Source organism: Dermacentor variabilis, chromosome 3 (genome assembly GCF_050947875.1).
Source record: "Dermacentor variabilis isolate Ectoservices chromosome 3, ASM5094787v1, whole genome shotgun sequence".
NCBI lineage: Eukaryota > Metazoa > Arthropoda > Arachnida > Ixodida > Ixodidae > Dermacentor > Dermacentor variabilis.
This window is the reverse complement of record NC_134570.1, coordinates 100,014,949-100,087,037: the sequence shown is the minus strand read 5'-3', so window position 1 is coordinate 100,087,037 and position 72,089 is coordinate 100,014,949. Positions and strand designations below refer to the sequence as shown.

Here is a 72,089-nt window from a genome sequence, read left to right as displayed (position 1 = left end):
TACGTTTCAGGCATATGGGATCCAGCTCAATCAACACTAATTGACACCTTAGAATCGGTCCAGAACCGTTCAGCTCGATTTATACTGAATAATTTTGCTCGTACTGCCAGTGTCACCTTGATGAAACCACTCTTAACCTTCCAGACCTGGTGATAAGAACGATTTCACGCCTCTTGCAGTTTCATAAATTTTCTTTCACAGTCAAGTACTTCCACAGCAACTCATCTCAGAACCTGCTTACTTTTCATCACGTGTTGACCGCCCAAATAAAGTAGCCGTTCCTTGGTGCCACACTAATCTCTTTCTACACTCTTTTCTCCCGAAGACAAGTAGAAAGTGGAATCACCTTCCCCCCTCCATCACTGCCATTGAGGACAAAGCGTTGTTCAGGTCTGCAGTTACTGATCACTTACTGATGTAGCTGCAAACTGTTGTTTTTTCCTGTACATTCCTTTTATTGTTTTGTTTTGTATTTTCATTGTACCCACCCTGTCTTTGACGCCCTCTGGGTCTTTAGGGTATAATAATAATAATAATAATAATAATAATAATAATAATAATAATAATAATAATAATAATAATAATAATAATAATAATAATAATAATAATAATAATAATAATAATAATCTTTATTACAAATAATCAAAGTGTACATATCATCTAATTATAATAATAATAATACGATTATTATTATTCGCCTCCCTGCTCGTCGTAGTGGTCGCCTTGGGCTGCCCTCTGCGAGGCAACACAAGCTGCCAGTTCCAGTGACAGTTACGGCGCGCCACTAACGATTGCTGCGCTTCGCCTGGTAGCTGTGTAGGTTTCGACAAGAATTCCTTCAATGAACAGTTTTCCCCTTCTAACGCCTGTTTTGTTCATTAGTTTCCAGGCTGTGGTATATTAGCATGTTTATAATATATAACTAGTTTTGTGAACAATGGGAAAAGACGACAGCTGCATTTCCTGTCATAAGGCTCTGCCTACTGATGGAAAAATAATGGTGTGTGCTCAATGCAAATATTCGTATCATCTAGGACAGTCATGTTCTGGAATAGCAGCTAACACTTCCACTACTATGGGGAATGCTAAGAGAGATGCGTGGGTCTGTAAAACGTGCAGAAGTAACAAGAAACTAAACAGCGGCACAGAGGCTGAACTGGAGGATAACAGTGGTTCTGAGTCATCACTGTTGGATGAGATAAGGGAAATCAGAAAAAGTTTGCAATCATTGCCGATTCTGCATAAGAAGGTTGATTCTCTCCTACTGCTGCAGGAAGAGTTCACGGCTGTATCGAAAACAATTAAGGAACTCGAAGGATCGGTGTCGTTTTTTTCCGAGAAGTATGATTCTGTTTGGAAACAACAACAGGACATTCAGGAACGTCAAATGTCTGATTGTGCTAAACTGGAAGCTCTGAAAACAACGGTGGTAACTCAGGCAGCAGTAATACAAAAGCTAGAAGAAAAGCAAAATGAAAGTGAGCAGTACAGCAGACTAAAGAATCTTGAGGTCCACGGTTTGCCAGTGAAAAGTAATGAAAGCCTAACACAATCAATCACGCAAATGGCAGTAAATCTGGACCTCTCGGGGTTTTCATCTGACGATATTGCAGCCGTACACCGCTTAAAAGTCAAAATCAGTGGTACACCTGTGGTCTTGGTGCGCTTTAAATCTGTAATTTGGAAGGAAAAATGGCTTGAAGCGCGGGGAAAGTTGAAGAAACTACGTGAAACTGCATCTTTTCCAAAGATCTACTTCAATGATAACTTGACCAAAGTTAACCGTGATCTCTTCTGGAAAGCGAGAACGAAGGCAAAAGAGGAGGGTTATCAGTTTTGTTGGACGAAAGGAGGCAAGATCTTCGTGAAAAAGAATGAAACAGCGTCTCTTGTTCGAATTGGTAGACAAGCAGACCTGGAAAACATTGCTTAGCCAACATGCCTTTTTCTTTCAGTGAACTACCAGACTTCAGTTCATTTAAAACAGAATTTCTGTGCAGATCTGATGAAGATTTTACCATTATGAGCGTTAATATTCGCAGTCTGCATAAATACTGGGACGAATTTAAATTTCAGGCTGAATCGGCAGCTAACTTTGTAGACGCATTTGTGATTACAGAAATCAATGTTTCCCAGGCTTGTCTTGATACGTTTACATTACAGGGCTTTTCCGCACATTTTGTCACACGAAGCGGGCGTCGTGGCGGGGGCATTGCTCTCTATGTGAACGACAACAGTGAAGTTTCTTCTATTGATGCATCTTTTGTACATGCCGAATCTATGATGGTCAAAGTTTGTAAAAGGTCATTTTCTGTCCATATCTTATCGATTTATCCACCACCCTCATGCAGCCTTTCACGCTTTCTTGTTGAGCTTGAAGAAGCTCTGCGGCAGTGGAGCTCAGTGGACCAATTTTGCTTGATCGGAGACTTGAATATCAATATTTTATGCCCTGAAAAAGTGACTGTTTGTGATTATTTATCTACGTTGTCCGCTTATGGTCTGGAATTTACAATTGCAGCTTCTACTAGAGCGGAATTAGTTAATAATAGCCTAGTGCAATCTTGTTTAGATCACATAGCGGTCAGAGCTCCCGGCTGTTCATTTAGGTCATGTACTATTCTACAACGCATGGCGGACCACTATTTCGTAGCATGTCGTCTAGTTCTACGAGACGCGTCTGGAACGTTATCGGTGGAAACTGTATCTGGGCAGCGTAAATGCCTTGTCCCTACTGTTAATCAATCCAAGCTTGATAACGTATCGTTTCGTTTGACTGGTCATCCTTAGCCAAAGAAGATTCTTCGGCCAAAGTATATGAAAGGTTCTGCATGCAAATGAAAAACTTTGAATTGCGTTGCACACGGCTGATAGCTAAGCCGATAAGGAAGGGTCACTGCTGGATGAACACGGAAATTCTTGCTTCCATTTCGTATCGAGACAACTTGTGGAAACGCTGCAAAAGAAATCCCAGAAACCAAAGACTACGATTAGAGTACAAGTCGGCAAGAAATAGAGTTGTTGCTCTTTTGCGTGGCGCCAAACGCCGTAACTTCTTTTATAAATTCCAACAATCTTCAAATAATGTAAGCGAAACTTGGTCTTTGGTAAATCATCTCAGAGGAGTGAGTTCCAATAGCCGTTCTATTTTCGGTGTTTTTCAACAACCTCCCACAGAAGTGGCTGATGCTTTCAACAGGCACTTTGTTAAAGCGTCCCAAAGGGCCGTCTCTCCATATACAAGCACTTCACCGTTAGGGCATTCCGTATCTGCGTCGGCTTTTCTTCCGAAAATCTTGAAGGGTGATCTGTAGGCAATTATTTTCAGTTTCCGTCCTAATAAGCCCACTGGATATGATGGAATTTCTTTACACACCATCAGAAGGAATTTCAATGCGCTGTCAGATATTATCATGCATATACTGAATGGTTTTTTGGAAGGCGACGAAATTCCAGAATGCTTAAAAACTGCAGTTATTGTACCACTACATAAGTCAGGGAAGAAAGATAGTATTGAAAACTATCGGCCAATTTCAATATTGCCGATTATTGCTCAGGTCTTAGAAAAATTTCTTTTCCACACTATGTCTTCTTTTCTTAACAAATTTTCTATCCTGACCAATCGACAGTTTGGCTTTGTTTTAGGGCGTGGTACTGTGGCACTGCTTGAGGAATTTTCAGATGAACTGTTCTCGGCATTTGATCAGAATCTTTTCACATGTGCGCTATTTTTAGATGTAGCGAAAGCGTTTGACACCCTGAATCATCAAATCTTGTTAAGTAAACTGCATTTTTGGGGATTTCGCGGGCCTTTTTACAAAGTTCTCGAAAATTATTTGAGCAACAGATTTCAGGTGGTCTCTACCGATGATAAGGGCATATTTAGTTCTAAGCTGTCGGTAAAAGCTGGAGTTCCTCAGGGGTCCATTTTGTCGCCATTGTTGTTTAATATCTTTGTTAGCGACTTCCCTTTGGCAATTTCGAAATGTTCAGTATTCCAGTATGCTGACGACACTGTATTATTAGCGAAACAGCTTTCTTATAAAACATCCACTGAAATGTTGCAAAATGACGTGCACAAGGCAATGCTTTGGTTCTCTAATAATGGAATTGTTGTAAATGCCCAAAAAACAAAACTTGTTTGTTTTCGCTCCCCACTTAAGACTACTGTTATTAACTTGCCTCTCTACTTGCATGAGTCAGACTGTGTTCACTGTAAATGCGCACCTATTCTATACGTGGATTGTGTGAAATATCTCGGAATCTATTTCGATAGTAATTTATCGTGGCAACATCACTTATCACTTATTTGTTCCAAACTGAGGTCAGTAGCCTGGCTGTTATTTAATATCAAAAGTATTGCACCCTTGTTTCTAAAAAAGATTATAGCACGGGCATTAGGTTACAGTGTGTTAAGGTATGGCATTACAGTCTTTGGCTTTTGTTCGGATCGTTGGAGATGCAGGGTTGACCGGATTATAAAAAACATTCTTAAAAACGTTGCGTACAATTCCCCGATAGTAACATCTGCAAACATCTTCCGTGAACTTAGGCTACCAAACTTCCATTCATTACTTATAAAAACAGTTGTAGTTAAACATTTCTGGAATTCCGCTATCAAACAAAAACGTGCCGCCGCAAGGGAGCTTAGAAAACATGTCCGTTACGTAGTTCCGCATTCAGCCACAAGGTATGGCGCGGCCAGACGCTGTGCTTATGTGCCTGAGATATTTAACAAATTACCAGAAGAGATATTTAACGCGACATCAAAAAGAACGCTCAAACACATCTTAAAGCAGCTAGAGTAAAATTACCCTCTTGTACATTGTTTTTTTTTTGCATCGCAGTATTTACCTCTTCAATTTTGTTATATGTAGATAACTAAATGTTATCTTGTTCTTCTTAATTTTTTGCCTTTCATTTTTCTTTTTCATTCATCTCATCAATTCTTGTACATCTTTTTGCCTTGTCTATCATATTCATTGGCACGGTCCTACAAGCCAACTAAGGCTCAGACCGGCCTGCTTGTGTTGTTTTGCATATTGTCTGGCAATAAACATTATTATTATTATTATTATTATTATTATTATTATTATTATTATTATTATTATTATTATTATTATTATTATTATTATTATTATTATTATTATTATTATTATTATTATTATTACCACCGTCTCCTTTTTTCGTTGTTTATTAACGCCATTCTGGCAGTCATTTAAAACTCGTCAATTTTGTTATGTGCTGATGACACGAAACATTTTAGAACGGTAAAAGGTGCTAATGATTGCGCCGCCATTCAGAAGGACATTGCGAATTTCGCGTCATGGTTCACACAAACGAGCTGATCCTAAATGCATCAAAAACGAAAGTTGTAAGATGCACGCGGAAGACTAACATTTCCCTATATCGTTAAAGACGTTCTCCTGCCAAGACCAAAGGGAACAAAGGACCATGGAGTGTATTTCGATAGCTCTCTGAGTTTTGCGCCCCACGCTCAACTGACGAGGCAGCATGCACTTTCAATGATCGGCACAGTACGTCGGCTTACGCGAGACTTCAAACAACCTGAGTTATTTATAGCTTCATACCAGAGCCTATGCTTCACGTGTGCACATGCGGGAGACAGCCTACGTGAACATCCAAGCGGAACGGATCATAAGCAGTTATTTCCTCCGCTGCAGGCATTATCCCACACCTACTCACTTTTGCGTGGGAGCAGGGTTGGTAGTTCAACGGAGCTAGGCAATGGTGGGCGAGCCGAGGCTTTTCTTTTATAGGACACTTCGCATGCAAGCACCATATATTTTTCCATGATGACGCAGAGCTATCGTAATTGGCAGTGTATGAAAAGCGCCTTACATGAATGGCGCAGAGGCGTTATCAAAAATCCGCTTTGATTTCTGAAATAAGAGAGAGAGAAAAAAGGAAGGTAAAGATGGAGAGGGGTTGCATTGCTTGCTCGGTAAACTAAACCCGGTAGCCGTCAATCGCGATCAAAGGGAGGAATTAGCTAGGGAATTAACCCTGAGCTCCCTATATTAATTAATGCATAGTACATAATAATATACATTACATAATTTTTCGCCTGTTTAGAAGCCTCAGTAAGTTGCAGGTTGACAAAAACATTTCGTCTCGGTACTCAGTCGAGACGAACTGCAACAAACGTTTGTGTCACATACATGCTTCCTTTCTGTAAGAGTAGATATACAGCAGTATTTATACAATATTTCGCGTTTTATATTGAAATAATGCTGTAGAACGGGCCCTAAAGCACTTCTTATTAAAGTCGAGGAGCCCCTTTGACGTTTAAGTTGACTATTTTAGAAATACTTTGTCGCAAAAAGTACTTAAATGCGTTCAGCAGAAGCGGAGTTATTGGCAATCAAAGGTCGCCTATGATTGCTTTCGCGGTGCTCTTATTCCTCTTCAAATTCCTTCCAGTGAGAGCGGGGGCGTGCTCACAACGCTCCACCTACAGACCGTCACCGGGGGGCGCAGTTGAGATTTGATTTTGGATGTTCACTAGCCGCGTTACATGAATTCTACAGAAGCTTACGGCATCCCGCGTGAACGAGGTAAACCGCTAGCGCGGCGTATCCCACCAAATGCGTAAAACAAGCATAGCTTGAGAAGGAAAGTGCTCATTTCAGCGCCCCACGCAAACAGAAGAGCATTGTATCAGGAATCATGGGAGCACATTCTCTCCGGGATGACAACCAGCCCAACAACCAGCGACAGATAGGTTCCGCACGGCGGGGCATGAAAACAAAAATGGCGGCTTACGAAACAGGCCACGCGCTATTTATTTTCACTCGTGCGTACATTACGCACCTTTAAACAGCGTCTTCTTTGTCAATAATATACGATGTGAACATTGGTGAGTTACTTGATTCGCGGTCTTAACGTAGTCAAGCCCACTTGAAGAGACAGACTCCGAGACGGCCACGCTCGTCTGCCACTGGACGTTGCAGCACGTAGGAAATTTTAATATCCTGACACAATAGGCTACTTTCCTGCAAACTGAAGACCGCGTAAATTTTTTCAAGGCCGATACATAAAGGACAACCTGCGGAAGTGTAAGTGGCACCCTATCGCTAGTTAGGTGCATTTCACAACGCGACAACAAATAAAGCACGCTTATCGGACCTTGGAACCCTAACAGTTAGATATGACACCGGATGGCGGTACCCGGCTGGACGGTTAAATGCGTATTCATGTGGACGGTGGCGTATGGGTTTATGTGATGCTCTGAACTAATAGGATACGCTTCTACCTGATCAATAAAAACGTGGCTACTATTTCCGTTTTTGGCGCCTGTGACGAACCAAACGCTGTTGTCCTCAGCGAGCCGCAGTACGCTCAGCGAGCAGACTCACCGCGGCACCCCGCAGGAGCCGCGGCATCTACGCTACGTTGCAGATCGCAGCTACACGCAACTGTAGTGCGCATGCGCAGCGTTCGCTTTGTACACGACAGGGCTTCAGCGCACTCTCGCGCCTATATGCTCCAGTGTGACCGCGCTGCGTGGTTTTGTCCCGCACCAGCTTGACCAACGGACAGTAGCCACATCCAACTTGCGCATCTTGAAGTGGCGGCAATACCTCACGAATACCTCAATACCTCAATACCACACGAAGTGACGTCGGCCAAGACATCTAGCCAGGAGCGACCAGGAGTGAGCGCGCGCTGGCAAGCATGACTTTGGTCTGACCTTAAGTTTTGGGAAGTTTGATGCTAGTTGAGCGTTCAAAACTGGTGAAATTTGCAAAACCCGACGGTTACGATGCCGATAAGCAGCGTGACTGAAGTTTTATTCCTACAAGGGTGGCCGCTGTCGAGTCAGAGTAGACGATAGTCGGCTTCTTTCCTATTCATTCCTATTTCTATATAAGTTCGAAAGAAGTTTTTTCCTTAATTTAGCCTGTTTATTGAACTGCGTCAATTAATATACACAGTAGTAGTGGGAAGAAGGGCTGTGATCCATACACTCTTCTTAATTGATGTCAGTTATTGGCCAATAGCAGCCCCGTATGGGAATCTGCTCTGTAACGAACTATAGTAGCCCGAAAAGATTGAGATAAGGCTTATGTTGAAAATACAGTATTTGAGAAAGAGTTGACTTCATCCTCCGCTTACAAGCTCGACGCTTCGCGCACGACTGCAAAATTTGGCTGATTTTCACGCCAGCGTATGCCATCGACGGACTGTGTTTTTTCGCCAAGCCCAAAGGGTGACAGGACCCTTATTGTATTGTATCATACGCGCATGCGCTTTATGCATGTGCCTTGGCCAGCATGCTACCTGTAACACGTGGCGGTTATCATGCAGCCGCCAGTACACTATATATGTTGGGAAGCAATCCCGAATAAACGTTCTTCTTCTGGTTGCTTTCACGCTGCGTGTTCATTGTTGGACGCCGGAACATGGTGTCAGAAGTGGGATCGCCCTCACGTATGCAGTAACACGCTGGTAGAAGAGGCGTTGCTGTGCAAGGGCACAATGGATTTAATGAAGCCACCGCAGCCGCTGGTGCTGTCCGGTAGCACCGTGAAGAACTGGAGCCTCTTCAAGCAGCGGTTCGAGCTGTTCCTACAGGCCGCGGAGCCGCCGAAAGAACCACGGACGCAGCGAGCTAAGACCGCACTGCTACTCACCGTGGCCGGAGAGGACGCCCTAGAGGTATTTAACAATTTTTTGTTCTCGGAGAACGAAAACAAGGAAGATTATGAAACAGTTACTAAGAAGTTTGAGGAGTACTGCCAGCAGCAGCACAACGAAGTGTACGAACGGTATGTCTTCCGCTCAAGAACGCAAGGTGAGGGCGAACCTTTCGAACATTTTTCACCGGACTCAAAGAGACTTGCACGAAGTTGCAATTTTGGAAGCCTAAGTGTCTCCATGGTCAGGGACCAGATTGTCTTTGGAACAAAGAATCCGAAGTTACGCGAAAAGATGCTGAAAGTTAAGGACCTTCCTTTACTGAAGACGGAGGAAATTTGCAAAGCTGAAGAGGTATGCGCCGAGCAAAACATTGTATGGGCTCAAGTGGAGAAGCTAGTAGCACAAATTAAAACGCGCCAGCAAGGCAAATGTTCAGCTTGTGAACAACCCGTAGAAGGTTCGGAGCATGACGAGGCTCAACGAGAACAGGAAGTGGCTCAGATCAAAGCACGCAGGCAGTTCAAGTGTTCTAAGTGTAACCGCGTCCATGATCGTGGCAGATGCCCAGCATTCGGCAAAACATGCTTTCGGTGCCGTGGCGTTGGCCACTTCTGGGCCTGTTGCAGAAGAGGTTGTCAAGTAAGCGAAGTACGTGACGAGCAGGAAGGATTCGAAATCCTCGACGTCAGCACAGGCAACACAGCCGATTGTGTCGTCCACGCGAGAGTGGCTTCCTAACTAGTGTCTCTGAAAGTAGACACAGGCTCGCAAGCGAATTTGTTGCCTTACTCCGTTTTTGAAAGACTCAAAGCGAAGTCTGCTTTAAGAGCAAGCCCCTCCGTCCTCCGCTCGTACACCGGCGACGTTATAAAGCACATCGGGGTCGCTACGCTAGAAGTGGCTGTGAACAACCGAAGTGGGCATTTCGACTTCTTCATTTTAAAGAAGAGCAACCAAGCCATACTTGGGCTGTCTGCAAGCGAAGCGTTAGGACTAGTGTCTCGTTCTGTCAACGCTGTGCACACGAACAGCACTGACCAACTGGTCAAGGAATTTCCCGAGCTGTTTCAGGGCATCGGCTGTCTAGCACGCCAGTACCACATGGTTCTGCGGGAGGATGCAACACCGGTAGTCCAGCCGGTGCGACGGGTGCCCTTGGCGTTGCTCGAGCCCCTGCGAGAAGAGCTGGATCGGATGGAACGTGCTGGCATCGTGGCCAAAGTCAGCGAACCGACGGACTGGGTGAGCCCGTTTGTTGCAGCACGCAAAAAGGATGGGAAACTACGCATACGCATTGACCCGAGGCGAATTAACGAGCGCCTAAAGCGAGAGCGTTATCAAATGCCGCGACGAGAAGACATTGAGGCTGAGCTTGCTGGTGCCGCTTTTTTTCTCTCACATCGACGCGTACTCGGGCTTTTATCAAATCCCCTTAGATGAGGCTACGTCAAAGGTGTGCACAATTGGAACGCGTTTTGGACGCTACCGTTTCTTGAGACTTCCCTTCGGCATTGCTTCGGCGCCTGAAGTTTTCCAGAGAACTATGAAGGAAATATTCGACCAAGCTTCAGGGGTGCGAATCTATATCGATGATATACTGAATGGGGGAGCACAAGAAAAGAGCACGATACTCGCCTCCGCACAGTCTTGCAACTAGTTAAAAAGGCCGGCCTAACGCTCAACGCTGGGAAATGCAAATTCGGTCTGACCGAAATTGACTTCTTGGGTGATGTCATAAACAAAGACAGAATAAGACCTAACCCCGCAATGACCGCACCATTAAGTGAAATGCCTCAGCCAAAGGACAAAGCCGGCGTTCACAGAATGCTCGGGGTCGTGAACTATTTCGGAAAATACATACCGCATCTGGCGGAAAGGACGACGCTCCTACGAAGCGTCATTAAAAAAGACACCGTTTTTGAATGGTCCGAAAACCACTCCAAAGAATGGCAAGCTGTCTGCGACACATTGAGCAGTCCACCTTTGCTAGCCATTTTCGATCCTGCTAGGGAGACGAAGGTCGTTGCAGATGCTTCCAAAAATGGGATTGGTGCTGCCCTTCAGTATTATGGTGGTAGTTGACGGCCGGTCGCCTATGCATCATGCACAATGACTGAGGCTGAGCAAAGATACGCGCAAATAGAGAAAGAAACGATAGCCATTACTTTCGTTTGTGAGAAATTTTTTCATTTCGTTTACGGCCGCAAGTTTGCAATTGAGACCGACCACAGACCACTGTTAGCAATTGCTTTGAAAGCCATTGGCGAAATGCCACCAAGACTGCAACGGTTCTTTCTGCTCTTGTTAAGGTACGATTACGTTCTTCACTTTGTCCCAGGCAAGCAACTGTTCCTGGCCGATATGCTATCAAGATCATCGTCGGCCGTTCCAAACGACAAAGATGACTTCACTGATGACGTTGACGTCCGTGACGTCGGAGCTGGTAAGCAAGAAAATGTTTGGTCGACTGGCAGAAGCGACGGCCGCTGACCCAGACTTACAGACAGCGTTGCGGCAATTAAGGAATGGAAAAGAAATTGAAGGGTGGATGAAACCATTCGGTCCTGAGTTATCAGAAGTCAAGGGTATTGTTATGAAGGGGACCAAAGTCGTCATCCCAAAGGCTATGAGATGAAATACTCGGTCGCATTCTTGAAGGTCACTTAGGCATAAATAAGTGCAAAGCGAGAGCCCGTCACTTTGTTTTTTGGCCGCGACTGAATACGGACATTCAAAACATGGTCAAGACCTGTTCTGTTTGTCAAAAATACGCGCAAAAATAACAAACCGAACCAGTGGTGCTTAGGCCGATCCCAGACCATGCCTGATACAGGGTAGGTGTTGACATTTTTATGTACGGTGGAAACTCCTACCTGTGCGTGTTTGACGCGTTTTCAAACTTTCCTGAGGTCGACAAGCTAATCGACACAACGACGTGCACTGTCATTGCTACACTTAGCTCAATTTTTGCAAGGTATGGAATTCTGTTGGAAGTCTGCACCGACAACGGTCCTCAGTTTTCATCTCATCAATTTGCTTTGTTCGCATCCAGATACGAATTCAAGTATGTGACGTCGAGTGCGAGATTCCCACGATCCAATAGCCTCGCCGAGAAAGGAGTCCAAATTGTGAAAAGAATAATGAAGAAGACTGGCGAGCTCAACGAGGACTTCTCGTTGAGTCTACTCGACTATAGCTCGACTCCACTAGCCGAAGGCCGGTCCCATGGAGAACTCCTCCAAGTCAGGAAGTTACGCACTCGGTTACCAGACTTCGTGTCATGCTCCAGTCAACTGACGTCTCGGCGCCAGCCACGCAGCCAAAGGCCATCCAAAGGGGAAAACCTGCCAGCACTCAAGAAAGATGCAGTTGTACGAGTACGAGGGGATGCATGGGACTGCAAAGCTCGAGTCATGGGCCTGGTGGCACCAAGGTCTTAGTGCGTCCTTACAGAGGACAACAAGGTGCTTCGACGCTACCGACATCTTCTAGCCACACGTGAGCCATTCCGGCGTGACTTAAGGGATGATGACTCTGAGAGTGAAGACATTTCCCAGGAAAAAGCAGGAGCACCACTGTCTATAACACAGCCCGCGCAAGCCCAGGAAAACGCTGGAGTATCGCAGCCTACAACCCAGCCCACGCAAGCCCAGGAAAACGCGGGAGTGTCACAGCCTACAACCCAGCCCACCCAATATGTGCCAAGGCGGTCCACCCGACAAAAGCGACAGCTCGGTCGTCTTCACTACGACAAGGATTTCCACCAAGTGTCCCATATTGTGCTCGCAGACTTTTAAATATTGCACTGAGGGAGATGTATTGTATCAGACGCGCATGCGCTCTATGTATGTGCCTTGGCCAGCATGCTATCTGCAACACGTGGCTGTTATCATGCAGCCGCCGGTACACTATATATGTTGGAAAGCAATCCCGAATAAACGTTCTTCTTCTGGTTGCTTTCACGCTGCGTGTTCATTGTTGGACGCCGGAACACTTATAAAGTAAGGAGAACATAGCAATGACTGGATTATTTGGGAGCTAAACTGGAATATTTCTTCTTCATTATGGTTTTTCATTGTGCGCGCTAGCTGCTTTTTTTCTCTTCTATGACCCCTCCCCTCCGCTTTCGACATCTGATGGGAATATTTTCCACATTGGACCGGTCAAAAGCTTTTTGTCAGGTAGTCGATCTTGGCAACTACGAACTGTGTTGTCTTGCCCGTGATATACTTTGTTGACAATCGCCGTTTTTCAAAGTCGCCTTGAATTCTATTTGCTTTCGACTAGAACTATGTGTTGAACTTTCAATTGTATAGTCCTGGTGTGTGTTACGTTGTGAAATGAGGCAAGTGCTAGAGCATCTTCTTTCCCTCATTTTTTCCAGGAAGCGTTCGCTAAAGCCTGTCGGATGTACCACTTCATGTCGAATAATGAGGACGAGCAAATAGGTGTCCGGATGTCACTTGTGAGCTGCGCAGTAAGTCTTCTGCCGACTTACAAGTGAAATGGCGTAAACACAGACGGTTCACTGATGCTCGTGCTGTCGGCGGAGGTGAGGGGTCTGAAGTTGAAAACGGTTTCGATTTCACCGAGCACCGTGTACAGTTGCTGTGAAGTGACAGAGGCGTTTCCTAAAGCAGTCCTCAGCGTTCGTTTTACAGATCCCTTGAACTGCTCCGGAGAATCACACAACTGCGGCGCTGCTTTGCACTGGAATTTCAGATGGCGTCATGCTGCGCAGAGAGTTTTCGTTGTTCGGGCGAAGAACATAGGCGTTGCAGTAGCTGAATTTTCTTGTTGGCGCTTGATTTACCGCAAAAATCTTGTCTGAGTATACGACGCTGGGCACTGCTCTTCACACTATAAACCTCTTCAATTAAGGTGAGCACGGGAGAGTTGGCTCCGTCTGTAATTCTCAGGCGCGGCTTCCGCGTGTCCATGTGTAATATGTTGCCCTATAGCTTTGGGATATCATTGCAGCGAGTCTGGTTTCTTCAAAAGACGTCGCATTAGAGAATTCAGTGAGATCAATTCTTCACCGCGGTTGCCTGTCAAGGATTCCAGACGACCTCATTTTCACGGAAGGGCCAGTTCGTAACGACGTTTGTAACAGACAATTGAAGATCCTCAAGCACTTGACTTTTCTGAGTTGTTGCTTTGTGGTTACAAATGCCCATGATCTTCATTTCTCAAAATCGAAATGCAATGATTGCTTGATCTTTGTCCTCCTCTGTCTTCAAGGAGCTTCTCAGCACACTCGTCATGCAAAGCGAAGCAGCGAGTTAAAGCCGCTTTCCAGTACCTCCTTGGAAAGTCCGACCAAATTTCGTGTGCATAGTAATTTCTCTTGCAGAAACAAGGCACACCTCTGCGCATCAGTTAAGAGTCCTATATTGTCGTCTCTTGTGCTACATTCAGATTTGGTTATGTTATCGATGCTCTTACCCGTTTACTCAAACTACTTTGTAGTAGACTTTTTAGCACTTTCTCATTGTAAACGGAATGTCCTTGACACAAACCTGAATTATGTGACAAATCTGCGGAATTTCCACATCCATGTAGCATTGAGTGTTGTAAAATTGCGTTTTGCAATATTATGGTCCTACATGATACTTCTTGCTTGGGCTCTCTCTCACGTTGCCAAACATGTTGACAGAAAAGTAAACGGCACCTACTAAAAGACGTTTCAATTTCCTCGATATATATATCGTTGAGAAAACATCTTAGGCTGCCTCCATCTGTCATGGCCGGTATAAAGTACTTTTGAGTATCGGAAACAGTCCAGCCTCGAAAAATTCGATGGAGGACTGGCTTTTTCATCTTGTCCCTCTTAAGGTTCAATGCAGCAGCATATTGTGCTTTCTCAACTTGAGAAGTAGGCCACGGCCCTTTTGTAGTTGCCTGAGTACAAAGAGAAGATGTATGTCTTCTTTTGCAAGTGGAACAAGTCAAGCGTCCATGACATTCATTCGAACGCTGACCCTTCGTGCTGCAGCGAAAAGAGCAGGCCTCAAACGAAAGGATCTCGCTTTTTTCTTCTCTCGATATCAAAGATTATCATTCCTGTTCACTGCGGGATATGTTCTTACAAACACAACCCACTTCCTTCAAAGGCTGATGTTCGACGTCTTGAGAGATCGAGACCACTGGTGTTAGGGCTCTACGACATTCAAATCGACTTGAAGAGACAGTCGTGACAACAGGCTTCCTGTTTTCTGCAAATTAAGAGCCGGCTCTCCAATTCTATGCAGATAAAGTCCATTAAGACTCGGGGTTTGGCGTCAGCTGCGAAAGCATAATTAGTAGAGAATGTCGTTGTTCTTCGTTTTCATTGCTGGCAATAATAGTGCACGACAATGTCAGAGGGGGAACTGCCTAGCAATGCATCTGTCAACATTAGGCGTATAACGTCGTGACCTCTCACCGGCCTTCTCTAGGAGTCAAGCGCTTGTGGGCCTCCAACGTGACTCTGCAAAGCTTCATAGAAATGGTGTAATTGTAATCTGAAGAGGTATCTTGAGAACTGAATAGCAAGTACAGAGTGTAGAGGGAAAGGATGATCCTGCTCGCTGGGGAAGCAATCTACAAATAAGCTGTGCGGAATTTTGATCGCGGCTTTGTATCGTTCTTTAGTCGTCTGCAGATTGACAATAGGTGATGTTGGCTTTCATTGTAAATACGGCCTCAGATAATGAAACCTGTCACTGGCACTCAGATTTGGATCATTGTCTATTGTAGCATCGAACTATTCCCGATATGGGAGCCACTTACTTAGATCTCCGAAGAAAGGAATGATCTCTAAGTGCAGAAGCTTCGGGTTCAATAACTCACGTTGCTGGGATAGCTGGTGCATGATGAATTTTCAGAATTGTCGGCAACGAGAGACGAGCGACGAAAGAAGCAACCTGGACAGGCACATACTTCCAAGTGATTTATTTACAGGAGAACACAAATTATGTATTCATGAGCAACGATCACCATCAAACCGATATCCAAAAAAGTTATATTCGTTACCTTGAATTACAACAGAAGGTTCACTTACCCATGAATCTCCTTTCTTTTGCACGAAGTAAGCCTCAGCCAACTCGGGCACAACCGTTTCAAGACTTGGTTGTAGAATTCGAGTAGCTGATAGTGCGGCTTCACACCTGCGAGGTTTCCAGTGATGAGGAAGGCGTGCGTCAGTTCCCTTCCTCGTGGACAGTGTGTGCTCTCTTCAATAATTTATGAATCGGCCAGTTTGGCCATGTATACATAGCTCGTTGTAATCCAGAGTAAAGAATTTAACATCCTGGGATAAAGATGTTGATTGCGTTTTTGCCCATGTGATGTACACCTAGTTGTATATATGGTCTGTGTCCTTTTAAAAATCATTCAGTTGGAATTGTGCGTCTGTCTGTGTTGTTCCTGTGTCGCACGTCTGTCGCTACGCCACAATTCTGGTAATGAAGCTTCGTGTTGTTCGTGCGAATAGCGGTGTGATTCTCAATGCGGGAAGCTCCATCACTTTCTAGTGAAGAAACAGCGGCGTTGACGGTGCATTTTATTTCTCCATCACGGTGCCCAAGCTCGCTAAGGTACTGAGGGCTTCGTCTTCGTACTGCAGCCTAGCCTCACACTCCGCCGCAAGTAAATCCATAGGAATAAGGCGATCAAACACGATATTGACAGCGTACAGCTTCGTTTGAGCAGTTGACAATTGTTGATAATACGTTGTACGTGTTCGCCATGTCATTGATGTACATGCAGATGTACATCAATGACATGTGAAAAGCTCTGATATAATAACACGTGCCCACTCGGGGGGATGGGCCAAGAATCGGGTAGGTCCAAGTTGAGTGCAAAATAAGAAGACAAAATTTTATCATAGGCAAGTTACAGTCGTAAGGTAGAGAACGGAAAGCCTGCATAATTTCATGAAAATGAATATCAAAATGACGCGTCAGAATAAGACTATTCGAATTCAACTTGGGTGAAAGAAAAGCAGGTTTAAGCTTTTGTATTCAGAGTTTAAATATAATTGATCTTAAAAGAAATTGTTGGATGGCAGCGATAACTTTCACGTCGCTGTGCCCAAGCGCAGAGGCACCCAAAGATAATATATTTTGAACAGTTAAATTCAAAAAAGGCGAAATGGTGTTTTCTAAGGTTCGTTTTTTTTTTCATAGCTACTAAATCTACGACAAGAAGTTTAAAAAATGTTCTATGCTGTCGTCTTCTCTACACATATGGCAAATCGGTGAAGGTGCCAGACCAGTTCTGCGCAAATAAAAATTTAAACGAAGTATGCGATCCCGTATCCTACAATACTACTTCAAATTTTTCTATGTTGACATAGATTACTTTTCCAGTAGTACACTCAGTGAATAAAATCCAACGCATTTGTCATAAATGCTACAGACAATTCGCGCAGCTTCAGTTGCCTCCAAAATGTTCCATCTACGATGAAAGCTAATGCAGAGAGAAATTGAATCGCTGGCCCAAGTATCGGCGCGCCCGCCAATGAATCTGCCCTTATATATATGAATAGGCCTGTATGCTCCGGTAAACAGACTAAATAGTTATTAGTTAAGTGTTGAAGTACTAATGATTTAAACATTCGCAAAACTTGAGGCTCATTAGGTGCTGTGAATAAAGTACACTATCACAAAGAATCAGTTAGAATGACTACATAATTCATTAATCGGCTTCATTTACGAAGGGCAAGCACCACCGCTAAAAACACTGCAAGAGAGATTGGTACAAAATCTGGAAGTCACAGGGAAAATGACTAGGTTAGGATAGCTACCTTGGAGCACTTCCTTGGCCTCATTAAACACTTTGGCCAATAGGGAACGCTGGGCCGTTCTCTTGGGCTTCAGTCGATCCAGCACCGGTCGGTGTGCGTCTGTAGGTAGACGCGGAGCACAGGTATTTTGTCATCAGAGTGTTAAACACAGGAGAACATAGCGATGACTGGACCCGGAGCTGTATTGGATTATTTCTTCGTCTTTCTCATTTTTCTTGCTTCCTTGCTTGCTTCATACATTACGGCGTGTACCCACAACGGGTGAATGGCCAAGAAGCCGGCAGTTAAACGGGTAGGGCGGAGGGAGAAATCTGAAGAAAAGAAGTATATATATACCCGCGGTTAGCTGTTTCTTCTTTCTGGTGCACGACAAATGCATCACGAAAAGCAAGCAAAAGTAAACTATTTGAAACAGGGAAAGAATGGTGTTGTTACGACTCGACGGAAGTGACGTATGGCGGACGCGCAGCTTCTAGGCATGAGCTCCGAGATTCGGTAACGCCCGGAAATAGCCGCGGCACGATGAAAACTTTGGAGGCAGCGTGCCGCCGGGCATAGTATATATAGTATATACTACTCATACTACTCAGTTTTGTTACAGTTGACCTTTAATATAGAAGCTGCAGTCCGGTGAATGGAGAGTGCCGCAGCTCAACCAAGAGTAGAGCCAAGGATATGTGCATATTTAAATGAAGGATCATTTTCTTTTAGAGCAAATATGTTAAAAGCAGTTTCACAGCCGTTTTCCTGCAGTGGCGTGTGGCGGTGTGCTCGGTATCAATCGGCAACCTAGCCTGTGTCAGTGTTTCATATATTTGATTTGAAACGTAATTAATGATGAATTTGACATAGAAGCTACTCTACCCGCACCTCACGCAAATATACAACTTCTTTGCCAAGTTTGAATAGCCAGTTATCCGCAATTTTCGTTTCCCACTTAGTCTTTTGCCAGCTCCACTATGGAAGTTCGAAGCAGTCATGGGTATACGACTGAGTTGTCGCATATGTTGGTGCGACAACTTGGTTGTTGCACCTTGAAGCAGTGATGAATGTTGCAAAATATGTATAACAGGGCATAACAAAGATTGCTTTTTTAGGTCTGTGGTAGGGGATCATATTCCATGGAAAAAGCATAGTCGCGCAACTTTTCTTCTATGTTGTGTCGCAATCGCCGACATCGACCTATGGCCTACAAGCATGCCCTATCCAGCGGCTGTATGTTTGTCGAATTATCAGTCGTGTGACATTGCGGACACTGCCATGCAGGCGCTTTATTCAAAGATATGCTTACCAAGCCGCGGCATAGCTTTGCTTCGGATTGCAGGAAGTGCTTGTGTGAGCGGTGTACTCCCCGCCAAGGCCACCGGTAGCCTATAAAGCCCGTATAAGATCGGTCTGCGAAATTTGCAATGTGTTCTTTGGCTCGCTTTGAGCTGAGCATTGTTTTCTAAGTTGTGTTGCTTGTGATAAGTTTATTGAACCTTATTTTGTGTCATTCCGCTCCCTTTCTTGCTCCTGAGGTACTGCACGCGAACCCTTCCGCGAAGCAACCTGGTTGATTGCGCAGTGCGGGAGATCAGAGGAACCTTTACTAGTGGTGAGACCGGATTTGGGGGAGTAGTTGGTTGTAGTTGGCAGTACTAAATCTTGCAGAATGATTTTGAATGGCTTCTATGTAATAAGAAAGCAATGCAGAATTAGGATCTCGTATAGATGGCGCAAAAATCCAGCTTAGGTCTGGCGATCGGTTTGCAAAGCCCAAGTTAGAGAGCTAGCAATTCGCGGAGAAAAAATTACGGCTAATGAAACTAATCGTGCGATTATAATTGCCGATACGTTGTCAATATGTACATTCCCCGAAAGGTTACAGGTGATACAAATAGGTAAATATGTGGTACCAACTTTTCAATCAGAACTCACGGCAATAGGCGCAATTATGAAGTTGGTATGGAAATGAGCGGCTAGATTGAAAGTTGGAACGAGAAATTCTCGTACTCTTACACTTCCTTAGATTTAGTTTTATTAGTAAATACGTGCACCAATGTCAAACCTAGTTAATATCAACGTTAATTCTGGCAACGTCATCACAGTTGATTATTTTAAGGTTCATGAAACAATCATCCGCAAAGAGCCGCCGCAAATAGTTTCTCCCGCTGTCACACGCGTACAATAAATAACATTGGTAACACTGTGCCCGAATTCTACTTATTAGGGTGGCTTGACGATGTCCTTTTAGGCGAACTATGCACGGAAATCTGCTTTATCGTGTAATCATAAACTACGGCCACTGCTAAACGCATCATCCTTTTCAATACTTGGCAATGCAAGTCGATGAGAAATAAGGCACCATAAATCGCGTGCTTGCCGTCTTCGAAAAGGAACTGCCTGATTTCTTATTGCCTGTTGGTTCAAGCTGCATACTAACATCACCACGGGCCCTAGATCGTAAAAATATTCAAATGTGTTTTGATTCTAGTCTTCTGACGTCAAATTTGGGTAACCAACGACGTAAGTATTTGGCAGTGACCCGCAGGGTTGTCTGAACAGACAAATCAAACGTTCTCCTCGTTTATAGGAGGTCGCCTTTGTGTCCTTGAAGAAGAAATAACATTGCCTACACTGAGCGGCTTGTCTTATCTGACTGCATGACAAGAGGCGAGGAACACGCTGAAGGGGAGAGGGATTTGATGGGGCCCAGTCAGCGCACTTAAAATCGATGACAGCACGACGAAGGTGGTGCCGGCGTCTGCGATTGGTCCGCTTTCCCTTACTAGCTTGAGGTGGCTGGTCGAAAATCGTGGTGGTATGTAACGAAAGGTTAAGAATGTCGCTAAAACGGATCCTCAGCAAAGAAGAGTTGGCGGAGTGAGGTCATAAACGTGCCGAAACTGCTAGGTAACGTTGCACGGATACGCAAAAGGTTTTATTGTACGCAAATAAACTGATGCTCTCCAGGAGGTGCGAGTAGCCAGTGCCTGAGCGCTTAGCGGCAGCCATCTTTTATTCCTTTCGGAACAGGGCAGCCTGCGGCTATTCAGAAAAAAAAAACAGTTTTGTTCGGCATGTTAATGCATCTTTAACGCGTACACGTCACTTTAACGCGGTGAGTTTGCGCGGTTTTGTGACGTCGCATGACAGGCAGGCGAAATGGGCGCAGCCCGAAAACTTTGGCCACTAGCCGAGGGCTAATGGCGAAAAGGCTTCGAATCAGAAACCAGTATTTTTCTTTTGTTCGGTCCAATGATGCATAATCAGTGTGTACGCATCATAAAAGACGGGGGAGCTAGCGCGGTTTTCGTCATGTCGCTTGACAGAAAGGCGAAGTGGGGGTGCTTAAAAAAAGTTTTTGACAAATCGAGGAGGGCTGATTGCAGAATTGGAACAGAAAAGTTTGGAATAGCTTTACGTTATAGCGTCGCACGTTTCTTTTTATTGAGATAGCAATTATATGGACCCCGAAGCGCATTTTTGTCGGCGTCGGCGTCGCACCAATGTCCCGTATAAACATAGAGGTCGGGCAGACTCGCACGGCCTCACGGGCCGTATCTTGAAAGCAATCTGTGACGGGGACAGAGTTGGACGGGCGCTGTGGTTTCACCGTTTCATTCGCGTTGAAGTGACAGGCAGCACGACGGTCAATTCACTCGCTGCTGCTGCCACGCTTCCTCACTCGAATCTTTTGACATGGAGTTTTGGCGGTCATCAAGTGAGATGCGTTCACGTTTGCCTGTGCCCACGTGACACCATGCTTGTTAAATTAGTTAGTATGCCTATATTTACAAGTTTATAGCGCTGATAAAGCTGCTATTCTTACTTAGCGTAGCTGTATACTAATTCAATATCGCAATCGATGCTTTGCCTTCCAGGCTTAAGTGCGACTTTTTTTTTGCACTTGACAGGAAAGTTGGATGTCTGCTACCATTTCGGTTGAGCCCGAGCTGTTGCAGCACATGACCCATCGCCATGTTTATTCCTCTTTATTTAGAACATTGCATTCTAATATAGTTGCATGAATCCAAGATGATTCGACACTTTCTTGAAAGCATTGTCGTCGTGCAGCTTGTCCGCCATTAGAAGCAGACAAACTAAAATCCATAGAATTACGTAAACAGTAATTGGACACGCGTATAGCCTCATATGCCCGTAGCCATGCAGTAAACGTTTCCGACGGTGGCGTTTGCCCGACAGACATATCTCATCAGGCCACATCATTGGCCCGCGTTAACTTTATTGACTATCTGATGCCTGCGTTCGGCGATTGCCGCTGGACCAAGTTTGTAGCCATCCTGTAGCTAACACTCAGGGCAAGCTGCATATAACAAATCGGTTTATATATCGCCATTTATACTACTCCTACAAATGCGTTTCTTACCGGCTTTGCTATCTTCAGAATTACAAATAGCATAACAGACGGTGCCTGTCTGCTGTTGCCCCTGCGCATATCCATTAATTCATTCTCGCTCTACAATCTGCTAGCCTACTGCTAATCCAGGTGGTAGAGTAGCCGTCCCAGAAAGGCGTTGGTCATAGGTTCTATCGCCGGATGAGTACGAATCCTTGCGGGGCAAAGCTTTCTTTCTAAAGAAACCCGAATGGGCTTTCTTTGTGGTTTCGGCTACTGTAAAATAAATAACTGAAAGGTTCGGATTGCTTACCTACTTTTGAGTTGCGTAGGAATATGGAGTAGAAAGGAAGAATAGCATTGTAGAACTTGGAAGACAATACTGCCAGGTCGGGGACGCCATTACCGTTAGTGCGTCTGAAGAACTATGAAGGCAGTCGATGGGAAAAAAATTGGATGTCGTAAAACTTTGCCGCGTTGAAGAATTGCCGCCACACGCTGTTGGAACAAGTAGTTGAAGAATCACAGGTCGTAGAATATAGAAAGAAATGCGAAGAGAATTGCGGCACTGGGATCCGAAGACCACTGTATGCAAACGGTTTGGCACGGCCGTGATAAAACATACTTGAGGATGAAAACTGTCGAGGTGTTCTGGTAGACAGTGTTCAAGGCGTTGCTTACACTGAAGTGAATATTCACACCGTCACTTCGCAGTACACTTGTATATAAATGTAAAAATGCTCCGCGTTTTCTGATCCTTCATCTGTGCCACGTGGCGCCGCAACATACCCCACAACGTGTTGCATAATAAATAGCCTGATGAAGGCGAGCGCTCAACGTTCAAAGTGCAGGGTCGATCTGCCTTGCTATGGCTAACAATATTCCCCCCCCCCCCCACCATGTCCTTTCCCTGGACACAGAGGGAAGATAATGAAATTGTGGTGTAGATGGGCGCGACTTGTGGAACAATTCTTCGAGCCACAGTATGATCTTTCAGCCAATCAAGTCGAAATCCGTACGATGAAGTGGCCCTCGTTCTTTTAATACTTGCCGTACACTGGACAAAAAGCTAGCGTGATATGTACGAACATGCCACATCAGTAATTGTCGGCACTGTATGTTGCAGTGGCAGAGTGTACAATGATGCGAGCCTTCACTGACCTTCACGCTAGTCTCGAAAAGATAGCGCCAAGTGTTCGATTCGGAGAAACAATTGGGAAGTTACATTAATTGCCCTATCGAAGCATGCGGGGACGTCGAGCTGATAAACGAGTACATGGCACAAGCCTGTTCTTGTTCACAATTTGCCAAACAAGTAATGGACATAACGGGGAAAGCTCTTTATCGGACGTTGAGTAGCAATCGTAGAAGGCTGCGAGGGCACCTCGTGGCTCCTTAATTAGCGACAACTGGAGCATCTTAAGCGCGAAGATAATGCTGTATAATGAGTGCGCGGTCATCTCTTTTTCTAGACATGCAGCGAGAGAATATCTTGAATATACTCTAGCGAAATTAACGCCAATGTCTGTATGCAATTCCCTGGCTGAGGCTTCCTCGCCGAAATTCATTTCTTATAAATTGTTGGTTGGACACAAGCGGGTGCCCTTGGATCTTTCTCGTGTCCCTCTACAAGCATTTGTTAAACGTAGCGGCCCGGAAATTTAATGAGAGACAATATTGGTGAGCCAGTGTTGTACAAGCTGTAATCATCACTTGCTGCTTACATTGGTGTGCAGCGATCTGACAAATTGGTTGATTGATACACAAAATAGGGGGAGAAAAATATGAGTAGACGTGGGGAAATACAATTCTGTGACAACAGGCACCGTACCCGCGGCGCTGCCTCGAAGGCCCTTGAAAACCTAACCCCCTCATCCTGTAGCCAACAAATCAAAACAAGAATGAATAGGAAGCTGGAGTTGGGATTGGAGGCTATTGAGTATGAACTAAAGAAAGGACCTTGGAAGGTTGATATGCAGAGGGGGTAGACAGTTCTGGGGACCTGACGGCCTCATTTGTTGAGTGGACTTCTTTCGCTATAGCGTTGCCAATCCCCTTAGAGCGTAAGGCACTTGGTTATCCCGGTGTGGCTTAGGCATGCAAACAGAATTATTTGGCTATTAGCAATGTACGAATGAAATTACCCCAATACGCGTGAATCAGAGGATACGGTGATGGGCGCTAACAGCATCTATCACCGCGTGTTCTGAATCTCACGTCTTTGGAGCGTTTGATTTGACGATACCTAATAACACGCACTGTGTTCCTCTGATTGGCTGTCTCTGCATAGAGAGCGACGTTTTACTTCAACAACACGGCGAGTTGTCTCAGTGAGAACTGATGTAAACCAATGGAGATTGTTTTGTTAAGTTGGGATGTGCAAAACGACGTTCCGACAACAGGAAACAAGAGAAGTGGTTATTCTCATCTACTTTTATTGCGGTCAACAGGGAGTTAAGCAGTTGTTTGAAACATGGCCTAAGAGATCTTACCGGGGAAGATAAAGACAGAGTGGAGCTGTTGAGCCCATGGCGTCATAGCCGGCATTGATTGTTTAGAATAATTATGTGGAATGCGCGTGTAGCTAGTGAAATTAAGTGATTCTCTGTGTGGATAGATATTTACCTCTTCTGAACATTCGTTATGCTTTTTAGGCTATAAATGACGAGAGAAATTGCAATGGTGACCCACACGCAAGGCTCAGGCCGTCGATTGTGTCAGGGTGTCAAAATGCGAACACATTCAGCTGGTTCTTTCCGGGAGGAGTAGCAGATCGCTGCGTATTCAGTAATTCTGAAGTTCGCGACAAGAACTGTCATACCAAGTAAACTTCAGAATTCTTGAGGTAGTGTAACGTGCGCACTATAGTTACCGTTACGATTGATATTGTGGACTTCGAGCAATATTCCTAATAAATTTAGCAGGGTCTATAAATACCATTGAAGCCGAGTAACGCGTACTTGAAGCGCCGTCATATACTCTGATAATAAGTGCGCCTTTCACTGCGTTTTTAAGTTGAAAGATATGGACAAGTAGGCGATGACAAACGGACCCATCTTTCGGTTCCTGCAGCGCTCACGCAGAATACAAGAAGTTCACCGGACATGCGCTGTGCCCGGCGTGTCCCCGCCTTTGTCAGCGCAGCACAAACGGAAACATGAATGTGCACCAACTTGCTCAATTTACAATTTCAAAGAAACGGATCGTTCGGTCAAATAAGTTTTATTTTTCAAGAATGCTATGAAAGACGCTGACTGAAACTGTGCAGAATGGCAACGTCTCAGAGAAAATTTTCAGCAGCAGAAACCGAAAGCGCAAAGCGTAGCTTGGTGAAATGGGGTGAGGTGCGTACCAAGATCTATGTCCCAACGTTTTGTGTACGAAGCAACTCTACGCAATAACCCTGAAATAATATATATATATATACACGGTTGCTCTATTTTAGCTCTGGATGCAGCTGTTAAAACAAACATTTGCCCGCTGTTTTTGCCTAGTAGAAAAAAATGTTCGTGTTCTGTTCTGGCTTATGATAGGCATGCTCGTAAATGCCGCCATGTGTTAGGAGACATATAATTCACATGCACCTTATACACGTACGAGGCACACACCTGCGTGGCGTCCTGTAGAACGCATAGAGGTTTTGTTAATAGTGGCTGTTCTCTTGCACTGCCACACGATACATTAAGCGCACCACGATGGGAGCATCGGGCCCCTTTTCTTTCATATGTTTATTTGCGAAAAAGAACGAGATGCACCAGTCGAAAAAGAGGATATGAAATTTCTGATGGAGCTACAGAAGTTCTTGTCACATGGTGGGGCAATCTGCTGCCGAAACAACCTAAGCCTTATTCCTAATCAAGGGCAAGTTCTGTTATATGGCAGAGGTGATTTCATTATTGCAAAAGACAATAAGTAAACATTCCTATAATACTCAGGGCATTCTAGTAGCCGAATCTTTAATTACAAATAGCAAAACTCTAATCTATCTATTTTACTGATTCTTCTGTGGACTCAGAAAGCGAAGTCCTTTTTTGGTTTCAGTAATTTTCGGCGGAGACATGCTAGTAGTGCAAAATAGACAGTTGTTGTCTCATCCATATACATATTACCCTTAACTGAATGTGAAGCTACCGGTATAGAGAGTATCAGCAGCAGCGCTGCTAGTGACGTCTTGTGACGCTCCAATCGCACGTTTAGCCACAACGACTTCAAAACCTTTTTCCTGTTACGTGAATACTCTCGCAGAAGGTAGATACAGAAAAAAAAAAGACTGCATGTTAACGATTGTGTCGCTCCCGACGTTTACAGCAGCAGTTGGGTATAGTATGATAGGTCACTGTGGTAATAGTTGTGCTTCAAGTCTGGTTATATCTTCGGACATAAGATGGCGGCAATAATGCTATCGCTCAATCCTACGTTCCCTCTAGCCTGCAGTTCGGTTAAGAGTATACGTTTAGAGACGGGCTCAAGCTCTAACATTAGCGCTGAATTTATAAGACCCTGCGGGATCGCGGAAGCAGCCTAATTTGTCGTCGGCGCCACCCGGTGGCGGCAACCTTCGGTGTTGTGCGGTTCATGCCCGGTGCGCTGGTCTCGGCTAGGAATGCGAGGGAGGAGGCAGCGACGCATGCGAGCCACAGCACAAACACTCCCATCAAGTCGTCGAAAGTCAGCGTCGACGCCTGCTCGGCACCCGAAGACGAAGAGCTTCCTCCGCAGCGTCCAATTTCGCCCATGGCAAGGCCCCACCAGTAGTTGACCAGACCAGCTTCCAGAAGTCGCCGAATGCTGCGGGCAGTGGAAGTTCACTATTGACACTTCTGCATTTTGAAATCAATAATTCAATCATATTTCTTTCGCCTATTTAAATAAATACTCAGAGAAACCGCAGTTGAAAGTTGCCATTCGGTAACTTAAGGGAACCGCGCAGCCCCGATTGCAATGGTTTACAGCAGCACAGCGACATGAATACGCATTAAAACATCAATAAAAAAAGTACCAATATAACAAATATTGTAGCACGGGGTTGCAAAATCTCTGCGTTATCCCATTTTGCTAACCTATTATCTCGAGAAATCCCCATTTCGAGACGACTTACGTGTATTCACTCTACGAATGATCATAGTAATTCTAATTACATTAACATCAACAGAAAAGCGTGTGCAGGTGATTTCAAATTGCCCCTCTTTTGTAGTGGTAGTAGCGGTAGCGGCAATAGCAATAGTATTAGCAGTAGTAGCATTTCGTGTATGAAGAACGTAAGAAGAATGAAAAGAAGAACGAAAAGTAGGCTACAAATAAAGCTTGTTACGCCGAGGCACAGCTGAGACATTTACGTTACCTCTTACCATGCACCTACTGTACTTTAGCAAAAACTACTCGGTGCGGTAGCTTATAAGGGCTTTGTCGTTGCGCTGCTCAGCTCGAAGTCGCGACTTCGATTCCAGCCGCGTCGACCGCCTTTTGATGCGGGGGCAATGCAAATCTCTTTGTGCATCGTGCATTGGATGAACGTTAAGGAACAACAGGTGGCGAAAATGAGTCCGCAATGCCCGACCATGTCGAGAACGCACACTTTGTTGATGTTGTCGAACAGTTCCGGATCGATGTCCTTCCGAGCGAAGCTGTTGAGCGGATGGGACACCAGCCCCTCGCGGGCCAAGTAATACTCGGCGCCCACAAAATCCTGGCACTTGGACGACACCTGGAAGGTGAGCGAAGTGGCGTCGCTGATTATGGCCGCCCGGCCCTGGGCCACTTTCTCCAGCAGGGCCCTGCCGTAGAGCACTGGCACGGGAACAGCGGTGGCCCCGTCCTCGACGATGCGGCCGAGTTTGCGCAGCGCGGGATTGGTCGAGTTCTGCGGAAACAGTGGCCGTCGCGGAACGCGCATCAGCTCTGAACTGCTCACGTCAATGCCCATTCGCACATGGAAACTTCGGTGCCAGTTAGAGAGGTGCGCCTAAGGCCACGAGAAATCTTCTACGTAGTTATGTGTCGAAATCACGAATGCTGAACACTTAACGTAGCGTTTACCCAATAGCTGCGCAAATATTCTGTTGATGCCGAACATAGGTTTGAACTGCCATATGTACTTCCTCAGTTCACAATTGCAATGCTTCATTGCGCTCCTAATCTCGTTTCACATAGGTGGCGCTGAATGTACCATATTTGCGAAAATGCTCCAGATACTAAGTGATACCTGCGTGAGTGAGTGCGTGAGTGAGTGCGTGAGTGAGTGCGTGAGTGAGTGCGTGCGTGAGTGAGTGAGGGAGACAACTTTATTTGGTCCTCAATAGACGCGAGTAAACTCAACGTCACCTGGCTAGGCCCACTGGGGGACCATCAGGTGAAACCTGACGGCCCTCTCGCGCGCCCACTGGACTTCCAGGATTTGAGAGGTCTGGTCCTGGGCCCTAATGAGCTTCATCATTTCCTCTTGCGTGAAAGCGGGACGGGCAGAGGCGCAGCCCTACATGATATGCTCGAAGTCCTCATAACCACGACACAGAGGGCAGTCCGGGCTTGGGGACCGTTAGGGGTACATTGTGTGCAGCGCCGCGGGGCACGGGTAAGCCCCGCGCCGCTGCACACAATGTACCCCGAACGGTTCCCTATGAGACGAATTTCCTTGAACGTCTGTTCTTCCTTGCGTCGAGGTTGCTGCCAATAAGAGCAAGTAGAATACCTTGATATCGTCCCGCACTGGCTCTACAAAAGTAGGTGAAACATATCTGTCAAAAGTTTTGGCTAGCTCAGAGGAACTGATGTGCTACGATGTCAAGAGTTCAAAGGTTTAAACTTCTGGCAAACAATTTTCTGCTTACATAAATAGAACAGCAGTCCTCATAAAAACGCAAACCATATAGAACTTCGTTACACATATTTTTGTTTAATTTTTGAATGTGCACAAGGTATCTCGATCTGTGTTCTGGTGACAGAGCCATGGTTATCTGAAAAAGAGTTCAAGATGCCTGCACCGGTTATCTGGAACATTGCTTCACATTCCTCTACCTGAAGTATATTTAAATATGTGAGGCGATATGCCACATCGCCGCGTAATTGCTACATGTATCTGGAACAGTGTTCCGGATAACAGCTGATATTTCGCTTGAACATAGCCTCACATATTTTATAGTATGAGTACTTAAAAAGGGGAAACAATAACATATAATACGTGGTTCTACATTTTTCGCCGTTATATGTCGAACACTGCACCATTAAAAAAGCAGGAAATATTTGAAGAGATTTTCCTCCGACAGCTGGAACCCAACAGAAAGCGGATTAAAGGTATCACAAAGGCGCCTACAGCAGCATAAGGACGACTAAAGGCTGGAGACCAGTTAAGAGACCCTTCGCCATAATCAAACTGTGAGGTACCTTCTGAGGGCACATGGATGAATTTATTGCGTGATGTGCCATGTTAACTATGCCTGGTAATTCCGCTAACAGTAAATTATTGCGGTCATGAGACAGTACCACTTCCACTAATCTACCTTCTTACTGTACCTCAACGTTCGGCAGAACCCTTCTCACGATGACCGTTAACGGCAATGCGCTTCGCAGTATAGCAGTATAGAGATCCAACGAATTGCCATAAGAGTATCGAATGGAAATTGAACAGAAAACCCGCAAGCCGGAAGAAACTGTCATTTTTGCTCGAACGGGGGCTGAACAGGAACGTTACGATAGTTTCAATGCGGAACTAAGCCGGAGAAAAAAAAACGGTTTTCAGTTCAGGTTGGCCATCATTTCTGCAGCGTTTCATCCATGCTTTGCATGAATTTGTAGCTCAACTATGCTACACCTAATTTGTACACACAAACCATCTTCGCGTTAGCACCGTTAATACCGTTAGTATGACTTTCAGAATATTGTGTGAGGTGGCAAACTAGGGGTTGTGTTAACACGACAATGTTCGAATCACATCCGACGCGTGGAATCGTCAGACTGGGAGGCGCGCAAGGCACCTGAGACAGTAGAGCACGAATACTTGTTGCTTGTTTCCTGTATGGCTGTGAACGGCAGGTTTTTTCGTTAGCGTCAATTGAGCAACAGGACATTAAGGGAAAAGGCGATACTATACCATTGATTGTATCTACCAATCAAGTGAGTCATCAACACTCTCTTAGAATGTTTAGTAAGCACAGGCCTAAATTCAAGGTTGTGAACGTGCCGTTTGAACACGAACGCGTATATAACTACATTCTACTTATCGTCCTTATCATTACTTCCCAATCCCCTATTTTCTCCTCTCCCCTTTCCGCCTGAGCAGAGTAGAAGGCTGCAGGATGTTATATATGTCCTCAATATATTTTCTTCTCTCCCTCAACAAAACTTCGCTTCATATAGATTCCAGCATGAGTCTTGGGTCTGCTTAGTTAATTTGTGTAACTACATGTGGTATTACGAACAAACAGGCACATACTTCCTGTACACGTTCGTAGCAGCGTTGAGCTCTTGTATAAATTTTGCTGTTTGCCTGTGATTATTCTTCGTTTAGGCTAATGAACTTCAACCGGTTCGAATCGGTTTTTTCTGTTTTCGGAGCTTAAGCGTAACTGAACCATTTTCGGTGAACCGAAAAAAAAATCGGAACGAAGGAAGTTCCAGCTCGACTCTCTGAATGCCTCAGTCCAAACGCGCATGTGTGAAGCGTATGCTGCAGCGGTTCCCTCTCGAGGTTCTTTATGAACAGAGAGATATTTAGCCGTGTCATGGCAAAGCCTGCGCGCGGCCTTTAAGTGTATGGCGCCCCGGTGCGTGCGAGCGATCAGAAAAGCGTCACGCTGAAACCGGGTTCCTCTTTTGCGCTTCTTTCTGGACCCGCTGCGCCATCTAGTGGCGCTGCCAGAAGTCCGCGCATGCCATCCCAAATTAGTTCAGGGGCGCACCGGTTAGCTGGCTCGCCGCACCGCCAGAAACACACACTCAGTGACCCCAGTTGGCGAGAGGTTCATTAAACAGCGGCACATATTCAATGCATTCATTGCAGAACGCGCTAAAGCGTTGGCGTGACAGACGTTCAATGAAGAGTGGCACACGCCCAGTGAATTTCTCGCTCAGCTTGCTTGCTAAAGCATCGGGCTGCTGCATTTGAGCAATACTCGTGAGTTGGTTCGATTCTTCTGTGCATGGGGGAAATTTAAAAGTTTTGTTATGGTACACGCGGCTGGTCGAAATCGCCTGTCGCGAAATCGATGCGTAGAAATTTAGCCCGACTTCTCTCCCGTGTGTCCCATTGCACACGTGTCCTATCCCACTGCCCCATCTAGCGATGCCACTATAAAGTCATCGTTCGGCGCGGCTTATATCCAGGTGATCATCGGAGAAATTTTAGGAAGTTTTTTTTTCGTAATTTTACAGATGCACATTTCATGTGGCGCATACCTATTTACAAAAGTCGGTGTCAAATACGTAAATCCGATCATTAAAGAGCCACAAATGCCTACTGGCCAGATAACCAGCGACCGAAGTCGGCACCAAAGAGGTTGATTGAAGACGAGCACCAACCGAGTGGCACATACCCAGTGCTCCAATTTGGCGTTAAAGAGCTACATTGAACATCGCTACCTACACAGCTCCGCGACTACAGAGACAAATGACGGCGTGAAAAAGGTTCGTTAAAGAGCGGATCGTATGTACGCATTGCCACATACTGAATCACTCAAGTTGCTCCAGTTGCTCCAACAGTTGGTTTGGTACACTGTTCACTCGGCGCAACATATCGATGCCCTACGCGTTCGTCCATGAACTACGCAAACGATAGAGTTCGGCGGGAAAACGGTGAGAGGAAAACATATATGGCCGCCGGAAAATACGTGAAGTATCCTAATAATGGCCTAGGCATTAGGACGCTCTTTTAATTGGATTAGCATTTTTAGAGGACTTCATGCACTTTACGGGGTGCCCACTGTCTAGCTTTGTCTCTAACCATTATCCCGCGAACGTGGGTCTCAGAGTTGTCGATGGGAAAACGGGCTGTGCTGTAAACGTCTCTAAAAACCAAGTTTGTTCCGCAGTTGGTTTCGAAGCCTGCTCCCTCAACACAGCAGTGCGACGGGCTACCCATTTGACTAGGAACTATCCAGCAGTCCATCATCATCATCATCATCATCATCATCATCATCATCATCATCCTGGTTACGCCCACTACAGGGCAAGGGCCTCTCCCATACTTCTCCAACTACCCCAGTCATGTACTAATTGTGGCCATATTGTCCCTGCAAACTTCTTAATCTCATCCGCCCACCTAACTTTCTGCCACCCCCTGCTACACTTCCCTTCCACCCGCCGTGGTTGCTCCGTGGCTACGGTGTTCGGCTGCTGAGCACGAGGTCGCGGGATCGAATGCCGACCACTGCGGCCGCATTTCAATGGGGGCGAAATTTGAAAGCACCCGTGTACTTAGATTTAGGCGCATGTTTAAGATCTCCAGGTGGTCGAAATTTCCAAAGTCATCCACTACTGTGTGCCTCATAATCAGCAAGAAAGTGGTCTTGGCACGTAAAACCCCATAATTTGATTTTAATTCTTACGTTTAATGACCATCGGTTACCTTCCCTCCTCATTGCATGTCCTGCCCATGCCCATTTCTTTTTCTTGATTTAAACTAAGATGTCATTTACTCCCGTTTGTTCCCTCACCCAGTCTGCTCTTTTCTTATCCCTTAACGTTTCTTTCCATAGCCCGTTGCGTCGTCCTCAATTTAGTCCAGATTTTCTGGAAAACAGACAGACAGACAGACAGACAGACGGATGGACGGACACACAGACAGACAGACGGATGGACGGACACACAGACAGACAGACGGATGGACGGACACACAGATAGATAGATAGATAGATAGATAGATAGGTAGGTAGGTAGATAGGTAGGTAGGTAGGTAGGTAGGTAGGTAGGTAGGTAGGTAGGTAGGTAGGTGGGTAGGTGGGTAGGTAGGTAGGTGGGTAGGTGGGTAGGTGGGTAGATAGATAGGTAGGTAGGTGGGTAGATAGGTGGGTAGGTAGGTGGGTAGATAGGTGGGTAGGTAGGTGGGTAGATAGGTGGGTAGGTAGGTGGGTAGATAGATAGGTGGGTAGGTAGGTGGGTAGATAGATAGGTGGGTAGATAGGTGGGTAGATAGATAGGTGGGTAGATAGGTGGGTAGATAGATAGGTAGGTAGATAGGTGGGTAGATAGGTGGGTAGATAGGTGGGTAGATAGATAGGTAGATAGGTAGGTAGATAGATGGATGGATGGGTGGGTGGGTGGGTGGGTGGGTGGGTAGATAGGTAGGTAGATAGATGGATGGATGGATGGGTGGGTGGGTGGGTGGGTAGATGGGTGGGTAGATGGGTAGATGGGTGGGTAGATGGGTTGGTAGATGGGTGGGTAGATGGGTAGATGGGTTGGTAGATGGGTGGGTAGATGGGTGGGTGGGTAGATAACCCACGAAAAGTGCGTGAAGCTGCCTTAAACTGCAGACCACGATGAAATACTGATTAGAAAATGTATATCAGCGACAAAATATTTTGTTCACATAAATTTGTCGTTTGCAGAAGTCAGTCTTCGCAAACATATGTGGATTGTGTGGTCATTACCCGAACAGTACATCGAAGCTTTTGCAGAAGTTAGAGGTGACGTCCACAACGACAGGAGCCGAAACAATAGCCCAATGAATCATTTTGAAACAAAAAACAAATAAAAAGGTTGAAACAAGACCTTTCAAAACATTTTCCCAGTAGAGCGCGGCTCATCTACACGTAACTTTGCCACTTTCAGACAGCTATATCGTAGGTGCCTTAATTGAATATACCTTAATCATTTCTACCTTAAATAACTTCGCCATAAGTAACTTCAAGTGTCGTAGGTCCGACTACCCCCAAAGATCGTGAGTTCAAGTACATTAATTACCTCTATCCTTGTTAAATCTGCCCTAACTACCTTAACACCGAAGGTACTGGCTTCGACTGCCATCAATCTTGGTGCAATAGAATTTTGACACCCAAACGGCTCAGCTAACTAGACCTTAATTATCTGCGCCTTAAATAAATTCGCCCTACATAACACTAAAGGTCGTGAGTTCGACTCCCATCAAACGTAGAGGGATCGAGTGCCTTAATGCACTGTATTCTAATTAATTTTGACTCAAGTAACTTTGAATGAACACCAAAGGTTAATGGTTCGACTCCCACTAAAAGAAGTTGGTTTGTGTGCTCTAATTACTTGCGTTTTAATTACCTGAACCTGAATTACCATTGTCTTGATTAGCAGCAAAGTTCGAAGGTTCTATTTCCACCAAAGCTGGCGTGTTACAGTGCTTGAATGCACCCTATCTTAATTAACTCGGCCTTATTTAACACCAAAGATCGTGGGTTCGACTCCCACCAATGTTCGAGAGTTCGATTCCCACCAAGAGTCGTACGTTCGAGTGCCGTATTTACCTGTATCTTTGTCAACTGTGCCTTAATTAACTTCACATTAAATAACACCAAAGGTGGTTGGTTCGACTCCCACCGAGTGTCGTGAGTTTCGGTGCTAATTTTTGGTTGCACGCAGTTTTAGCGCCACAACGCTGGACATCGGATTTTTCTCCCAATGAGCCATCTAACGCTTTCGCATTAAAAAAAAGATCTCTTCAGTTTATTCGATGTTGTGCGCAGTCGAACCCACGTCTCGACAGACAGCTCAAAGAGAGGAACCCGGTGACTTAGCAGGTTGCACCACGCGTGCACTGGCTATGTGCCCCTCATCAATGAACCTCTCGCCAACTTGGGTCACTGACAAGCTTTCACTGGTTGTGCGGAAAGCGAGAGACCATGTATCTCCATTTACCGGCACCGGCGCCACGTTTCGCCTCTCGGAGGCCAAGCGTGTACGTCTCGGCAGCTCCACTAGATGGCGCAGCGTGCCCAGAAAAAAAGCACGAGAGAGGACCCCAGTCGCCGGCCTGGAGCGTTTCTAAGCATTCGCATACACCAAAGGGCCCTCACATTTCAGATGCCATGTGCAGGATTTGTGGCGGCAACGCGAAATAGCGGCGAGTGTTCATTGAGAAATGTAGTACAAGCTTCATACGTAACTCGTTTCCACGGTGACAATACGTTGTGTCTCTATTATCATTGAATGTAAACGCATTGCCGTTCATAGACATCGCCAGACGGTTTCTGCCAAATGTATTATGTGGGACGACCGGTTTCCTTCAGTGCCGGTCGACTAACATTCCACCTTGTTGCTGTGCAAAACCACACAGGTAGAATACAGTATAACGTACGTTACCATTTCAGTATGCCAACAAGGAGGACATCTCGAATTTACGAGTGCCATAATATAGCCGAGAAACATTGTCAAGCTTGGTATGACGGTGCAGTGACAAATGGCAAGCAAGACCTGCCAAATGTCGGCAAAAGCGTGTGTATACTTACTGCTACGGTGGCAACATACGACGTTCCCCGCCACATATGGGGCACCGTATGTGGCCGACGTATGAGGTCTTCGGCGCTCTCGATCTTCTCCACCTCGGACTTGATCATGAGGCAAGCACGCATGTGCCCACAGAAGGCATTCATCAGCACCAGTGTGGCCAGCCACCAGACGGCACTCAGGAGGCGCTGACCGCCACGCTGAGGCGGCTGCGCCGTTGCTGAACAATTTACAAAGCAGTGTCGTCTCATCGTGGTCCTGACATCTCGTTTCCCACAAACGTTCTCGAAAAAAATTTTGCGAAAATATTGTAGGACCCAACAGCTCCATTTCGGTAGAACGGAGTATTGCAGGTGCTACGTGTAGTAAGGATTCTAAGCCCAAGCACGCCGCACAGTTTGACCTCAGTGCACAGTATAGAACCTAAATGTGTCACTGCATGCATTACTATAGAGTTATGCTTATATTGAAAGAACCTTTAAAACGCATTTCGGGAATTTGAAGACTAAAGGACTCAAAACTGTGTTCAGTATTGCTGTAGCGTCGGGGGACAGTAGCTATTAAAGTCGATTGAACCCTCCGCCATGGCATCATTATCTTTATAATTATTTTTATGTTCGGTTCAAATATTCAATGATAAACTGTACGATTTACGAACAGAGAGAAATTGAGCATCCGAGAGATTTTATACATCAGCCCTTACACAGAAAGCTATTTGTTACCAAGCACAACAGAAGTCCCATGGGAAAGTATCGCAACACTAAAATTAGAGACGTGCAAATATTCGACATTCAATATACTAATCGACTATTTCGTGCTTTTCAATTCATATTCAATTCGAAAATTGCGAATATTAAGTTGTCGAAAATTCATTTCTTTCGAATATGTAAGGGTTAAAAACACTCATTGTAGTTTACAGGGAGACGGAATGGCGAATGTGAGAATTGTTTCGAATGATCCTGCCGCAGTAGAGCGGCGGTTGTCCTGCTTGGGAACCACTTCCCTGAAGCGCACTCACGGTGCAGATCGCTTCCGCTCTATAACTTGTATTCATTCAAAAACAATGAGTTGCTGTTAGTCAGCCGGTATACGTATTTACTCCAAATTCTATATGGCCAGTCTGCCTACGGTTGCATTCTTTTAAAACAACTGGGAGTAATATAGCATCATACTTTTGACCTTCAGCGAATACATACTGTGTGCGTATCTGGTGACTTTTTGTTTTTTTTTTTTATTACCGCCATTCAGGCGTGGTCCAGATAATTGAAAACAGTTCACTGGGATTTAAAAATTCCCCAATTGTCCGGACGTCTAGTTGTGAACAGTATTACATGTATGTGTCTACGTATATTAAGCCCGATTTACTCTTTTACCAGGCGGACACCGCGCAGACATCACATTTTATGTTGCTTCGAATACAAGAAAACATTTCTCTCCAATCTGATTAAAAGGTTTAGCTATTCGCAAACCCTTACCCTAAATGTACCGATGAATGTTGTGTAGTCATTACGACATCGTCTAGTTAAGCACAGATGCATACACATCAGTCTATAATGTTCGAATACAAGAAAGCAGTTTTCTCGAAGCTATCATAAACTTTCTTAAATACTGGTAAAGTGAGCTGCCCTTCTACGATGCCTTAATTTTTTAAATTTCTTTTCGAATATTACCTATACAATTTTCTAGGACACATTTGAGGGATGTCTCACAAGGGAAGATTGAGATATGCAGAACGGTGTGCATTTTGGCCGGTTTGGTCAATGGAACAGAAATTCAGCATGTGCAGGGCGAATAAATTGTAAACACTGATATAGGAATGCTATCTCCTTCGGAATGAGTGAAATGGAGCGGAGGCCTATACATACTTCACTGCTATTATTGATGTGAAAGGCTTTAGAAATAAGATTTGTGCGGCGATCGTCGTATTTTGGCAAGCGGGTCACATCTTTAAAGGACAGCTTGCAGCCGCATTCATTGCAGTGCAGTGACAATTGACTATCTCTAGCTTGTTCTTGAACCTTGCTTGAGTGTTCGCGCGTTCGGTCGTTGATACACCACCCCGTTCGACCGGTATAAAAACGCTTGCATGAAATAACAATCATAAACCACAAAGTCACAACAGGCAACACATACCTCTTCCTGTGCTGCTTTTTACAACTTCTTTCGTTCTTGGCCACCGGATTGACTTGTTGGTACAGGCCAGCTAACTTATTTCGGGCAGTGAACAACAACCTACTGCCTACCCTGCTGGCCACCTTTTTGAGATTATGCGGTGTTCTCACCCTCACATGCAGCAGTCTGACCGGGTGCACATATGGTATAACTGCAACCATTTACCGTGAGTGATTCTCACATTGAGCGGGTGCAGATTGCTTGCTTTTAAGGCCTGTTGCGAGGCTTTCAGCTCTTAGATTTCCCATTGCCGTTTTTGACGAGCATCGCTCGAATACTCGCAGCAGGCCTTAAAAGCAAGCCATCGACAGCAGCTCAATCTGAGAATCACTCACAGCAAATGCTTGCGATCTAGCGTTGCGTGTCTAACGTTGCGTGTATTTGCAATCTTAGGCAACTGCAAAAGGAAAGCTGCCCAAAAAGAAAATGCAAACAGGGTCAAGGGAAGGCCAAATTGCCTGTTGCTTAGCATGCCCCGTTTAAGGTACACATCGCTTTATTTAAGTTTAGAATAACCTTGAAATGTAAGGAACTCAGATGCGAATGATCAAGAAAATCTGGCAGTCCGCCAATGATGTGCGCGTCTAATGTGTACCGCTCTTTAATGGTGTACACATCAAGTTCATTACTCATTACTTTCCACCTTTCCAATTTCACGCAGGTTTCTCACAAAGAGGCAAAGTCCTGCTTTGAATTTAGTTCAATAGACAGTGCGCAAACTTCAGATTATTCCCGATTTAGCGACGATACCATTTTCGTTGCATCACTTCACGACACAGAGGAAAACATCAGAGTGCATGGGGAGGCACTGTTGCCGCTTGTCCTGTCGTCGCTCTTTCCGAACAAGGACCAAGAACTTACGTAAAACCCAGGCAATTGAATTTATTAGACTGACCATTCCTTAGTTCGCCTACCACTGTTGGTCATGCCATGTAGCCATCTTACTGTGGCTCCTCGCTCTGGCGTGTCATTTTTTCGACTTCACACCCATTAGATTAGGAGGATGTAACATGTAATTGCAGTTAAATATATGACCAGGCGATTCCGCTTTGAGAAAAATGGAAAGGTGTCCGATTTCTCACCTTCAAGAAAAAGGTTCTCCACGTACATCCACGTGGCATCGCCGATACTCCTCACGAAATCAGTTCTCTTTTGGGACATGTAGGCTTGCACGTGATTGAGCAAAGCAGTCACCACGGACACGATAACTAAAGCTACGCTCAGGAACATCCACACCTGCGATGACAAACAGGTGAATCAGATGTGGAACAGGTCTGCGGACAATTATTGCAAGCCTAAGGCTTAGGCAGAAGTCATGAACTTAAACAAGGTCTTCATAACTCTCAAGCAAGTTATGTTAAAATTCAAAGCGAAACAACACTGTTGAATTTAGCACCATCGCTCTACATAGAAAACTATTAAAACTGCCACGAAATACCATCTGACGCCAATTTCATGACTGCGTCTTTTCCGCAGGGTACGCTTAGCGGCTACAGGACTGGATCTACGGTACCTCTGAACCCTGGCTATCGCTCTTGACATGTCTGTGCATGCATCTGTTTAAATACAGCAATCACAAAAAGCCATTTCTTGACCTCAAACTAGGTCGCGTTATCTCTAGCAACAGCAGCAGGTGGCCTCATGAAGAAGGTTCAGTGGCCAAACTGTGGGGCCTTCCAGTTTGAGCCCATTACGACATGTACCGCCGATACATTGTATACACTGCCAAACTATCACGACGAGAACTAAAAGCAATAATTTTCGTATGCACTGCCATCGATCTAGCTATTTCTCGCGTACTTTCCCTATGTTCTGAGGCTCCTCGTTTTTGTCTTATGTCGTTCGATCTCTTTCGACTTTACGGCGCCCTATGGCAAATCAGGTCCCGCATTCAGAAGTGAGTTTGTGCGCTGGAGGAACTCGTAAGACAGGCGATTGTCAAAAACCTTAAAGTTGCCCAGCCATGAAAAAAAAACGTAGTTAATAGGAAGTGGATGTTCGGCGAATTCAACCTTAGCTTCCAACGAAATAGTTTGCTCTACTCGGTGGTCAGCAGACTGCGAAGCTGGATAGCGCGAAGCGGAAAATCGTCATCTACAGTGTGAAAACACACTTCACATTGGTTATCTGGAAAAGCTCATGAATTTTTATACGGAAGATTATGCGCCAGGCTCAAAAGTGTCACGGCATATTTTGCAAGCTGCGATGGTGTTATGCTTACAACCAAGAGCAGTGACAATAAAATGCGTTACGCCGTCGTACTATCAACCCGTCTTGGTCCTTTTATCGCCTCTCAATTTCAAGAAATCTTCCACGCAGCTTAAACTAAAGAAGGCTGACCGTCTTCCTCGCAAATACTCGCCATCCAGTCAAAAGCCATGATATATCCAAAGACGCTGCTGTCTTGCGCAGTCTTGCGGCCGGCCAGGATTCGCAGTTCCTCCATGTAGAAGACTGTCGAAGGCTTGGCGATCTCTAGACGCTCTGAGGCCGGAAAAAACGGGCCCATGGCCAGGTCGCTTTCCTGAGGAACAAGAAAACAGGGTTTAAACTGCAGCAGATCCAATGGGGTGGAATCTAAATGCAGGGAAGCTTTGTGTGGGCGCATGGAGACCCAAAGCACGCACGCACGCACGCACGCAAGTGCGGGCAGTGAGCCTTAAGCGGAGTTGCTGGATACTGGCGAGCGCGACAGACGCCTTGAACGCGCGAAGGTTTTAGAGGCCGCATGCGCGTAGGTGCGTAGTGCAATTCGGACGTATTCTATCCGCAAAAAGCGTTTACTCCCTCATTGCCGTGCCGCCACGGATGCGTGAAGGCGAGGTTCTTTCGTGTCTCTGTCCCCTGCACGGCTGGCGTCGATGGTGGCGCAAGCATGATGTATATTGACATCCCCTTTGAAACAGGGCGATGACAAATAGCCGCCCTAGCCTGCCTGAGGCAATGAGGTATGCTCCCCATGCTTTTCATTCTGGGATTCTTGTATACATCTCCCCGATCCCACTTCAATTCCTCAATACTTCTCTACTATGTTATGCTTCTCTACTGTGCTATGCCTGTAACGATTCCCGTCTTATCAACTCGTTCTCAACCATACTTTCATCAATACTCCAAACATCTGTTATCTCCACTACTGACGAGTTGATGCTTCCGCCCGTTTTAAATTCAAGCGCTTCTGGGACGCGTACGTTAGCTACCTGCATAACTGGATGAATTCCTTCGCATTCAAATAGCATGTGCTCAGTGGTTTCCAGACCTTTGCTATATGATACACATGCCTCATCTTGTTGCGAGTATTTGCTCAGGTATGTTCTTGTCCTTAGTTGGTTACTCGAGCCTCAAAGAGAAAGGCGCTTTCATTTGTGTTATCCTACAGATTTTCCCTTCTAATGTTTTTATTCTCATTCTTTTAAATCTTTATTGCCGTTATTTTCATTGTTTAAATGCAGCCAATTCGCTGTCTCTGCTTCTCTAAATTTATTTTTGATGACTCTCAGTTGTCTATTTGCGCTTTGAACTACCCTGTATACTTGGTTGCTAACTTTATTAACCTCTTCGCCCACTTTGTGTCCAGGCTTTCAAGTACAAATGCTGGTGCACTTAAGCCACTTATTTATTTTGATCCATGTTCCTGAGCTTATTTTTTTCTCAGAAGTTATACTGCTCTGCGCTTCTGTGATTTCAAACGAGGTTCCACTCATGTCACCTTGCCCTGCATCATTCATGGTTTTTTCCGTGGGCTTCCAAAACCAATGGCCTACCGATCGTTTGTTTACTTCCGAACCCGCCAGGATATTAGTCTTTAAGCGGAGAAGGATATTTACTAACGTTAGCGCCGGCACCATTACCCCTTTCCAGATTAGATTCCACGTGCCACCTCAAATGTAAATTGGCGCCAAAGCGGTGTGTGTACTATTATTTTGGCATTCCGCTTCCTCTTTATGTTACTATTATCTTAGTGGGTGATTCAGTAAGTCTTTCTTTTGATTACGCATTTGCCGAAGTATTCATATTGCTTTACTATGGGTATGAGTTGTTGTTGAATTGATACCAAGTTATTACTCGTCTCTTCATCAAATATTATATTTCCTGTTTTCTCTGTGCAAAACTTAAGGCCTAAATTTGTTGTGGCGTTGCCACACATAATCGCAAGTGTCTGTATATCTCTTTCATTGTCCACTAGTGGCAATATGTCATTCACAAACATTAGTCGGGGAACCTTTTGTTGCGTCATTTCTCCATCACGCATGTAGGATAAATCAAACCTTCACTCACTGTATTTAAGGCAGAAAGCTGGGTTAGTTGGTTGTTATTCGTATAAGGGGACATTATACTAGCGCGTAAAGAAGGACATGGACAGGCACATGAAAAAGACACGCCGAACGCTAAACATCAACTGGCTTTATTCTCAGGAGGACACAAATATATATGCAAAAAAAGACACGTGCTACATGATCAGTGCCTAAAGCGCATGCGCAATGGCACCTTATTGCGCAAGAGTTTCACTTCTTTTGCCGTCAAAGATACGTTAGGTTTGCTGACGCGAGTCTGTTCTTGCCGAAGAATAAGGAAAGCCTTCCTTAAGGAATAAGGAAGGCTTCAAGGAAGGAAGATAATGAAGGCTAAGGAAGGAGTTATCATAAATTGTTTCTTTCCTGAATTCGTTTTTTCCACTTCAGTAGTTACCCATGGCAGGTTTCTTTTCCATTGCCGCTACCCATGAGATTATTTCAGCCTCTCTGACTTCCCACTTGACGTTCTTTGTTGCTGTGTTGCCCACCCTACAGGCCGCATACTTCCTGGTTCTTTTCCTCCACTGTGAATCAATTTTTTTTCCTGTACAGATGCCTCTACACTCTCCCAGACCGTTTACTTTCTTCCATATTCCTCAGTCGTTCTTCATAATCAATTTTACTGTGCGCTTCCGTCACTTCAAAACTAGTCAAGCCCATATCACCCTGCACAGCTTCATTTGTAGTCTGTCCGTGAGCGTCCAATGCTAGGCGTCCCGCTGACTTTTGGTTCCCATGGAGTCCCGATTGTACCCCTGATTTGAAGCAAAGAACTGCATTTCCAAAAGTAAGTCCTGGAACCATTCCACCTTTTCAGATACCCCGGAGCACCTCGTATTTATTGTATCCCCATAGTGCTCCATGCTTCCATTATGGCTGCATTTCTCTTCCGCTTTGCTGTTATAGTTTTTTCCTGTGTTTCCGTATATCTCTTGTCTTCCTTTATCCATATACTAGGGTATCTATATTCTCTTACCCGAGGTATGCCCTGGCCCGCTATTGCGACTGTCTGTTCACTGTTTTCAGTGAATACCATAACACATGATTTTCTGACACTAACTTTCACGCCTGAGTTCTTTCCTTCCTGTCCACAGAGACTAGCCAGACGTTGCAGATAAGTTCGCTTGTTAGCTAGCAACACAATGTGGTTCGCATAAAATAAACCTGGAAGCTGCTGCTATACTACTGGACCGGCCTGTCTGATCACTGGATGCGCGGAGGCGAGTGCCATCTGTTGGTGTTGCAAGGAACGCAGCGGCGCGCGCTGCGCACAACTTCACTCAGACTGGTTCGCCTATTTAGAAAGGGTATAGCCAGAGCGCAGCCGCGGTAGCGAAGCCCAGCGACGTTCGCAAAAAAAAAACTGCTCCGCTAACAAATTTTTGAGCTTGACAAATTAAGATGTCGAGCTCAAGAGGCGTCACAGCTGTAGCATCTGCGCGAGAGCAGTCGCATCGCCCGTATGACCCTTTATCAGATTTTAAAATGGGCAACTCGGGAAGATGCCTTGACGTCATCTTGGGGTATTGCAAGGATCCCAGCGTTAGTAAGGTTTGCGAGTGGCGTACGCTGACTAACAGTCCCAGGGTTAGTGCTAGTAGTAAAACATAAATACCCAGAAAGGGGACGAGAAAACGGCGCCTCGGTAGGTCAATGGGTAATAGCGTCGCGCGCGTAATCCACCTGGGACCAGTTGTTTTTGCACCGATTTTCATTTACATTTATTTATTGTTTCTGTAATTCAATGAGTAAGTACTAGTAATTCCCCCTATGTTGTCCTTGCTGTTTTTCTTTGTAGGTTTATTATAACACACACACGCGCACTTATAATATATATATATATATACATATATATATATATATATATATATATATATATATATATATATATATATATATATATATATATATATATATATATATATATATATATATGTGTGTGTGTGTGTGTGTGTGTGTGTGTGTGTGTGTGTGTGTGTGTGTGTGTGGGGAGGGGGGGTTCCTTATATTTCAGGACGCAGGGCCCGACGCCAGGTATGCAGGAAAGAGACGACGAACTTTTTGGAAGTAGGACCTGCTTACTTGATGTTTTCGGCTGTAGGCTAGCCGAAAACCTTCAGCAAACGTGCCTTCCTTCCAAAAAGGGCGTTGTCGCTTTCCGGCGCGCATATATATATATATATATATATATATATATATATATATATATATATATATATATTCAAGATGTGAGAGGAAATCGGTTGAAGTCCTGCAATAATACCGACGGCATTGCTAGGGGGCGAAATGTAAAAACTCTCGGGTACTGCGATATTGGTGCGCGTTAGAAGACTCCCCAACTACGCCAGCTTGTCTCATGTTCGCAATTTCCTTTCGCTAGAAACTGCGCATGTCATTTTCTTTTTCAGCACCTAGACGTTTTCTCAAAGCAGTCTTTCAAATATAGCAATCAATTTGTCACGAGCAGGAGTTAATACAGCGGATAAGTTGGTACAAGACTGCTACACATCGTTCGCAAAACAGTAACAGGCACTACATTCACCATGACGGCTTTTGCGCTTCAGCACCTGAACGAAGAGATCTTATACTCACCTTGACATGTTCGGTCAAGTTCATAAAACAAATGCTTTCGGTAGTTATACCAAAACGCAGCTGGTCGCCGTTTGGTGTTTTTGGCACAATACATACCACAACTCTTTGCGGTTCGGCACCAAGAGAAAACTCCGCAACATGGCAGACCATTTACTGTAGCGTGGATAGATATTTCAAAACGACGTGGCGTTGGGCTATAGGTTGATTATAAGAATTAGACGTCCTGTGAGCGAAACTTACACATTAAACGGGACGGACAACAGCGGAGCGCTACCACCAACTAGTTGATAGCAGAGTTGTCAGTAGCCCTCTATTTTTTTTTTCATCTTCTTCATCGCGGTGCCCATTCCTCGCCCAGCATGTTTGTTTCTGGATATCCATATATGTGAAGAGAAGGCTCACATTGCGATGTAGCATGCCCATGCATCCGGTCCAGGAGCCGTCAGCCCGTGGACTGCCCGTGGTCACCTCCGGAGGCAGTCCAATAGTGTAACTGCGGAGTTGCAGTATGCTGAACTTGCAGTTCGAGTATTGAAAACTTTCTTGGATCACATCAGTTCGTAAGAGCAGGTGAAGTAAATCGCGCTAAAGTACGTATGCTTAAAGAAGGCGGCCGAAGGTAAGCAACCGACCGAAGGTAAGCAACAAAAAAAAGCTTGGGTGATTAAAACTTTGCTTGTTTGCTGTACTTTTGGAAAGCTAAGAAAATACGTAGTATGTACACTTTTCTAGTCCCTGCCTGACGCAACTTTCAACAGATGCACATGCTTTTCGTTAATCAACTTTGCAACATGAAGACCATGAGGATTTTTTAAGTAGGATAACTGAAAATCTGTGGGCAAAACAACATCTTCGGTGACGTAAGTTAAGAATTCGCGAAAAGTGCGTCCGCAAATCTGCACTCACTTGAAGTGCAGTGCCTGGACCAGAGCGTTGAATATATTTCCCACTGTACCATTCAGGATGTACTTGCCGTTAGCGCCACGCTCCAGATTGGTGTGTGGGCTGTACTGCACAGAAATATTGTGGTGGGAAGTAGAGAATGATAATCGGTGGAAACTGGCTACAAACAAAGAACTATATAGGAGCACAGGAGGACCAAGAAAGAATGCGCGATGGCCATGCTCCCAGCGAAAGTTTACTTCGCATCTGCAGCAAAGCCAACTGACAACTTCATATCCGGATAAAATGGGGCAGATTGTCGATAGATTCCTGAAGGAAGCTGAGTTACAGTAGCAGAGTCGTGTGCGCTCCGCCGTTTTTGAGATTTAAGTAATGTGTCACCGCTTTCGTCCGATACTTTATACTTTTTACCCGTAAGTATTATGAATTTCTCAAAAGGCAAGTTAAACAGCATCATCCTGGTGAGGATGCAGTAGTTTTTGCTTTTATCCCAGGCACATAAATAATTGTACAATGAAACAATAAGGGCCTAGTAGTCATCAAGCGGCACTCTTCTTTTTACTGGTCTTGTAGAAATTGTGGTGGTGTTCAAATGAATGAATTTCTTGTGCGAAAATTCTTTGCGGAAATTTAATAACCGCTGAACTTTTCTAGCGCAGGAAAGGCAGAACGCCTGTCAAATGTATAAATCGTTGTGTGTAGTGCCAGCCGACAAGAAGGATGGGATTGCAATCATGACTCATGGGTATTTCTTCTCAAAGGCTCACGAAGCCATTGCAAGCATGTTTACGCAACATAAAATGGTACCTTAAAGGGACACTTATGGCGAAAACTAAGTCGAGCTAAAGTAATAGATTAGTGCCCAAGAATTTCTAAGGAGTCAATATTATCGCGAACAGTCTTCATAATCGAGAAATCGAGATCAATGCTGGACATGATTAGAGACTCCTGTGGAACATTCAAGCACTTCCCCGATGACAAAAGCACTGGTGAGGTAAAATCTGTCACTAGTGCTCAACTACTCGATTGCAAGAAAACATCCTCATTATGTATTATAAGATAAAACAAAATGCTACCTGCCCAGTCCCTTTTCATGTTTAGAAAACAGAACTCATTTCAATTTCCGTTGAAAACGACGCGGACGGTTGAAATGTTTCGTATTCGGTCTACTGTGTGCCTGCCCGCGCTTTCGCGTTTCGATACTGTCTGATCCCCTAGTACTGCGCCGGTTTTGCTGGCTCACGAAACTCGCACAAACTGCAAGTAGTAGAAAATTCAACTTCCATGTCATGTCATGGGATGCCCGAATAGTCTGCGCTACTTGAACAAAAAGTAGCTGCAGCTGCGAATCCGCCGCTCAGTCTTGGTTCGGTGCCACCGTCTGTCGGGCGAAGTTTTACTCCACGACGGCAGCAAAGGCCGCTGATGGCGTATGTTACGTCACCACTGCTCCAATTTGGTGGCGGGATCTTTAACTTTCGAAAAGGGTATTCGGACCCTTCAGATACAATTTTCTCGTAAACTAAGTCTTTTCTTGGTACGAAATAAGCGTTGCGAGGTTTCTGGAACGCTATTGAAACAGTCCACGTCGACTTGGCATTTGCCTTTAGTGTCCCTCTAAGCTACAGTTCAAGCAAAAGCAATTTAAATGCGAAAAAGCATTAGGGTAGGATAGGAATAACTTTTTTAATGCCGGCAACCAACGGTTTAACGCGTCATCACGCTCGCCAAGCGTCGTCCCAGTATTATGCTCTACTCTGCACTACCTCAGTTCGGCGCGTTTGTAGTGTGTCGGAAGGCTTGTGTTTTTCAAGCTCAGGCGGGGCCTGCTAGATGGCCCATAATTGAGTGTCCTTGTCTATAGAATGCACTACACTTTGAAGTTCGGGCGGGTATGCCCTGGAGGTAGCTTCGGTTGGGAACCTGGCACATACCCACATTATGTGCCATTGGTCCGCTGGACCCGCTGCACAAACTCCGCACACACCACTTGCATAGAATTTTAGGTGAAGCACCTGTAGTACTGCCGGGCGAGGAGTGACCCAGTCTGTATCTGCCTTAAGATGACGGCCTCCTCCCGACAGAGTTCCGGAAGGGGAGGCGGCATTGCCCTTCGAGCTAAGCGGTAACTCTTCGTAACTTCGCCACAACTGGTCACTCGGTCCTTGGCTTTGCACCACCACACGGAACGGTCACTCTTGGGGGCGCTGAGAGTGAGCACTCGCGCCGCCCAATGGGTCGTCTCGTTGTGGTTCGGTGAGGATGCGCACTCCCCGGCGTACGCCGGGAACCACTTGATAAGGATGGTGCTGCCGCGATCTCGGAGCTTGAGCTTGCCGATGATGGTGGCCACCGGCACGCATACTCGCCCTTTGGCAAAGTTGCCCATGGCGTTCCTCAAGTGGCTGAACACGGTGCGACACTCGGCCTCGGATATCGCCAGAGCGATGGCAACCTCTTCGGCATCTGTGGCGTCCGTGCATCGCACGCTCACTGGTATTGTCGTGGTGCCAGTAGCCGCCGCAACGACCACTGCCACGAAGCCTTCCCGCTTGCATTCCGCTGTGTCCACGTACCGATCATGCTGGTATTGGGCGTGTTGTTCGGTGAGGGCCTTGGCCTCAGCCTGCCGCCGTTCTTGGGTTTACTCGGGGTGCATGTTTTTTGGGATGGCGTCCACTTGGATGTAGGCCCATGCCTCCTCGTTGATGTCACACGGTTGCTGGCTGGAAGCTTAGGAGTTGTAACGCAGGGACGTCAGTCTACTGCGGCCCGTCTTGGTGGTAGAGAGACACTCGATTTGCGCAGTGAGCTGCTCCTCGGCTATTTCTTCTAGGGGGTATGGACGCCGAGCTGCAGTAGCCGAGCCGTACTCGCAGTCTCCGTTAAGCCCAGCGCCATCGTGTAAGCCCATCTGATCAGCGTGTTGATCTCGGATCAGTTACCTGCCAGTTGAGGTAGGCCGCAACGTAGGCGATGTGTCTGATCACGAACGACTGGGCAAGGCGCACGAGGTAGTCTTCACGCATGCCCGCCCATCGTGTCGAGACTCGGTGTATGACCCGGATGGCGTCCACTGCCTTGGCAGTAAGCTTGTTGATGGTCTCGTCATTGCGGTCGTTCTTGTTTAGCAGCAGGCCCAGGACCCTGATCTTGGGAACTTCGGGTATGCATTGCCCCGATGCAGTCACGATCTTGATGTGATCCCACTCCCGAGGGGGAGCGCGTTTCCGTCCAGGTCGTAGCAATGTAAGGACGAACGGCTCAGATTTGGCGGGCGAGCACATTAGGCAGGTGCCATCAAGGTGCTGTTCGATGGCAATAACCGCCACTTGCAGCTGTTGCTCGATGCTGACGCCGGTGCCACCGGCCGCCCAAAAGGTAATGTCGTCAGCATAAATCGTATGCCGGACGCCGGTCCCAGCTACTGCCCTCACTATCACGATTGTGACAAAGTTAAAGAGCAATGGCGAGATGATCGAACCCTGCGCGGTACCCATGCTGCCGAGCTTGCGTTCGGGGAGCTTGAGGTCTCCGGCATGCAGTTCCACTGTGCGGTTGGCGAAGAAGTCTTGGATGAAATTGTAGCTGGTTGCCCACATGTTGAGTCTTGATGCTTGTGCTAAAATTGCCGAATGTTTGATTTTGTCGAATTCGCTTTGTCAATCGAGCCCCAGATTTACTTTGCTGTCCTGTGTCTCATTGTCGATGATTTCTTGTTTGAGTTGTACTATGGCTTCTTGTGTGCTGAGTGTGGGCCGGAAGGCGATCATCGTGTACGGATAGAGGCCTTCCTTCTCCAGGTATTCCTGCCGCCGGTTGGCTACCACGTGCTTCAGCACCTTGCCCACGCCGGACGTGAGCGAGATGGGACGCAGGTTGCCGATGTACGGTGGTCTGCCCAGTTTCAGGATCAGGATCGTTCTTGCCGCTTTCCACTATTGGGAGGGCTTGCCCAAATGCCAGCATTCATTGAAGTAACGGATTAGGGCCTCGATCAATGCATCGTCCAGGTTGCGTAGGATATTGTTGGTAGCGAGATTAAGGCTGGCTGCTGAGCAGGTGTTCAACTCGTGCGTCATTACCCGTACCTCTGACATGGTAATGTCGCGGTCGAGCCACGCGTAGGGCAGCCTCCTGTACGGCGGGTGTGTTTCCGTTCGTGTGTCTGGCAGATACTTCCAGGTTCTTGACAACAGCGTCTTTTCCCTGTTGTTGTGTGAGGATGTGCATCAGTTGGCCCAGGTAATCGCGCTGGTGTGAGTTGGTCTTACTTTAGTTTAGGAGGTGCCAAAATAGATTTCAGGTGCAACCGCGATGCAGTTCCCTGCCAGCTCGCTCGCAGATTTCGTTCCACTGCTTAAAGCACAGAACCTGGCAGTGGTGTCCAACAGCCTTGTGTAAGTCAGCCACCTTCTTTCTCAATTTGCGATTCAGACGTTGCCGCTTCCAGCGCGCCTGTATCAAACGTTTGGCCTCGATCAGTTGGGCCAGGCGGCTGTCCATGACGACGACGTCCTCTTCCATTTCGATGGCCTTGCTGGCCGAGTGCACTGCATCACGAAGCTCTGCCGTCTAGGTTTCGATGTCTGTGATGTCTTGTGCTATGGTGGGTCGTCCTTTACGGAAACCGTCCCAGTTCATCCAGTTGGGTATAACAGTGCTGCCCGGGAATTGGTTGGGTAACATAATTTCGAAGATGTAGTGGTCGTTGCCCAGGTCGACGCCGGTGTTGCGCCATGTTACTTTGCCCCATGTGGTCGTTTTTGATGAATGCAAGTTCTGGTGTGGTGTCTCGTGCTACGGAGTAGCCGGTGCGGGTGGGATGAGTGGGGCCCGTGAACAGGGCACAGTTGTGTTGCAAGGAATGCTGTAATAGGTACTATCCCTTAGAAGTGTCCTTCACGTAACGCCACTCTCGATAGGCGGCGTTGAAATCCGGTCCGATCAGCAACGTGTTGCCTTTGGCTTGGGTGTTGGCTGTATGTAGTAGGGTCCTCAATTTCTGTGTTTTGTGCTTGTGGTTACTGTAGATGTCGGCGATGAACAGGCTGCTTTTCCATTGTTTGCTTGGGATGATTTGGGTAAAGGTGCATTCCAACCTGCTGCAGCCTTGCTTGAGTTGGTGCTCGATAAACGTGACCCCTTTCCGGACGAACGTGCAGACGCCTCGTCCCTTCGCCGCGCTAACGTGAGCGCGACGCCCAAGGAGGGTGGGGGTCACTGTCGCCGTTTCTTGCAGCAGCATGTTGTCGGATTTCTTCTTTACTCTGGTGATGTGTTGTTGCAGCACTGCTATCTTGTTGCTGTAACCCTGGCAGTTCCACTGCCAGACCGTAAGGCACGGTAGCGGTCCTATTGTGGATTGGGGCTGGGACATGGTTGGGGCTTGCGTCTGTTCTTGGAGGTATGAATGGTTCACGAATTGCGCCGCAAAGATGGGGCGTCGTACGAAGTTCTTGAGGGTCTGTTCAATAAAGTCAAAACGCTATATTATGGTGCGGAAGGCGTGGTCCTCCAGCCGTGCCTGTCCTTGGTCGCTGATAGCAGCCGTGCCGACGTAGGTGTCGGCGAGCGCTTCAACTTTGGCTTCGAGCTGAGTTTCCAATTGGGTCAGGTCCTTGTAATCTCGTGATGAGGTGCGTACTCGTTTCTTGATGGTTGGGTCAGTGGTCTTCTCCTCCTGAGGCTCATCTTGGGTAGTGTCCATTGCTTGTGTGCCTTAGTGTGAAGGCGTTTCGGTGTTCTGCTTGGGGATAACGGAGGCTGTAGGTGCCTCGGGTGACTGAGCTGGGATAATGGGTGGTTAGGCTCGCTGTGCTTGGAGTTCTCTCTTGACCTCGGCTAGCTCTTGGGCAAGCTGGTGCATGATTTTGACCAGCGTCGCGTTGGTTGGGCGGAGTTGTTGGACTTCATTGTAGTAGGGCCTGGTAATCCCGGCATGCCAGCTGCTCGGAGTGCTTCGGCCACTAGTAGCACTGTTGGAGCTAGCGTTGCTAATTTTAACTTCGCCATTTACTGCGTCGACCCAGCTGACTGTGTCACGGCCGTGGAATGCGCTGCATGAGGTAATAGGGGAAGCGTGGCGTGAGGCATGGCGCGACGCGCTCTGGGATCCGCTGCGGGAAGCACTGCGCTAGTGCGAGCGTCCAAGGCGTGGAAACGAGCTTGATTCGAATGCTTGCTTTTGGTGTTATCCGGCGCTACGAGGTTCCGATCGCCGTCACCGCACTTAGTATGGATCCTTGTATTTAGCTCAGCAGAGGTGGTCCTCGGTGGGGTGATCTTCGCCGCAGAGGTTGCACTTGGGGACACATTTGTGGCCCTCTCTAGGATTAGAAACACCTCCATGCAAGGCAAACACATTAATCTTAGTAAGGTTCTAAAAGGCATTGAGAAGAACAGCGGTAAGTGTCTAGAGGTAGTTTTAGCACGAAGACGCACAAAAGTAGCATCCTCTTCAGCGTTATCGATTCTGACAATGGAACCTGCCACAAGGGAATAGCCTCTTAGCTGCTTCAAACACTAAGTCCGGTCGACATTAATCACCCTTTCCCTGTGAGCAGTTCCGATCAAGTTTCAGAATTTGTACATGTTCATGCTGTCAAGATGGTACGCATTCTCTAATGACACAAAAGCCAGTTCTAAATATATGCCTCAGTATGACCTTCAAAACTCCGTTGATGAATGCATTAACGAATTTGTTGCAGCGCGGTTTCGCAATGAAGCTGCAACTTTTGTTCAGGGTTTTTAGCATTACTAAAGCAATACCCGAGTTCAACGTTTACCCAGTGGGATGATATACCGTTTTTACAGAAGCCAGGCGTATGTGTCGGGCCCTATTTTGCACCTCTCCTCAGCCAGCCTGTGTCTTACAAAATACAAAGAGTTTCGGCACTTTTCGGCACAAAGGCTCAAGGGAACCTCAGTCTACAGGGCATCCCGATATGTTTTTGATTTCCTTTTGTTTCTTGACTGCAACCCTCAGTGTTTTCAAAACGAATGTGAAGGTGTTACAAGCATAATCTGTGAATGTCTTAGTCCCCTTGATGTGACCACCAAAATGTCACTTGATAAGAGGATGCGCTTTCTCGATTTGATAATTGTGTTGTCTCAGGATCACATGTGCTGGTCTTAACAACATAGAGCTAAAAGGCCTCTTTAATTGTACACGTGTGCTCATTTCGAGGTTATTAAAAGAGGCATAGCGAAAATGTGTTTGAGCAATGGATCAAATAAGTCGTGTCCTCGTTTAATCTCTTCCAGTTTTCCACAACAGCTGGTGCGTTTGATTGAGGGTGGGTTTCTACACAATTTTATTGTGACAATTGCTGAAGCTCTACCCAGAGCGGCGCAGGAAGGAGAGGCTGCTTTCATGACATCAGCTTGCGCAGAGCCCGTCAAAAAATTGTAAACAATATAAGACTACGTGGAAAAGTTGACATAGTATTCTAAGCTGCAAACAAGCTTATCGGCCTGTGTGCAAGAAGAAGATAATATGATAAAATAAAGCACGGGTGCGAAAAGTAGCACAAGAAAGGTACGTTAGTTGTAGGACCTGTTATTTAAAGAACTCTGCTGCCCTGTGGAAATAGCTATGTCGAACAAACTGTCAGATGCATTAATGAGAGGCTTAAGGAGAACTCCAATGAAGTTAGCAAGTCTTCGCCGGATGGCTTTCTCGCTCTTCATTGCATAAGCGCCGATGCGTTGCCCGCTTTGAAGATGCTGTTATTAGCGGAACAAGTAAATTCGAGTTCAGTCCTCTTGTCATTGAAACCGCTCGCATTAGAGCTTAACGATACTTGCGTTAGCAAATCGTCCCTGTCAGTGCTGAACAAGCAGTTGGGATTCCCGTACATGCGTTACACGTAACAGTTCTTTGCATAGCCTGCAAGTGCGTTAAACTATCATGTGGCTCTTTTGGCTTGTCATTACACACTCGCTTGTGAAAAAATGACGGTATAAAGGTGGCTTTCGTTCCAAAAATTAATTATTGTTGGAAGTTAGCGCCTCTGTGTGGGCCACTGTTCTTCTTGTACATTCTTTTACTGTTTACGCTACAAAAAAAGCAAGATGTTATGCCAATAACCCTAGATATTGGCACAACTATCTTTGGCACAACAGTATTGCCGTGGGTATGTGCCAGTGGGGATGAGGTTGAAGTAGCGCGGGTTTTCGGGCTAAGCGTGGAGACGGAGAAGGACGTTGTTGGTTTTTTCTCTCTGACGACTGATAAAACGTGTTTTTGGTGGTGCTGCTCCACATCCTCGTCGATCCCATGTCGTTATACTGGTGGATGTGCCGGGTATTCTTCACCCATTCGCGGAGCCGATGATCTATCCCGGAACCACGATTGCGCATCGAAACACCGGTAGACTGGTTCAGTCGCCGCCTGCTAGGCCTAGCACGCGAGTCCAGTCCCCTACAAGAAACCTCCACAAATCGTTGGCCTCCTACAACTATCATGGCCACCGCAGCTCCGTCGCAAGTAACACTGCAGAATCCTATGGTTCCGGAGAACTTTCGCGGTGATGCCTTTGAAGACGTCCGAGATTGGGTAGACCAGTTCGGGCGCGTCGCCAAGTATAACCATAAGACCGGCTCGTAGGACAAACACTCGAGTGTCTATTTCTTCCCGAAGGACAATGCTCGTACGTGGTACGTCAGACGGGAGAGGAGCTTCGCCACGTGGAACGACTTCCGCCCACAACTGCTGGATACCTTTACAAGCGTCGACAGGAGTGAAAGTGTGCAGCGTCTCCTTGAAATCCGCATTCAAAAGCCCAATGAGAGTATTGCTATGTTCTCAGAAAACATGGTCGGTCTCTTCCGTAGGGTAGACCCCAACATGCTAGAGGAAAGAAAGCTGAGGTATCTCTTGCGGGGATTGAAAGAGCAACTGTTTGCCGGCCTTGCGAGAAATCCACCAGCAACAGTGGCGTAGTTCACAAAAGAGGCCAGTGCCACTGAACGGGCCCTACAGCAACGATACCGCAAGCATGACCTGAGTAACTCGGTGGCGAACACTTCCGTAGTGACCGCGAGTAGTGGCAGGCCTCTGCATGAAGTTGTCCGAGAGGTTGTGCGAGAAGAGCTTCGGCAGCTTGGATTTGTTGTTGCGCCTATGGAACCTATGCCAGCGTTATCTTTTGTAGCTGATGTCGTCCAGGAAGAAGTCCCGCAAGCTTTTTCATCGCCAGACCGTGGTAACAAGCCGCGGCGCGTTACTTATGCGGAGGCTGCTCGCCGTTCAATCAACACGACTGCGACGCTGTTGACATCCGAAACTAGAACATCACCTACGCTACAAGCTGAGTCGACATCGTGACCACCATCGACTCTACCGACGCCGCCGATCACGCCAGCACAAACAATGCTGTTCTTCGACATGCACACGCCACTTCTTGGCTCGATGCAGAGTTGCCACCGAACTATCAGCGTCGGAAAACCGATTTCTGGGCGCACCGTCGACCGTCGACCAGTGTGCTACCATTGTGGCGAAGCTGGACACGTCTATCGCGTTTGCCACAAATGGATCAACTGTCGCGCGGCTTATTACCCAAGCTTTCCTGCCAATTATGCCTGTTCTCCATATGACGGGCGACGCGGCTACAACGACGCCCCCGTGAACAGTCAGCCGCAAAATACGACGACGCTCCGCCATGTTCTCCTTCTCGATCTCCTGCGCGATACAATTCCCCGACTCGTCGCAGTTTTACCGACGTCACTACAGGCTAGTCCCCTAGCCCTCGACGGGAAAACTAGCCGCAGCGAGCTCCGAGGGTGAGGTTGCCAGTACTCGAACTTCTACACATCCCCATTGCCGACGAACGAGGACGTGAAGACTACGATGACGAAGAAGACGCCGAATACAACGACGAATATGACGAATACAATTACGAAAGACGTACCTGAAGTCGTCAGCACCGACCTCATCGTTCTCATTGACGGCCATAAATCAGCCGCTCTTGTTGACAATGACTCCTATTTTTCAATCATAGGCTTACAGCTCGCGGACAAACTAAGGAAAGTGAAGACACTATGGCACAGGCCCAACATAAGAACCGCCGGAGGTCTATTGATGATACCTGTCAGGAAATGCACGGTCCAACTCTTAATCGCCGATTCAACCTTCGTGGCCATCCTCGTCATTCTTACTGAGTGTTGTAAAGAACTTAAATTGGGCATGGATTTCCTACGTGAGTACGGCGCCGTAATTAACATCCGTGACAGAAGCGTCACGTTTGCCACAAGCTCAGATAATGTCACTCATAAGAAGCAACAACAACATCGATTACGTATTGCTGCGACCGACGTCATACTTTTGCCTCGGAGTTGCTCTCTCTTACCCATGCACTCTGAGAGCCTGCAGAATGGAACTGGAGTCGTTGAACACATATACGCGCAAGCACTGAATTGCGGCTTCTCCATTGCCAGAGCACTTATCAATGTAATGGACGGAAGCGCCAAACTTCTGCTGAGGAATTTTAGTAATAAACGTCGACACATCGTTAGAGGCACTGCTGTCGCTTATTTCGATGAAGTAACACAAATACAAGACTCCCACTTAGCGCAGGAGGCGGCTTCTTCCATCCAAATCTACCATGTGCCTATTGTAGACGTTAATCCGACGTTAACGGGCGTTGAGCGAAGCGGTCTTCTGCCACTCATCATTCAGTACCAGGGCTGTTTCTCATTTGCGTCAAGAGTTGGTCAAACGCCACTTACCAAACACCGCATCATTACTCATGTCGACGCCAGACCCATTCGACAAAACCTTTATCGGATGGCTCCAAAGGAACGCGAAGCAACACAAAAACAAGTGTCAACGATGCTGGAAGATGGTGTTATTCGACAATATAATAGTCTTTGGGCATCACCTGTAGTTTTAGTGAAAAAGGACTGTAGGTTGCGCTTCTGCGTCGACTATCGGAAGCTCACTCAGGTCTCAAAGAAAGAAGCTTATCCACTGCCACGTATTGGTGATTCCGAGGATAGGTTCCGAAACGCGTGCTACTTTTCATCAATGGACTTGAAAAGCGGTTATTGGCAGATCGAAGTGGATGAGACAGACCATGAGAAAACCGTCTTTGTGATGCCTGATGGACTTGGTAGTTGAGGTAGTTCAGGTAGTTCCCTTATGCTTGTGTTCGGCGCCAGCAACATTTCAGCGTCTAATGGACACTGTGCTTTCTGTACTCAAATGGCAAACTTGCCTGGCTTACCTGGATGACGTGAATGTCTTTTCGGTAACGTTCGACGAACACTTACGAAGATTGAAAACTGTTTTTTAGGCTCTGCTGGTCACACTTTGCCGCCTGAGAAGTGCCATTTCGGTTTTCACGAGCTCCAGTTCATTTGTCACGTCGTCAGTAGCCAAAGAGTCCGACCTGTTCCGGATAAAATTGCTGCCGTCGCTAATTTTCCGACCCCTTCAAACAAAAAGGCCGTACGCAGTTTACTGGGACTCTGTGCATATTACCGGCGATTTATTGCGAATTTCTCGCACATCGAATGGCTGTTAACGCTGCTCATCAGAGAAGATATTCCTTTTACACGGGGCGAAGACCAGCAGCGGACATTTCATGAGCTCCGGCATCGCATGCAAGCGCCTCCCGTGCTAGCACACGTCGATGAAGACGCCCTGACAATCTTGCACACAGACGCTAGTAATGTCGGTCTAGGGGCAGTGCTCGTACAGTGGTACGATGACAGCGAAAAGGTGATCGCCTACGCCAGTAGGACACTATTCCGCGCCGAGGCTAACTACTCCCCAGTGAAAAAGAATGCCTCGCTATGGTATGGGCAGTTCTGAAATGTCGTCCGTATTTGTACGGTCAGTCTTTCACCGTCGTTAGCCATCCCCATTCATTCTGCTGGCTCATTAATTTGAAAGATCCCTTCGGCCGTCTCACACGCTGGAGTCTTCGACTCCAAGAGTTCGACTTTATTGTCGCATACTAGTCGGGATAACGGAACGCAGACGCTAAAGTCTCCTGTTGGGCCGGCAGCACAAGATGATGACCACGCAGTCTTTCTGGGAGTTGTGGACTTTGCCGATCTTTCACGCCAGCAGCGCGATGACACTGAATTGCTGCCACGTATTGATTACCTGCAAGGACGAACCAACAGTGTGCCGAGGCTATTTGCAAGATGGCTGGCATCGTACTGCTTGCACTGCAAGGTCCTTTACAAGAACTCACCTAGCGGCAGCAGCTACCTTCCTCGTTGTTCCCTCATTGCTTCGACGTGAAATCTTACACGCTTGCCACAACGAGCCGACCGCTGTGCACGTGGGCTACACTGGCACATTGGCACGGATTCGGCAGAATTTCTACTGGCCGAGACTTACTGCGGTCGTTAAACATTAGGTTCAGACAAGCCTGGATTGCCTTCGTTGCAAACCGCCATCCGTGAAGCGAGCCAGCTTGCTGCACCCTGTTCAAGTGCCGGCCACACCATTTGCACAAGTGGGCATAGATTTTTTGGGCCCCTTTACAACGTATACTATCCGCAATAGGTGGATGGCCGTCACCAATGATTATCGCACTAGATATGCCGAGACAGGGGCTCTACAGCGGGCCACAGCAGATGAAGCGGCACGACTTTTTCTCGAATCCATATTTTTAAGACATGGTGCTCCCGCAGTAGTCGTCACGGACCGAGGTACTGCGTTGGTGGTCAAGTTTTTGGATATCGTTCTACGTCTAAGTGGTACCGGCCACCGGAAGACAACGGCGTATCACCCCCAAACAAACGGACTGACAGAACGACTCAATGGGACACTGGCTGATATGGTAAGCATGTACGTAGATGTAGAGCACAAGAACTGGGACGAGGTTTTACCTGATGTCACCTTTGCGTACAATACGGCCCGTCAAGAGACCACTCGCAAGACACCCTTCAGCCTCGTATACGGCCGTGAAGTTACAACAACATGAGACGCAATGCCCCCTCATGAATTTGGTGACAACGAGACAGGTGCTGAAGATTTCACACAACGAGTAGAGGCAGCTAGGCAGCTTGCGTGTCTGCGAATCCACGAGCAACAGGACTGTGACGCCAAACGCTACAACCTTCGGCACACACTCGTGAAATACAACATCGGCGACAATGTGTCGGTCTGGACACCTATTCGTCAGCGTTGGCTCTCTGAAAAGCTCCTGCGCAAATACTTCGGGCCCTGCATAGTTCTCCGACGCATCAGTGACGTCAACTACGAAGTCGTTCCACACGGCTCTCAGTGTTTAAAGCGCCGATGGCATTTACCCGAGTTCGTCCACGTGCTTCGTATGAAGCCGTACTATAAAGACTGACAAGACTGCGCAGCTTTTTATTCCTCATTTACAAGCCTCTATCATCGGGACGATGATTTTTTCTAAAGGTGGAGCAAATGGCACAACTATATTTGGTGCAACTATATTGCCGCGGGCATGTGCCAGTGGGGACGAGGTTGAAATAGCACGGGTATTGAGATAAGCGTGGAGACGGAGAAGACGTTGTTGGTTTTTTTCTCTCTGACGACTGATAACGTGTATTTCTTGGTGGTGCTGCTCCGCATCCTCGTCAATCCCACATCGTTACAATACCCATAGTGATGTGCATTAAAGCTAGCTTTTCAGTACTATAATGGACCAAGGATTGCAGCGCAGGCTTTCATGAATAAAAAATGTACAAGTTGTATTAGGGACGCAGCCTAAGCGCGGTATATGAAACGTCTTGTGCGTGCTGCTGAGGGTGTATGTGCAAAACGGTACAGAAGTGACGTAACCATCTACAGAAGTAACATTTGTTCACTCATTACAAAGCTTATATGCTTAACTTACTATAGACCTAGTAAGGGCCCTGCAATCTAATCTTGCAATCGTACTCGCTCCCTATTCGTAGTAGCACCACCACGTTCCAATGTGGTGGTCGCTGATTGACATCCCTCCATATTGCTGCCTGAGACTTTTCACGCCATTTCCTTACCCTACGTGTCAAACGCAGGGACGCCAATACCAAGCAACCATCAAGTTTCTATTACACAGATATTAGACACTTATACACAGTTATAGTATATACACAGTATACAGTATATACAGTATATCAACTTATACACACTTATGCACACTCATACACATTATAGACAGATATTACACAGTTGTATTTCCTGATGAGCACATGTTTGAGCTTGATGGCTCATACCTATTGTAGAACAGAGAGCCCTCTCAAATGCGGCCACTCCCGCTCGGATCTATAAATGTAATGTCAGGCTGGGCCCTTCTGAACACCCAGCAAGAGGCTAAATTTAGCTCCGATTACATCTTGTGAGCCACGACAAGGGTGCCAGCTGTGCGCCCGACCCATTCATTAACGAGCAATGGCTTCTTTTCTCTATGGAACAATGCAAAAGTAAGACACGTTGCAAGTACGGTTACAATTATACGAGTATAAGCTTTAATGTTGGATATTTTTGTTACCTGAGCTTTTATTAAGCCACCCTCCCACCTCCACCCCCAAGCTTATCACAATGAAAGGCGTTTCACGTAAAAACAACGACGATATAGGGACGCTTCCACGATGTTATCATAAATCTTTCGATGACGACGCTGTGGATACATGTGCGAAGTGCCTGCAACACTTGTGAGTGGAAAAAGGCATGCCGAAATATTGTGACAATCTATGACGTCATAATGGTGCTCGAGATGCTGTAAACGTATCAAGGACCCTTCTCCAAGAACAGACGTAGAGGATCGAAGTGTCGAGCACCTAGAGCGTTGACAGATAGATCATCATCATCATCATCATCATCATCATCGTAATATTTTATCTCCATTGCAGGACGAAGGCCTCTCCCTGCGATCTCCAGTTAACTCTGTCCTGCGCCAACGTAGTCGTCTGCCGTCTTCAACTGCGCTTCCCTTCTTTAAAACCCCTTCTGTAACCCCCAATGCTTCACCGGTTATGTAACCTACGCATTAGATGACTTACCCAGATCCATTTTCTTTCTCTTATTGTGAAACAGAATCTATCCCCGTTTTCTCACTGATCCACACCGCCATCTTCATGTCTCTGAACCTTACGCCTAACATTTTTCGTTCCATCGCTTTTAGCGCCATCCTTAACTTGCTGTCGAGATTCTTTGGCACTCTCAATGTTATGCATCATATGTTAGCACCGGTAAAGTGCACTCCCTGCACACCTTTTTTTTCATTATAATGGTAAGCTTTCAGCAAGGACCTGAATATGTCAGCCATATGCGCTCCAACACAATTTTATTATCCTGTAAATTTCCTTTTCATGGTCAGGTTTCCCTGCGAGTAATTGACCTATGTAAACGTATTCATTCTACTAGACACTAGACACTAGAGGCTCACTGGCGATCTTCAAATGTTTTTCCCTTGCCAGGCTATTGATCATTATCTTTGTCTGCTACATATGAATCTTCAGCCCCATTCTTACACTCTCTTTGTTAAGGTCCTCAATTATTTGTTTTAATTCATCCACACTGTTCCTGAATAGGACGATGTCACCTGCCAACCGAAGGTTGCGGAGATATTCGCCATTGATAATTACTACGAAGCCTTCCCAGTTTAATCGCATGAATGCTCCTTGCAAGCATGCAGTGAATAGCATTGCAGAGATTGTGCCTCTTTGTCGGACCCATTTCTTTGTAAGTATCTTCTTACTTTTCTTGTGGAGAATTAAGGTAGCAGCGAAATCTCTGTAGGTATTTTCCGAAATATTTACGTATGCCAATTGTACTCATTAATTAGGTAATGCCTTTATGACTGCTGGAATCTCTACTGAATCAAACGTGTTTTCGTAATCTATGAAAGCTCAAGGAGAGGGTGATTGTATTCTGCGCATTTCTCGATTACTTGATTGATGACATGGTTGTGATTCATTGTAGAGTATTTCTTCCTGAAGCCAGCCTGTTCTCTTGATTGACTAAATTGCAGTGTTTCCCTCATTCTATTGGAAATTAGCTTGGTGAATATTTATACAGTACTGCAAGTAGCCTAATTGGCCAATAACTGTTCAGTTCTTTAACGTCTTAACGTCTCGCTTTTTGTAGATGAATATAATGTGGTCATTCTTCCAGTTCTCTGGGACCATTCAAGTCGTTAGAGAGTTCGTATAAAAGGCCGCCAGCTTCTCAAGCATGATGTCCCTTCCATCTTTGAATGAATCGACTGTTATAACATCTTCTCCAGCTGTTTTTCACCGTTTCATGTTTTGGAAGGCCCATCTAACTTCGTAGGTAGTTATAGAAGGAGCCTCTGTTAATTACTACTTCGAATGGAGGGGTGGTGGTTGCTCTAGGTAATGTAGAGGCCAGTATAGAATTATCCCGCTGATTTTACTATATCTTCGAAATTGCTGGTGATGTTACCCTTCTTATATTTCTATGCAGACATCGTTGCTTGTCCTATGCCAAGTTTTCTAAAAGATTTCATGCAGCGTTCATTTTTCACTGCTTCCTCAGTCTTTCTTACGTTATAATTTGGAATGTTCCTTATTTTCTCCTTGTTGATCAGTCTTGACAGTTTCGCGAATTCTATCTGATCTCTTGAGTTGGACACTTTCTTTCTTTGTCATTCCTTTATTAGGTCCTTCGTTACTCGGGAGAGCTTACCAACTGGCTGCCTTGGTGCCTTGCCTTCCAGTTTATTTGCTGCTTCTGAAGCAAACCTAGTTACGGTTTTATTCATTAGCTCTATGTCATCTCCATCTCTCTGTTATAAGGCTGCATATTTTTTACAAGTACCAGCCTGAATTGGTCTTATTTTACCCTTACTGCTTCTAGGTTGGCCTGTTTCTTTTTTCCTTGTTGGCCAATTTTACTCTGTCTCTCTTCAAATTGATGTGAATACTAGACCTCACAAACCTGAGATCAGTGCACTCTACTCTACCTAACACTTGCACATCCTGCGCTGCGCTATGATCTGCAGAAAGTATTGAATCTATTAAATTTTTTGTTTTACCATTAGGGCTTTTCCAGGTCCACTTTCTCTTGTAACGCTTCCGAAAGAAAGTGTTCATTATTCCCAGCTTATTCCTTCCCGCAAATTCTGCAAGCATATTTATTTATTATTTTCAAGATACCTTACAGGCCACATGAGGAGCATTGAGTACGGGGGGCATCACAGAAAGAAAGTTGTTCACGAGTACACTGCACAGATGAGCCGAAATAACCAGTGCAAAACAGGGTTGAAAATGCGGAGCTGCGGTATTAAATGAACATCGGATAAATTTTATCACGCGCATTGCTCGCACACATAATGAAACATCGTGTAAAGGGAGTGTAGTTTAATGCCATGAAAAGCACAAATAATACTAACACTACTGAGATAAACAAAAATTATATTTTGGGGTAGCTTAAAAAACATCTGACAGATTTAATTACGCACATTGCTCGTGCACATGACAAAAAAGTGTAGTTTAAGGCATGAAAGAGGAAAGAAACCAGTGTGACGTTAGACAGGTATGAAGAACATGGCATCAAGTACAACACTTTTTTATGACAGAAGCTACATCTTCAGGACTTCCCTAAATTTATCTATATTCGTCTGGTTTGGTTCTATTGTTCCTGGAATCGACGCCGTAGTTGCCGATTGCTTGCTCTCTAGCCTGCTTTTTCCCCACTTTTGCAAAAAAATCGCCCGTTACTATAGTATACGGAGTTTGTACTTTTCTCATCGCTAATTCAACGTCTTCATAAAACTGATCTCTTTTATGATCATCATCATGAGTGGAGGTTGGAGCGCAGTTTTTACTACCCTTATTCCATACCTCTTATTAAGTTTTATTACGAGTACTGCTACCCTCGAATTAATGTTGTAGAATTAGGGAATGTTGCCCGCTATAGGCGCATGTATTTGGCGTCCTACTTCCTACTGCTTCTTATCTGGGAGTCCTCCTCTATAGCAGAGGGCGTTGCCGTTTGCCAGCACTGTATAAGCCTCACCAGTTCTTACCCTATCAAGGCCAATGATATCTCAAACAATGCCCGATAGTTCCTCAAAGTGTCCTGCTAAGCTAGCTTCCCACGAGACAGTTAGGGCGTTGAAGTCTGCCAGGGTCGGTTTCCATTGGTGGCCTGTCCGGGTCCAGAGATTCTTAGGACCCTCTGCTGTGTTGCAAGTCTGGCGGCCATCTTAATCACGTGCTTCGCAGCTGCTGGAGTACTTGACCTGCTCACCTGTTGCCGCCATTGGTTCCACAAAGGAGTCATTTAGGAGGGAATGGCCGTATACTGCACCAGGGAGGCCACAACCTGTTTTGCCGAGGGGGTGTCTTTTCTTGAAGCTTAGTGGGTCTTCCTAATTTGTTCATACCGGGATTAGTATAGCCCCATTGGCTCTCGGCATTTTTGCCGGTGTCAGGTGCCACTCCAAGCCTGGGGATGTAGCGTATTGGAGGAGGTGAAATCATGCTTACCACTTTCAGATTAAGAAGTAACAAAAAGAAAAGAAAGCGGAGGATTGGAACTTCTGACTATGGCAACCGAGCAACCGAGATAGCTCAGTCAGATAAGCCTGGAGGATGCGAGTTTGTCTTATGGCGGAGAAGTTCAGCTCAGAGGATCCTTCAAGTCTAAAAACTCCGTTCAGCACAAAATAGGTTTATTGTTAAGTGGTTGTCGCCTCCTATTTCCGGAATATCACGTACGCAGGTGGCCGTGAACGCGGCTAGGTAAACGAGACGTTCCGACGGCCTGCAACAGCACTTAAAACGAGTAGGGGGCAAAACAATGGCGGAACTGGTCGCTTCTCTTACACGAAAACTCACGAGACACGTACGCACGGCGGTACATCCATGTTGTGCTACGTCTAAGGCCGAGTCGGCGAGTGTGAATAAGGTGCAGTGGCATATACATATATCTAAATAAATGCGGAAACTTTCGCTCACGAACAAATTGGAAAACTACGACACCGGATTCTCATCGACACGGGACCTTTAACGCTACTCTCGTTCGAAAATAACGTGCACGATGCGCTCACTTCCATTACAAAATGGGGTCGTCTAAACAAGCACGTTTCGGCAGCGCGCTTCGGAGGTTGCTGCAGATAAAGTCTTGTATATTTATTATGCTATAGTGTACAGTGCTAACATCTATTCACAGATTAAGTTTCTCGAATAAGTTGGAAAGATAGGTATAAGTTAACTCATATGTCGGTAGGTTACGAAGGGGAAATATGGTTCACACTAAAATGAAAACGCCATAAGCGCAATATATTTTTCAGACAATGAAGCAAGTATACTTACGGGCAAAATGGAAATTCTCAAAGTGTTATCGAACATGATGAGTACCGCTGCTAAGTGCTGCTTTCACTGCATGAAATGTTACAACGGTTGTTTCATCATCACGTCCATTCAGAGTACACTCAGCAATGCAGTCAGAAAATGCGGCGCCGACAAGATGTTTTTGTACAGTGACCCGCACGACAGCACGACGCGCCTCAAAGTGCCACAAAAGGCCTTACTTGAAACCAGCAGTGAGCGTGACAACTGCCTTGATATTCGTGCCCCACCCCTTTCCTTTATTGACCAAACAGTGGCTCCACCTACTGTATAGGCACTGGTGCAACAGAAAACCGCGGGGAGTCTTCTCGGCCCCAGTAAGATCCCCTTTTTCCCACGTCAATTAGATAGAAATAACATGCAGTCGAGGAATTGCTGCCTGCCCATTGGGAAACAGAAACAGAGCCGATAAGTGCGAACATGCCGCGTCCTTGTAAGCGTATTCTTGACGCAATAATAATGAGCACGCAATCAGTGGTACCACGGACCTTAACGACACCAATACAAAAATAACTTCAAGCCTTCGGTTCAAGCATGCTATCTGCAACATGTATTTTGTACGCACTCGTTGCATAACGCTCCTGAGAGCTGATATTTTATGAGCAAAAATTGATCGCATTTGTTCCGGACCACCTTAAGGATTAAAAAGTAATGAACAAAGCGTTATATCAACTGAACAGAAAAGACTTGATTAGCAAACAAAGTAGATTCCTAAATAGGGAAGAGTCGACCATGTCAAGCCGACTAATTTTTTTTTCTCTCAGAGTATAAGGAGAAGCATGTAACTTTTGTTAACTCAAGGTAACTAAAGCGCGAACAAGTCCGCAGTGTATGATATACTGAATGTAAAATTAAGATATCTTCGGTGTGGTAGTCGACATTGTGAGGTGCAACGCTTCATCTTGCAGTGGGCAGGTTCAACGGAAATCTCAGTATTTGCATATAGACAAGTAACGGTAAGATATCAAACTGGCAGTTAGCACAGAGCAGTGCGCTTATGGTTCCGTGTTTCAATCAGAGTGCATGTGCTAAACGACGTACTAATAGTGTCTGATAAAAATAATGGGCGAAAATAGCGTGTGTATCATGTGCAAATTGATCAACTGTGAGAAAAAACGGGGTAGCCTCAGCTTGACGCCAATTTTTTTGACAAGGAGACTGACGAAGACCACGTGCCAGGGCTCCTAGGTGACGCCAGGCTGCTGAACAAAACAAGCCTCCTTGTCAAAACGGTAGCTCCAGGCTGAAGCTCTCCTTATTCGTACGCTACTGAAAACTTCAAGTCTCTATCTTCATCTTTTCCTTATCTAAGCTCAAATATGAAATATGCTATCAAATATACACAAAACCCGTTGTTTTCTATCAAGCTATCAATTCACAGCGATCATCTTTTTGTTTTGTTCTTTTTTTTCCTGTTTCCTGGGATTTAGCATTCGTCATTGTTTGCTCGCAGTATACACTTCTAGATGTATATAAAAACTTGGGCCAGTAAATATATGCTGGCTACTGACTACTGCGTTGGCCTTGTGGAAACCGAGGACCAATGGATACTTATATATACTCATAGTTTATTCAAGCATCATCAGGTGCTTAGGGCTCCGGAAGAAAATCTGTAAAAAGAATTCACTAGCTCCGCATCCCCTACATGGCGTAAACTGAAAAGCACAGACTGTGTAAAATGGATACAAGCTTCAGTCTCAAGAAGACGTATAGAGATTGATAGAGCGATCTTGCGCAATATAATACAGCTCAAGCTACGAGAAATAAGAAATTATAACACATATTGAGATCGCGATACACATAAATATACAGGCAAAATTAAAAGTGATTGAGAGCACGGAAATGGGGGATCAAAGTGATGCGAAAAATCTCGAATAGAGACAGACATCCTACGCCACCTTGTAAACATTTCTTACGCAGATAGTTAAGTGACATGCTAGATATGTGTTCCTTATCAGCGGCGTATCCAGGCGGGGTGAGGGGGGTAGTAGTCTTATGGGGCTTCAGCACCACCCGGCAGACATTTCTTCGTGCTGTCATGCACCGCAGACCAAAACAACCCCTGGCTCAGGAACTCATTCTGGATTTTGTCTGGAATGTCATTTCCACGCTCGAAAAGACATAGAAATTTCAGCGAAAACATTGCGAACTCGGACCGGATTTTCCGGCAACGCCCATGCACCGGGAGTCACACGACGCAAGGAGCTCCATCCGAGCACAAAGCTTCAAGTGTGTTTTGATGGCGAGCAGGCTCGTCGCGGTATCTCGTGGAGGCCGCGGAATCTGCGGAGCGCGTGGATTTCAATTCTAAAGCCTAATGGGTTTAAAGTTCTCATAAACTTTCGATGTGAAAGGTGCATTGCCATTTCCAAAGTCGCGCTTTACATTTTCAATTCCGGAGCTTTGTGGGTTTAATGTTCTTATAAATATTTCACGACAAAGGTGCATTGAGTATTCTAAAGTCGTACATCGGACCATACAACGAGACAAGCCAAATCAATACACTACTGGACAAGCTGACAAAGCGCCCAGTGAGGTATGATGAGACGAAGCGTTGTGGTGGTTCATTTGTGCCGTCATGTCACAGAAAAGAATATCAACATTTTTTTCACCTGCGCCATAGCAACCATGTCAAGACACTAAAGCCAGTAAAGATAACTACGTTGTTATTTATTTTTCTACTTTGGCTTTTAATCGCGAGCACACATTGAGCCTCCTGAATTCTTTTTTGTTCTCGATAATCGCGGGCTGCCGCTACCAGCCAGAGCGCATGTGTTTTTCTCGTGTTGCCGCGACCACAGCGCGGCACACTTCGATGCGCGTTCGTTTGTCTCTGGCCGAGTGGATTTTCGCATGGCAGAGTTCTGGACACCTTCTGCCAAGCAGACGAGAAAAATAAACAATGGTAGCTGGCCGCCATCACTGTGGGGGCTCGACGGATTGGAACGCGCTCGCTTGAGCGCAACCTATCCGGAAAATCTTGCCTGCCAGGTGTAGGATACCGAACAGTGTGCGTATGGTTCTCTGTGGACCAAGCGTCTCACGTTTTCTTCGATATTCTTCAGCAGCGACATTAAGTGCCTAAAATAGGCATTCCATTGTGGCCAATGTGCTTTACTTTGTGTTGTTCTTCTTTTTAATTCGGTGTTCCGGCCCCACAAAAGAAGAAAAGATATCGCTGCGGCGCAGCGAATTGTCGCACGGTGAAAGTTAGATTTTGTTACTTCTTTTAATGAAAGTGATGAGCCGAAGGACGCTTCAGTTGCCGCATATTCTTGTTACATTATTGTGATAGCAATTATATGGACTCTCAGGTGCATTCCTGCCGTCGCAGTCGCCCTCATGTTCCGTATTAAGTCCAACGGCGATAATATCATGACTGCGTGCCGCATGCTGTACGTGTGAGTGAAAGCGTACTACAGAAAGGGGGGGGGTGGCATGGGTGAGCCGACGATGGTGTCTCAGTCTTGCGTGCGCAAGGGAGAAAAGCGGGGAGGATGCTCGCCGCCCTCCGTCAGGCGCGATATGTCAGCGGGAGTAGAGGGAGGGGGGGGGAGAGGAGGTGAACCTTAGGATTCTGTGATCTGATAACCTGTGACTGCGCAACATGTTTATTTTCCTTGTTTTTCACATTATACACAGGGACTTTTTCTTAGATACGTAGATTTATTGGAGATTTTTACGTATATTTAAGTAGCAAGTTGCGAGGTTTCGTGTATACGTGCAGCCAACTTTGTCTCCAGTATCTCTTTTTTGCCCTTGACCAAGCTGTATCTTCACATTTGTACATTAAATTGTATCTTCGTATTTCTAATATACGAGGGCGAGTCGAATGGTTCGGTTCATTATCTGCGCGACATGCTCGTAGCACACAGGCGTCTCTCATTTACAAAAGTGACACATAGGGGGGAGAATAAATGTTCTTTATTTCTCGTACACTGCTTTGAACATGGTTGTGGGACATATTGAATGCTCCAAAAGTTGAACAGCGTGGTGTCATGAGGTTTTTGACAGCGGAAGGTGCTTCCCAAAAAGAAATTATTCGCTGTATGGCTGCCGTGTATGTTGAACATAGTATTTCATTGGCCACTGTGAAGCATTGGACCAAATGGTTCAAAGAAGGACGTAAAAGTAGCAAATACGATCGAAGATCGGACCGAAGCCACCGTGCAATCACCCCCAAGACAATTGCAAAGGTTCATGAGCTGATTAGACGAAAACAGAGGATAAGGATCGATGAACTGGCAGAACGTGCGAAAATCAGCCATGGTTCGGTTGATCGTGGTATGGTGCTCAATAGATGCCCAAGATTTTCAACCACTGCCAGATGACGGAGAGGTTCGGCGCTGCCTTGACTCATCTCATCCGGTATCACAGAGAGGGTGACGGCTTCTTGTCTGCAGTTGTCACCGGGGACGAATCATGGTGCCACCATTACGAGCCTGAAACCCAACGACAATGCTTAAAGTGGAAACATTTGAATTCAAAGCGGGGAGGTGGGAAGGTGGGATGCCGGGAGGTGGGAAGGGCTAGGCTCATCCGCGGCGTCTGCTGTTGAGGTTAGTCCGGGGTACCACCATTTGTGACGGGGATCATTGCTCCTGCAAGGGGCCATGGCGCGCGGCTACGAGTAAAGTTCGATGTGACGCTCCCTTGGGTGTTGTTGCCGCGGACACTGGTGGAAGAAAAGCGTGAGAAGAAAAGCGTAGTGGCGAGCAAGATGGACTGTGCGGCGACGATGGCTACGATATGGCGCCAGATTAGCACGCGTCGTCTGTATGGAATTAAAAGGCTGTATAAGCGGAGGTCTGTCAACTGCGGCTGCTGTGGATAGCACCCGCGCGTCACCCACGCGCTTCCTCTCGCGATCTCCAGATTAGCGATGCAGACGCGCCCCACTTCGCTCCGTTTAGAACGTGCCGCACGAGAGAGATTGTCCGCGCCAGCCAATATATCGTGAAATGAAAACACTTATAGAGCTGCGCTCTAATTTCGCATAAGAGAGTATCATTATTCATCGGTTAAATTGTTTTTTCGGTGGAACGGAAGGCTCAAAAAGGCATCTTTCCTGTTGGGCTGCTATTACGCAACAAATGTTTTAGCTCCCGTTGTCGGTGACCTTGAAGTTACCTACAGCCCAAAGCCAGAACCATTATCCTGGCACTCGAATGAGAAAATCTCGGCAAGTTGAGAACAAAATTTATTCACCCGTAGACACGCGTACAATTGTGGTATGACCCTAAAATATACTATAACGTATAGCGCATGTGATACATCATACTTGATATAAACAAAACAGATGAGCAAATCAAATAGTAAATTGTGTTTGCTTGACGCTGGCTTTTCCACACAAAACAGCAACAACAAAAACAAAAAACATTACAGCGTGATGCTGCAATACACTGCAATATATCCATCTATATACTGCAATGTATATCAAAAGATATACATTGCAATATATCTTTTCGCCATGCCCTGCACATGTGTACCGTTCAACGAAATGAACCACTGAATGTTCTTTTTTGCTGTCACGTTTGTTTCCGCTCGTACGGTATATATTTATCGATGCATGCGCAAATAAAACCTATTGTTGAAAGTGAAGCGCTCTCTGTGTGTATCTGTTTCTTTTTATGTCGTCTTCGTTCTGTCAAGCTTATACACTCTAACACGGCCTCTGGTGCATTTTCTTTTCGTGGTTGATCGCTGCCTTGCGTCTGTGCTGCCTCTTCAGATGTATTATCTTCCAGAGGTATTTGAGTGTGCGTTGTTGGTGTCACTGTAGCAGCATGCGTACGGGTTTGCATACAGTCAACAGTGACATGCCCGCCATCGCAACGTTTGCAGCTACATTGCATGTTGCAGTCGTATGGGCAAAACTGGCACATCGGGCGCACCGAGAAGATTTGCGGGAGGCCCTAAAATGACCTTCTGCGGCGCACTTGGATCCCACTCTCGTCATTCATTTGTATTCCAGCATTACCTAAAAGCCAGTCACCACGATGAAATTCGGTGGAGGTTTTACCATCTAGAGCTTATCCAGTCGGCTGCCACTGACGATGTCAGTCCTGCGTTGAAAACAACTTCGGAAATGCCTCGGCATTTCCCATACTGTGCAAGTGCATCCATCAGGGCACAGGTAACTGACACAGGGTGGAAGACGATACACCATCACAGAAATCACTGAGTACCCATGCCTTCTAGCTGTACGACCTCGTCGGCGAGCAGCAGAGAGCCTTTCGCCGCCATCTTCGCTGCATGAGCTGCGCAGCAGTCAGCTGCCAAGAATTTGTTGCCGTCGTTATGCTGCAGATACTGCAGTCGTCTGGCACTTAGAGGAACACAAAAGGCAAATATTAAGTAAAGCTAAAGTGATAGGTTAGTGCTCGAGAATATCGATGGCCTCAGTCTTCCTATGGCCGTTGCCCACCCATAGAAACAAGCCTCAATCTTATCGCGAAGAGCCTTAATAATTTAGAAATTGAGGTAAGTGCAGGACATGGTTAGAGACTGCTCAGTGACATTCAAGTACTTGCCCGATGACGAAAGCACTCCTCAGCTAAATTTAGTAACTAGTACGGCACCTCTCGTTGCAAAAACATCCTCGTATTGTATGATAACACGAAATATAATGCTACATGTACATTTATATTTCATTTGTAGAAATAGTCATTGACATTTCCGTTGAAAACGACGAAGGATGTAGAAAGGTTTCATTTTCGCTCGACTCCGCGCCTCCCACTATTTCGCGTTTGAGTAGTTTCGTTACCGCATTGTGCTGCGCAGGTTTTGTTGACTCTCGAAACTCGCACAAACTGCAAGTAGCAGAGGATTCAACTTCCATGTGTTGTCACGGGATGCCCGAATGGTCTACGGCACTTGACCAAAAAGAACCTGCAGTGGCCAATGCGCCGCTCTGTTGTGGCTCGGTGCCACCGTCTGTCGGGCGCTATCTTACTGATTGACGGCAGCAGAGGGCGGTGATGGCGAATACAACGTCACCACTCCCTCGGTTGGGTGGCGGGAGATTTGGATTGCGATAAATGTATTCGAACCCTTCAGATACAACTTTCTCGCAAGCTTAGTCTTTTCTTAGCAAGAAACAAGCATTACGAGGTTTCTGGAATGGTATTTGAACAGGTCGTGTCGACTTAGTATTTGCCTTTAGTGTCCCTTTAAGAACGACGGAGCATGCTTCTAGTTAGAAGAGTGGCAGCATCGCACAATTACAGCGGTCAAAGCAGCCACACATTACGCAAGAAAAACAAAAAAAACCAAGTGAGGCATTGACCCGGGCGCAAACTTGTTTCTGCGCACGCTTTTTTTTTCGCTTTTTTTCGCAGCCATGAGAAGTCGAATGCGCCTCATGCAATTGCATGAACAACAAAGGACGCAAAAACCATCATGTTCCGCGCTGTCTTTTTTATTTGAAATAAGGAAACAGTCACTAAACAAGTTTTGCGAAGACGACAGGCGACTCGAACACTCTCTGCTTTCCCTTTCTTCTGTGTCCCAACCCCACCCATGTCACCCTGCCCAGCATCATTCAAGGTTTTGCCGTGGGCTTCCAAGGCCAATCGGCCTACCGATCTTTTGTTAACATCCAACTTCGCCAGGATATCTTATTTTAAGCACAGAATGA

At 46.0% G+C, this 72,089-nt stretch overlaps 1 protein-coding gene across 1 annotated transcript; it reads right to left on the bottom strand.

Annotated features, from left to right (window-relative positions):
* Window positions 1-25,253: 25,253 nt before the first annotated feature.
* LOC142574630 (putative glutamate receptor) lies at window positions 25,254-47,546 on the bottom strand. Its single transcript, XM_075683671.1, has 8 exons — window positions 47,316-47,546; window positions 45,161-45,264; window positions 44,657-44,747; window positions 39,733-39,894; window positions 38,453-38,606; window positions 35,201-35,418; window positions 27,368-27,654; window positions 25,254-26,582 (listed from the first exon to the last, which is right to left on the bottom strand). The coding sequence occupies exons 1-8, from the start codon at window positions 47,544-47,546 to the stop codon at window positions 26,285-26,287; spliced, it is 1,545 nt and encodes a 514-aa protein (XP_075539786.1). The 3' UTR covers window positions 25,254-26,284.
* Window positions 47,547-72,089: the final 24,543 nt, after the last annotated feature.

What these genes read in the sequence shown, in the direction of transcription:
- LOC142574630 (XM_075683671.1), bottom strand. Translation starts at nt 47,546, where the DNA reads ATGGGCAACTTTGCCAAAGGGCGAGTATGCGTGCCGGTGGCCACCATC. An exon ending in GTCCAGGCACTGCACTTCAA is followed by an intron (nt 44,748 to 45,160) that starts GTGAGTGCAGAT and finishes GCAACTCCGCAG; the next exon opens with TTACACTATTGGACTGCCTC. An exon ending in TCATGGCTTTTGACTGGATG is followed by an intron (nt 38,607 to 39,732) that starts GCGAGTATTTGC and finishes TTGTCATCGCAG; the next exon opens with GTGTGGATGTTCCTGAGCGT.